Source organism: Suricata suricatta, chromosome 8 (assembly GCF_006229205.1).
Source record: "Suricata suricatta isolate VVHF042 chromosome 8, meerkat_22Aug2017_6uvM2_HiC, whole genome shotgun sequence".
Lineage (NCBI taxonomy): Eukaryota > Metazoa > Chordata > Mammalia > Carnivora > Herpestidae > Suricata > Suricata suricatta.
Window position 1 is genome coordinate 124,890,047 of NC_043707.1, and position 68,431 is coordinate 124,958,477.

Below are 68,431 nucleotides of genomic sequence, written 5' to 3' on the forward strand. Positions count from 1 at the left end.
GCCACCCTGGGCTCCTCTACGCCTCAGGCTTCCCATCCATACAATGAGTGAGTTGCACTTGATGTTTTTTTAGGGTCCTTTGAGCCCTGATGATGTAGGAATCTCATCTTCTTTTGATGTCATTCAACTCAGGGTGGGAACTGTATGGAAGTTTGAGGAAAATCAAATGTTTGCTTTAAAAAGGCAATCCTGGGGGCACCTGGGTGGCTCAGTTGGTTACGCATCTGACTTCGGCTCAGGTCATGATCCCACGCTTCATGGGTTTGAGCCTCACATCAGACTCTGTGCTGACAGTTCAGAGCCTGGAGCCTGCTTCGGATTCTGTGTCTCCCTCTCTCTTCCCCTCCCCTGCTTGCACCCTGTCTCCCAAAAATAAATAAACATTAAAAAAAATTTTAAGGCAATCCTGGGTGGCTCAGCCAGTTAAGCATCAGACTTCAGCTCAGGTCATGATCTCGTGGTTCATGAGTTCAAGCCCCACATTGGGCTCTCTGCTGGCTCTCTGCTGTCATCACGGAGCCCACTTTGGATCCTCTGTTCCTCCTTTCTCTGCCCTTCCCCTGCTCATTCTCTCTCTCAATAAATAAATAAACTTTTTTTAAAAAGGTAATCCTAAGTAACTGTAGACAACTGTCCCACCAACCCAGAGATTGGTTGGCAAAGAGACCTTCCCACACAACAGACTGATAGTCTCACCTCAAAGTGGTCCACGTTGCTGGTGTAGCCAGACCCCACCCACCTCTGGCTTTCTGTCCCATCTGTCCCCAAGCTGCTTGTGTGCTACAGCCCCAGCAATTTTTCTCTTCCAACCCTGACAGGCCAAGCACAGCCCCATCCCTAAGCTTTGCACATTCAGAACTCTAGGAGGACTGTTTTGTTCCTCCCTGGAAGCCCAGGGCTAGAACTGCCTGGCACATAGTAGGCGCTCAATAAATACATGTTGAATGAATGTTTCTTCATCTCTTACATGAACACTCCCTTCCTCCTCCCCTCAACTGCCACCCTGCACATCTGCCCAAAGTTTAAACTTTGCTTCTTCAGAGCAGACGACACCTCAACTGGTAATGACACCTCAACTGGTACAGGCCCCCTCATATGAGTCCTTAAAGTATCCTCCCCTCCTTCCTGACCCTCGCCCCAGTGGTGATCATACAGAGTTGTGTCCAAATGTGCTCCGGTTTTCTCTTGCCCATAGATTGAATCTCAAGCGTGCTGGGACTAGTCTGTCATGTTTGTTCCTTGGACACTCAAAAAGCATTTGTCAAATGAAAGAGAAACCAACCCATCCCAGGTCACACAGCAGCAGTCAGAAACCCAAGAGTCGTGACCCAGGCTGGATCAGAGTCCTCTAGTTTTCTCAAGAGAGTCTGGAGATGTCGCTGAACACCCACAAGCCACAGTGCCCTCCTCTGTACTGGCTTTGAGCCACGTGTCATGCGTCCCCCTCAGGTCCCCTCAGCACCTCTCCCCTGCATGAGGATAACTTTGTGTCAATTAAGCTCCCTAGTTTAGGACTTTTCCTGGGTCTGCGGGGGACACTTGGAAGGTCCTTCCACTGGAACCCAGATGTGTGCACAGCTGCGGGGGCACAATTCTGTTTCCTTTCCTTCACCTGAGATGACCCTGCCAGACCCAATCCCACTGGGGAGGCAGTGGCCTGACCCTGAATAAATAAAGGGCACCCAGGCCCCCGGGTCAGGATTTCTCAAAGTTTGGTGCACCTAACCTCCCAAAGCCTCGCAGCTCAGAGAGCAGTCCGGGAGTCAGCCCCGCCCACTGCGCTCGGGTGAGCTTGTTAGAAATGCCAAAACGTCACTGCAACAAACAAAATAGATACAGAGGGCCTGGATCCACGCGTGTCCACCAGCCCTGTGCACGAATGAGTGAGCAGGAGGTACAGCAGAGTTGGATTTAACGATCGTGCACGAAATATGATCCGAGGGCACCAAGTTGCCTGCACTTGGACATAGGCGCGCAGCTTTGAGCTGTGATCGCGCACGGCCGCGGGAGGCAGGACTCCTCCCAGAGCGCCCCCCCGCGCGGCGACTGCCACCTGGGTCCGGGGACCACGGCCTCGCCACTTGCCAGAGAGCACTCCTTCCCAAATGTCCCTTCGGCAGAAGCCTCGTCCCTCTCTGCAGGTCTGGCCCGCCGGCGCTGGCAAACTTTGCCCGGACAAGTCCTTGAAGTCTATATTTAGAGCACGTCACCCCTCCCCCTCCGAGGCGGGCTGGCCGAGGGGGTGTGGAGGGAGAGCCCCGCCCCCGCAGGCGTGTGTGTCCGTGGGTTTGGGGCCCGCGCGGTGGCGCGCCATCGGCCTTTGCGCCTCCTGCAGCCCCGGCGCCCCTCGCCCCGCCGGGCGTCGTGCGCCAGCATGGGCCAGGAAGAGGAGCTGCTGAGGATCGCCAGAAAGCTGGAGAAGATGGTGGCCAGGAAGAACACGGTGAGGCTGCAGAGTTTGGGCCACAGCCCCCGCCCCCAGGAGGCGAGGCGCGTGCGAGCCTGGTGTCCCGGGGCGCGTGTTGGCTGCGCGCCCGGGAGGCGCGTGCGGGACTCGGGTACCCGAGGGAGGCGCAGCTGACACCGGGCTCAGCGCCCTGGGGGACTGCTGGAGACCCCCGGGGGTGGGTGTGTGCACGGCTCAGGGCGCTCGGCAGGATCGTGCGGGGCCCCAAAGACGACCCTTATGCATGCCCTCTGGACAACTGGGGTTCAGGGGCGCTCGGTAGCTTGTGCCGGGCCTGGGAAAGCGAGCGAAGAGACCCGGACCTGGAAAAGGACTTTCAGAGTCCTGGGACTCAGGGCGTGTGCAAAGCCAGGGGAGTGGCGGTGTTGACAGCGGGGCGGGAGGAAGTGGGAACGGGGTAGAGGGGTGGTTTACAAAATCCTGGATGGCCCGAGAAGGGGCAAAGAAACTTGAGCTGATAGGGGGTGCTGAGCCGCCTCTTCCCTCACCCCAGTAGCGGTAGCGGATATGGAGGAGAGCAGCAAGGGACCTCCGATCCCACAACCTCACAGCTTGGGCTCAAGGAGAGGTTCTATTTGCAACTTTCCCTTAACTTGGCCGCAGGGTGGGGCCCCCGGGCGGGCGGGCGGGGCCGAACAGGTGCTGGGCAGCCGTAGCTCCCTGGGGAGGGGCGGGGGGAGGGGGCCGGGCCGGGCTGGAGGCCTGGGCTGTCCCGGGCCTGGGGAGGAGGAGCCCGACCCAGAGGGGAATCAGGACTGAGGGCCCTACCTGCTGGTGGCTGGACTCTCAGGCTGACTCGAAGTTAATGTTTGATCCTTCCTGTGATCTTTGCCTCAAGCTGGAGGCCACCAGGGTGCCTGGCCAGAGCAAACTTGGCCTTGGGTCTGAGAGGGCCTGGGCACACCCAGGGAGGGAAGAGAGGAGAGGGTAGCCCATGGGACTGCCCCCCCTCAACCCTGTATCAGGGCCCTCCAGTCCCACCATCCATAGCCAGGTGCTGGAACAGGAGGTCCTGTCTTTCCAGCCCATTCTGTGACTCTAGGAGCTTGGGGGAAGGAATGAACCTAAGAGAAGTTTTAGAGGAGGGAAGAGGGAAGAGTCCAATCGAGTGTCAAGTGGCGCTAACGTAGACAATGAGTTGGCCTCATTGAGTCAACAGTTTCCTCATCTGTAAGAAAGAGATGATTAAAAAAAAAAAAACAGAAAGAGATGAGATTATCTCTGGGGAAGGAGTGTCTCTGCTGGCAGGGGTGAGGGTGGAGGAGATGGAAAGCCCCCGGAGGACTTGAACTAGTGCTTGGTAAGAGTTAGAGACACAGCCTGTGAGTGCTGGGAACCCATCACCAATACATCCCCAGCCTCCTCCCCGCCCCCATTCGGGGGTCCTCCAAAACCAGTGCAACTGAGCCTCAGGTCAGAGGCACTTTCCCAACTGGGGGTGACGGAGCTCAGCCCGGGTCTTCTGAGCTCAATTCCACATCACAGTCCTGTCCCTTGCTGACTCCAGACTTGGTCCAGGAGATTCTGGACTCCTGGGTGCAGTAGAGGACACGGAGACACCAGAGGAAAGGCAGTTTTGGGGAGTAGAGCGCTGGCTGAGGAGGAAGCCACCTGCGCTGGCCTCCCTCTCGCTCCTTCCTCAAATTCCTCTTCTGTGAAATGGGAAGAGGAAACTGTATCTGCCTGGGACCGAATCCTGAGGAAGTGCCCAGAGCTCTCTCAAGAAAAGAGGCAACTCTGGCCCCTGGGTCTCTGTAACAGAGCTCGTCTGCAGCCACGTCTGCGCCTGGGCTCTTGGCAGCATCTGGACGGGCACAGAGCTCTGGGCCTGTGGCCGGCAGAGGTGGAGCCTGCTCTGGGAGCAGAAGTGGGCCCGCCCAGCAGTGGTTAGGCAGAGGAGGACACACTTCCTGTATGAAAAGGGGTTCTCCACGTTGCAGCTCAGGCCTGGGGTTCACTGCCAATTACATCCCAGCAACTTTCTTAAGGCTTTCGTCAGATGCCGTGAGCTCGCGCCAACCGAAGCAGCTTCAGACACACACCAGACAGTCCCAGCCCCACAAACACGCAATTCCACACGACAGGCGTAACCGCACTCACGCAGCCACACGCAGCACGAGCTAGACGCGCATCTGGGCACATAACTGCACATGAGACGCAGCACCGGTACGGATGTGATCGACACACCGACCCTTACGTTCACAGGAACACACACGGATGTGTGCGCAGCACAGCTACCCCCATCCTTGCAAAGTTACGGACTCAGCAAACAGCCACACTTTCCCATTCAGAGGATAGAACACAGGCATCATCCCACAGAAACCCACAGACACACTGTGCTTCGCACATTCACAGCTCCGCACACGGACTCAAGATACTGCTGGCTACACACCCCATCCAAGTACGTAGAGAGGACACACACGTCCGCTCTTGCACACGGCTTCGCGAGCCGGGCTACGCTGAGGCTCACGGCTCTTCTCCAACAGGACCCAGTTATGCAGTGTGACATCCGGGGACACACCCCCGCTGACGGGCCGGAACCAGCTTAATATCCAGTGTTGATTTTTCAGCAATTTGACCAGCTGGTTGTTAAATACAGCCACGGTTGTGTTATTTTTTAGTTGACCAGTGTTGACACCCGTTGTAACTTTGGATTCAGGTGTACAACATAGTGATTCATCAACTGTTTACATCATGCTATGCTCACCACAGGTGTAGCTGCCTACCCTCTGTCACCATACAATGCGGTTAAAATACCATTGCCTGCAGGGGCACCTGGTGACTCAGTCAGCTGAGCGTCCGACTTTGGCTCAGGTCATGATCTCATTGCTCCTGAGTCTGAGTCCCGCGTTGGGCTCTGTGCTGACGGCTCGGAGCCAGGAGCCTGCTTCAGATTCTGCTTCCGTCTCTCTCTGTCCTTCCCCCACTCATGCTCTGTGTCTCTCTCTCTCCAATATAACATAAAAAAATTTTTATTGACTATGTTCAATGACTATATTCACTATATTCTATATAGTGACTATATTCCCTTTGTAAAGCCATTATTTTAAAAATTAAATGATATGCTTACAATTAGATAAATCATATTTAAAACAAAGGTCATTTAAAAATTTAAAAAAAATAGGGGTTCCTGGGTGGCTCAGTCGGTTAAGCGTCCTACTTGGGCTCAGGTTATGATCTCAGTGTTCGTGGGTTCCAGCCCCACGTCGGGCTCTGTGCTGACAGCTAGCTCAGAGTCTGGAGCCTGCTTCGGATTCTGTGTCTCTCTCTCTCAAAAATAAATAAAACATTAAACATTTTTTAAAAATAAAATTAAAATTAAAATAAAAAAATTAAAACAAAGGTAATACACACTGCAAAGCCATCACTTCTAATTATGTTACTACATTTCGCTACCAATGCGGTGGGAACCCTGTGTCCCGGTGTGGTGCTGCTCACCTCTCCCCAGGACCCCCTTCAGTTCAGTGTCCGCATCAGCACATTGGTAGCTTGAAATTGGCCTACAAATTAGGTGTTTTTTTTCCCCTTATGAGCTGGCTGTTGAATGTTGACCAATGTGCCCCCACACTTACTCATGTTGGTATTCCGTAATTGCGCACGTCTAGATAACTCTTTGTCCGTACCTACGCAGGTTAGAGCCGGAGGCCCTGAGTTTGAATCCCAGTCTGATGCCTTGTAACTTTGGGCAAATTATTTAATCTCCCTGTTTCTTGGGTTGCTCATCTGTGAAAATGGGGTAAGAATTCAGTGAGAATGGGAGTAGTAATGGTGTCTACTTCACAGGGCCAGTGTGAGTGTTAAAGGCACTAATGCAGGTGAGAAACTTAGAGCAGTGCCCAGCACAGAGCAAACCTTTAATTAGTGCCGGATGCTGAGTTGCAAGCCCGCAGGGTTACGTGCACGTATGCATGGCCACAGGTCACGCCTCCAAAAACCTACAGATAAGCCACGTTCCAAGGGAGGCCGAGGGCTGACAGACGGCTCCCGTTGGGATGTGGTCCTGGCAAGGAAGCCTGGCAGGGCGGGGATTGGCTGCTGGAACCAACAGTGAGACCAGGGCAAGGGGCATGCAGGATAGTCAGCTGGTTCTGCCCAGGAAGCCCACCTTGGGCCAGGGGGAGGGTCCGGCCTCTAGGAAGTGGGTGTAGGAAAGACAAGGCTGAAATGGGGCAGGAGTGGCCCAGGGCCTGGCAGCCAGCAGATTTTCAAATCTGAGGCTCCTTTCCTCCCGTCACACCCTCCCTGCCCACCTTTCGCTTTCTGCTTTATTCATTCACTCAGGAAACACTGGGCTATGTGCTAAACCCTGAGGTTTCAGAGATTAAAACAGTCCTCCGTACCCAAGTGAAATGCCATGAGAGCGTAGGTCCACACAAGGACTTGTACATGATGCTCCTGGCAGCGTTATTTGTGGTGGGCCCCACGGGAAGCTAGCCCAAGTCCCGTCAGCAGGTGGATGGATGGGGGAATCCTGGCTCAGTCGGAAGAGAGTGCGAATCTTGATCTCAGGGCTGAGAGTTCGAGCCCCATGTTGGGTGTAGAGATCACTTAAATAAATAAACTTTAAAAAATTGTTTTAAGTTAAAACAGACAAACAGATGAATGGATAAGCAAATTGTGGTGTCTCTCTACAATGGAAAAACAATTCAGTAATAAAAAGAACTATTGATCTACCCAGCAACGTGGATGAATCTCAGTTACCCTGAGTGAAGGAAGCCATATGAAAAAGCCCAAGGCAGTACTCTTTATATGAAGCCCTTTAACATGCACGTGCTTCTAGGTGACGGGAAGCAGAATCATGGTGGCCTGGGCCCGGGCTGGGGTACAAGGAGGGTAGATTACAAGGGGGCACAAGGAAACTGGGGGGTGATGGTTATGTTCCTATCTTTTTTTTTAACCTTTATTTATTTATGAGGGAGAGAGATAGAGCATGAGTAGGAAAGGGGCAGAGAGAAAGGGAGACACAGAATCTGAAGCAGGCTCCAGGCTCTGAGCTGTCAGCACAGAGCCCGATGCAGGGCTCGAACTCACAAACCGTGAGATCATGACCTCATCTGAAGTGGGGCGCTTAACCGACTGAGCCACCCAGGTGCCCTGGTTATGTTCTTATCTTGATTGTGGTGGCGGTTTCGTGGGCGTACACAAACGTCAAACATGTGTAGTTTATTGCATGTCACTTACACCTCAATAAAGCTGCAAAAAAAAAAAAAAAAAGCCACGGTCGTCACTCTGCAGAAGCTCCCAGGTGGGAAGCGTGAGGATGAGGAGGCAGACCAAAAGCAGTAACAAGAGGCCCCAAAGTGATTGATTTTAGAGGAAGAGCCGGGGATGCATGCCCAGTAGGAGGAACATCAGAACCAACGGCAGGGGTCAGGGTGCCTGTTGGGGCTGGGCCCTGCTCAGAAGGGCGAGGGGCCAGCTGAGTGGTAGGAGATGAAGTTAGGGAGCTGGTCTGGGGCAGAATCTTTTCCCTCGCTCTCTCCCTCTCTCTCTTTCTGTCCCTTGCCTGGCCTTCAGCCACCTGTCTCCCTGTATCCCATTGCTGGAGCATCTTCCCCCACCTCCTGCACCCCTCTGTCCCACCAACACCACACAAGGTCAGAAAGGGGTCCCGGGCAGACGCGTGGCCTCCGTCCTCACCTTGTGGCCTCCCACAGGAAGGGGCCCTCGACCTCATGAAGAAGCTGAACAGCTGTCAGATGTCCATCCAGCTACTCCAGGTGGGGCGGGGGTGGGAAGCCTTGGGGGCCGTACTGGGGGGTGGGGAAGGCCTTCTGGGGAGTGAGAGATGGGGAGGGGGAACCTCCAAGGGTGGAGTCTGGGCTTTCTGAGGGGAGGACCAGGGGTGGGGGAGGTCTTGTGCTCTGAGGGTGGAGACTGAGGCACTTAGGTGGGGACAGGGCACCTTTCAAGCATAGGGGGTCTCCTGAGTCTGCGAGAAAGATCGGTTGCTTTCCTTGAATATCCCGATTCCTAAGGCCCTGGGCCTGTGGGATCCAACAGGCCAGTGATGCAGGGAGAAGGAAAAGTCGCCCATGTTTAGATCTTTCTGTGTTACCCACACAGCCCCCGAACATTACCAGAAGCCCCTGGCTCTCAAAAAATCAGCACAGGTCCAAGCTGTGGTAGCCAGAGCTGGGTCTTAAGCTGAAGCCTGAATTCAAAGACCCCAGGAGGTGGAAATGGGTAGGGGTCCTCAGCAGCAGCCCAAACCACCACTACCCCAGCTTTTCACCGAGGCTGCAGTCATCCGTCGGTGCGCGGGGCTGGGCCTGGGGCAGTGGACCTCACTGAGGGCCGCAGGCCCGGGCCTCAGGCACAGAACCAGGGCTATGGGCCCAGGCCTCAGGTCCAGGACCATGGGTCAGGGCTGGGGCTCTGGAGAGGCCGGGGCTGGGTAAAGGGGGTTGCTGAGTCAGGGCAGGACTTGCCAGTTAGGGCGGCCAGTCCAGTGCATCCAGTCCAAGACCAGCCCCTGACCCTCTCACTTTGCAGACAACCAGGATTGGAGTCGCCGTTAATGGGGTCCGCAAGCACTGCTCAGACAAGGAGGTGGTATCCTTGGCCAAAGTCCTCATCAAAAACTGGAAGCGGCTGCTGGGTGAGAGGGGGCAAGTGCGACCTCGGCTGTGTGTTTCTCCCCGTGCCTGGGAGGGGACCGTGCCTGGCAGACACTCAGTGTATGTTTGTTGAATGACTTAATAAGTGACAGATGACCTGCTAAGTGGGGAATGCCAGTGTTTGTCTGCACAAATGCAACATTTGTAGATGTGTGAGTTTTTGTGTACATGTGCCTATCTATGTGTGTATTTCTGTGTGTTTGCGTGTTCATATATATAGCACATGTCTGTATATACACATTTGTCTGCAGATGTCTTTCTGTGTCCCTGTTTGAGCCTGGTGCACAGACGTGCATGTCATATAAATGTGGTGGGTGGGGGGTGCCTTGGGGGTATGAGCGACTGCTCCTGTTCCTGCCCTTTGCTCCTCGCTCCCCCAAATCCTGCTGGGTTCTGCAGAGACAGAGCTGAGTTTGAGAACCATGCCACGCTTTCATTTTCAGACTCCCCTGGAACCCCCAAAGGAGAAAAAAGAGAGAAGAGAGACAAAGCGAAGAAAGAAAAAGGGCTTGGCTGTTCTGATTGGAAGCCAGAGGCAGGCCTTTCTCCACCAAGGAAAAAACAAGAAGAGCCCAAAGACAGGTATTTTTTCCTGGGATGGAGAGAAGGGGCCGCCCTTTGCCATGTCCTCTGCTAGCGTCTCTGTTTATAGAACTCCTGTAATCCTCACGCCCCTGGGAGGTGGCGGTTGTCCTCATCTCCTGAGGTGGCAATTTGCGGATCTTCTGTGGCTCAGTCAGACAGACTCACAGGACCCAAACAGGCCACCCTGGCACTGGCTTTCCCAGAAGGATGCGGGGGCCGGAGGTGCAGTGTGCCAGCAGGGCAGGCCCGGGCGTTTCTCACCTACTGGGGAGCCACACAGCGTCCAGAGCTAGATTCTGGTCTACCCAGGGTCAGGGTGAAGACACCACAATGCTGAAGGGAGGGAACCCCTGACTTGGAATACAGAGCTGCCAGGACAAGCAAGGGCAGTGACCCGCTACAAGATGCACTGTACTTGGGGCAGCCCCAGATCTATGGTTACCTACTTCTTATTTATATTTCATTCAGAGCCCTTCCTGTCTAGCCGCCATTTACCAATCAGGGCTCATTTGCTGGACGCAGTGTTGCCTAGCAACACAGCCGTCATCCCACCTTGTCAGAGCTCCAGGTAAAGGGGGCTAGGAACTTACTTAACCATAAAGAAAGAAAAGTGTTTTGTAGGCTGTTTGTTCAACATTTCCATTTAGGACAAAGAAGCTGAAGATCGGGGAGCAGAGACGTCCCTGAGATCACGCAGCTGTGGCATAGCTCAATGGGAGTCCAGTCTTTGTCAGCCCCCCAGACCTGTGCCAAGAGGAAGAGAATAGTGTTTTTCTCCACTCCATACCCCTTCCCTCTTGCCCACCCAGCCAGGGTCCCCCAAACACAATGACTTTCAGACAGACCCAAATGCCTGACCCGTGATAGTAGATCAAAGCCTTCATCCATGTAGAAATAAATCCTGCCCGTTCCCTATATGACTGGACCACTTACTTCCTCAAGTGAGTTTGGAGGTCTGCATGTGCTCACCTCACAGATGAGGAGGCAGCATTAGATAAAGCTGAATCATCTCCGATAGTACGAGATCATAGTAGGTAATATGGATAATACCATCTGATAGAGCAATGTCTTTAATGAACACATCTTTTGACCCAGTATAGCCACTATAAGGACTTCATGTTAAGGAATTAACCAGATTAGGGGCACCTGGCTGCCTCAGTCAAAGAATATGTGAGTCCTGATCTTGGGGATGTGAGTTCAAGCCCCACATTGGGTGTAGAAATTACTAGAAAAAAAAGGAATTAACCAAATGAAAGCATAAAGACTATATGTATAATATTTTTCTACTGTCATTTCTGAAATATTTTTAATCTGAACCACTTTAAATGAATGTTTATTATAATCCTATAAAACAAATGTTTTACAGAAAAAGCTTTAGGGAATGATGCTACGGAAGGAAAGACCTCACCCAAAGGGAGAGCTCCTCCTCTAGGCTACTCCCTGTTTGGGTTGTGAAAATAGCCGAGGGGGCAAGGACCCTAAACGTCCTTCCGTGCACAGAAGAGTCCCACACATTGAAAAACCACTTCGTATGTTAACAAACCCCATAGAGAGGCAGTGCTGGGTAGGAAAACATTTAATGACGTGGGGAAACATTCACTAAGTATTATGAGACGCTGTATGTACGATTTAGTACATATAGTATGATCCCATTTTTATAAAAATTAAGTAAGTGAGGGGCCCCTGGCTGGCTCAGTCAGAAGAGCATATGACTCTCGATCTTGGGGTCATGACTTCAAGCCCCACGTTGGGTGTAGAGTTTCCAAAAAAAAAGTTAAAAAAAATTAAGTGAATTTTTTGTTTATGTATAGGAACAGAGTCGAGAAGGATGTATGCCAGGATGGTAATAGTAATTATATCTGGTGGTAGGATTGAGAGGGTTTTTTCCCTTCTTCTTGTGAATTTCTGACTTTCTAATTTTTCCAATAAATATGTACTCATTTTTACATATGAAAAAAATGAAACTTTAAAAAAATTATTTGAGATTTTTTTATTTACTTTTGAGAGAGACAGTGAGAGAGCACAAGCGAGAGAGAATCTGAGAGAGAGGGAGACAGCGAATCCCAGGCAGGCTCCGTGATGTCAGTGCAGAGCTCGAGGGGAACCTCAAACTCAGTCGTGAGGTCATGACCTGAGCCAAAACCAAGGGTCAGACGCTTAACTGACTGAGTCCCTCAGGTGCCTGAAACTATTGTTTAAAAAACAAAAATATAGCAGGGTGCCTGGGTGGCTCAGTTAGTTAAGTGTCCAGCTCTTGATTTTGGCTCAGGTCATGATCTCACAGTTTGTGGGTTCAAGCACCGCACTGGGCTCTGTGCTGACATCACAGAGCCTGCTTGCGATTCTTTCTCTCCCTCCGTCTCTGCCCCTCCCCTGCTCGTGTGCATGCACTCTCTCACTCCTCTCTCTCTCAAATAAATAAACGGTAAAAAAAATTTTTAAACACAAAAATAGATCTGTGTGAATATAATTAAGAAATGGTTCATATTCTATTTTATACAAAAAATTTTTTAATCTGTATTGTTGGGTTTCTTTTCACAATGATCTCACATTGCTTTTGAGATCAAAACAAATAATGGCATTTTAAAAAACTAAACAAGTAAGAGTGGTAAAAATCTGTTGTAGAAACAGTGGAAAATATAAAGAAGGAAAAATCACCCTCATTCCCACCACCCAAAGACAATAACTCAATATTTTGGTATATGGTTTTTGTTTCTATTCTCTCTCTGGCTTATTTTCTAGAGTCATCACCAATTTTATTGTCTGCTTTCTTTTTTTGTCTTTTCGTTTTATTTCTAAAAAATTTTTATTAAATGTTTTTATTTCTTATTGAGACAGAGAGAGAGAGAAACACCATGAGCAGGAGAGGGTCAGAGAGAGAGGGAGACACAGAATCCGAAGCAGGCTCCAGGCTCTAGGCTAGCTGTCAGCACAGAGCCTGATGCAGGGCTCGAACCCACAAACCATGAGATCATGACCTGAGCCGAAGTCAGACTCTTAACCGACTGAACCACCCAGGCACCCCCGTTTATTTATTTATTTATTTATTTACTTACTTATTTAGATAGTGTGGAAGGGGTAGAGAGAGAGAGAGAGAGGGAGAGAGAGAGAGAATCCCAAGCAGGCCCCACACTATCAGCGCAAAGCCTGATTTGGGGCTCGATACCATGAACCATAGGATCATGACCTGAGCCAAAGCAAAGAGCGGGATGCTTACCCGGCTGAGCCACCCAGGTGCCCCTCTAGTCTGCTTTCTAAAATGCAATACTTGTCAACTGTGTCTGTATACTTGTTCATGTTCTGTTACTTGCATTGTGTTCCTTTTGCAATTTTGTGCTACGTGGAGAAATCCTGCCGTTTAATGTTCCGTAGGGCGTCTCGTTTTTGCGAAGGGGCTAGAAGTTTGGCTGGCAGGGATCCCCAGAGCTTCTCCGCGGCGCCAGGTGTGGAGTTAACGTTGACTGGATATTGCTGGGCTGCCTGTATCAGTGCCCCACCCTGTGTGCATGCTCGGGCTGGTCTGGCCAAGTCAGGAGCAGGTTCTGAGAACCTTGGCTAATGAAGGACCCGGATGGGGGGGAAGGGGGTCTTATGGGATGAAATTGAAAGTCTAGAGTCTGGACAATTGGGAGGGGATACCAAATGGGATATGGGACTGACCTGTAGAATAGCCATATAAACATCTGGGTAATGGCAGCAGCCTGAACACATGCGTTTCCTTTTGCTCCATCCCCGAACCCCACTAAATGATCATTACAGCGATTTTTTATTTTTTAAATGTTTTATTTATTTTTGAAAGATAGAGAGACAGAGTGTGAGCAGGAGAAGGGCGGAGAGAGGGGGGAGACACAGAATCTGAAGCAGGCTCCAGGCTCTGAGCTAGCTGTCAGCACAGAGCCAGATGCGGGGCTCAAACCCACAAACAGTGAGATCATGACCTGAACTCAAGTTGAACGCTTAAGCGACTGAGCCCCCCAGTCACCCTGGCAGGGCTCCACTTTCAACTCTTATTGGTAACCTTTTTTGTTTTAGTTTCCTTAATGAGGATTCATTCTAATTATTTATCATATAAACACGAACCACATTAGTGCTGTTTAAAATAAAAATGAAAAATATTTGTCCACAGCGTGCCAACTTCCATCAACGAAAACAGCTTTCAGACATTTTTGTCTCTCCCGGTCCCAACCTACTGGCACACATCATTTTTCCGTTCCTAAAGGAAAAGTGTACAAACAATTTCAACCTTGTTTATTTATCTTCCTGTTGTATCCTAAGCATTTTTCCTGTTCCTAAATACTTTTCATAATGATCTTTTGCAATAAAGGCTGCATATTTCTCATTTGCTCTCAAAGAGAAGCAATGAGGAAGAGCCAGAATGGGAGGAGTCTCAGACGTCGAGGTTCATGTCTTCCCTTCTTTCTTCCAATGCAGTGATTCCAGCCTCCCGCTCTGGCCTGCACCTGTCCGTCCCCGGGGGGTGTTCAGGGAGGAACCCCAGAGAGGAACTTCCAGGGTTCAGTGAGGGATTGGAGGGGCATGGGAAGAAGGGTCCCTCCTCTCCTCGCCGTCTCTACTGCTTTCCCCCGTCTGTAAGCTGGGGTGAGGGTCTAGGGCTGGACGGGTCTCAACCACGGGGTAATCAGAGCTTGCCCCTGAAGCTGTCTCACCCACTGTCTCCCACACCACCTGGAGGGTGAGAGGGAAGCTGGACCTCCATGCAGGAACCTCACACCATCTGGAAAACCAGAAATCAGGGCACCTGAGTGGCTCAGTTGGTTGAGCGTCCGACTTCGGCTCAGTCATGATCTCATGGTTCATGGGTTCGAGCCCCGCATTGGGCTCTATGCTGACAGCTAGCTCATAGCCTGGAGCCTGTCTTCGGTTTCTGTGTCTCCCTCTCTCTCTCTGACCCTCCCCTGCTCATGCTTTCTCTCTCTCTCAAAAATAAATAATTTTAAAAACCATTAAAATGAGTAACACATGGGGTAACACATGTGACGTATCTGGCACATATTAGGCTTCCTTGACTGCTTTGTTTGATGGAGGGTAGATGCCGGTGACCAGCCCACACCACCCGGAGCTTCCTCTCCAGGCAGCTGGGGTCCAGGTGTGTTCCAGCAGCCTCATCCCAGCAGGCCTGGCTTCCGGAAGCGTTCTCCCCAGGCTCTGAGCTCTCTCGATCAGCACTGGTGCTAGCCTACGAGAGAATCTCATCTCCAATCTCTGTTCTTTCAGGAGAGACTCTGTGGACTCCAAGTCATCAGCTACATCCTCTCCAAAAAGGCCGTCGATGGAAAGGTAAAGAAAGCTGCGGGCTTCTCCATCCCAGAACCCCGTTCAGCATGTGTCCCTCTCTGCTTTCGTGAAGGAAGCCCAGGGCAGGAGAAAGGAGGAAACTTCATACATTATGTTGCTTCCAAATTCTAGGACCCACGCAGGAAGTGGGACCCTGAATCCGAGATCCAGCCTCTTCACTGGGGTGGCTGACCAGTCCCTGTTGCACCATCATTGTCTGGGGAACAGTCTCAAGGTCAAGTTGAACCCAGTGAGGACAGAGGTCTTGAAAGCCTATAGCTGAAGTGTGATCTCTGAGTTTGGCTACCCAAAATACTATAACTCATCCAGTTATTTATTCATCAAATATTTATTGAGGGGTGATTGTGTGCCAGGAAGTGTTGTAGGTTCCTTCCTATCCAAGGATATAGCTGTGAACAGAAGGAAAGTCCTGTGGTCATGAGGCCTATATTCTAATATGGAGTGACAGGTGCTACATAACAAAATATGTGACCAGGGACTTTGGAAAACAGCAGAGTGAGGGAGGTTGGGAAGGATGGTCATCAGGGTGGTCAGGAGAGCCTTCATTGAGCAAAAAGATGAAGGAATTAGCCATGGAGACATCAGGTCATTCCAAGCCGAGGACCTGAGTGGGAGGGCCAGGAAGCAGTGAGGTGGCCAGGGCTGGAGCAAATAAGTGAGGCGGGAGAGTTGGGAGACAGAGCGGCACAGGAGACACAGGAGGGAATTTACCAGCATACCTTTGGCTGCTGTGCTGAATGTGGATCGCCAGGGTCAAGGGCAGGAGCAGAGACCAGCCAGGAGGCTATTCAGTAAATCAGGCAAGATAGGACGGTGACTTGGACCAGCACGGCAGCCGTGAGTAACGGACTCTGGATATATTTTGAAGAGAGAGCTGACGGGATTCCCCAACAGACTGGGGAGGGGCGCAAGAGAATATGAAGGGTCAAGATGACTCCAAGACTTTTCGCGTGAGCACCTGCAAGGTTGGAGCTCCCCTTAACTGAAAGGGGGAAGACTGTGTAAATCAGGCAGCGGTGGGAGATGCAGAGCTCAGGTTTGGATGCACTGGGTTTGAGGGGCGTCCTAGTCATTCAGGTGGAGAAGTTGAATGGGCAGTTAGGTTATACGAAGCTAGAATTCAGGAAGAATGTCTGCACTAGAAATCTAGGTGCCGGAGTAATACCATGTATCTAGTATCTGAAGCCATAAACTGGGATGAGTTTGCTAAGGAGAGACTGACTACAAGAGGGAGTGTGAGCTTCGACCCAGGGAGGGGGGAGTTCCGAGGTGAGACCAGGAGCAGGAGGGGGTCAGAGGTCAGAGCAGGGGGAGGTGGCTTAGAGGTGGATCAAAGCAAATGATTAGTGGCGGGGGCCATATTGGATGCTGGGGAAACCAGGTTAGGACGGTGAGGGTGTCTGCTTCTAGGAGGCTATGTGCAGAGCCACTCCATTATTTTAGGCCTAATGTACCAGGAAGACTGACACCGGAAAGAAAAGAGGCACAAAAATTAGGTCATTTGAGGCTTTCTGAGGATGACACAGACCTGAGATGCTGTGGGGCTGCTCTGCTGCTCTGTTTCAAAATGGCTGATGAGCGGAGGCTCCGAGGAGCGAGCGCTGCTCGGAGAGGGAGTCTGAGGCCACATCCCGCCTCTGATGAGAAGAGTTCTGTGGTCCCCTGGCGTTGTCTTCCATGAGTGAGGCCTGAAATGGAGGCTCCGGTGTCATCCTGGTTCTTCACCAGTGGTGCTCACGGAGTGTCCCTTACAAGCTTGTGGAGCACTTTTGCTTGTCGCTGTGACTTGGAGGGATCTTAGTCAGGGTGCTGTCACAGAACGTAATGAACTAGGTGGCTTAAACACCAGACATTTATTCCTCTCAAGTCTGGAGGCTGGGAAGACCAAGATCAAGGTGTGAGCCCAACTCAGTTCCTGCTGAGGGTCCTATTCCTGGCTTGCAGATGGCCACCTTCTCACTGGGTCTGCACCATACACACACACACACACACACACACACACACACACACACGCAGAGCTTTGGTTTCTCTCCTTCTTATAAGGACAGTAATCCCATCACGGCCCCCCCCCCCCGCCCTCATCTAAACCTGATTACCTCTCAAAGGCCTCACCTCCAAATTCTATCACATTGGGGGGTAGGGCATCAATATATGAATTTATGGAGGACACAATATCCAGTCTGCAATGGGAGAGAGGAAGGAGTACCTCGGCATTTTGTAGACAGGGGCCAGAGATGCAAAATGTCCTGGAACACGAAGGACGGCCCTGCATGGTGAAGGATTGATTGTTCTATCCCAAAAGGAAACACTGACCATTAGTGCAGCTCTGGGTGTGATGTTATAATAAAAACATTTCATGTTTGTGTAGGGATTTATACCTCCATTCTCCTCCCCTGACTTTGCCTGGTGACACTGAAGTCTCCTGACTCCCTCCCATAATGCATTCTTTTTCTAAAGGTCACTCAAGCAGAATAAGTTTGCCTTTAAAGCGGTTGCACCATTTCCTGCTGGTTTCATGTCAGGAGTGGGGAATCCAGCGAGACAGAAGCAAGTCTTGTAAATCCACTTTGTCCATTACCCAGATTGTTTCCTGCACTCTCTATTTCATCTTTCTCTTCCTTCCTTCCATCCATCCAAGCAGTGAGCACATTTGTTGAGCACTTCCTTGCAAAGTTAGCACCCTCCAGGGGTCAAGGTCATGTTCACACAGTAGGGGACTAGTGGAAACCATGGCAGACTGGAGAGTACCTGCCTGTCTGAAGGGGGCGCTCACTACCCAGCCCAGCTGTTTGTTGCTTTATGGAAACACAGAATCTCTGTGCCATGTCTTCTCATTTTTTGAGGAAAGCAGGACATCCCAATTTTCATGTGAAACTCCCAGTTTTAAATATTGGCAACATATTCATATTTTTCTAAGACACAGTAGGGCAAACAAAACACATCTGGAGCCCACCAGTTGTGGCCTCTAAGCCCAAGCAAAGATTTAACTCATGACCTCTGCCTTTATAGAGCTAATCACTGGCATGGAGGCAGACACTAAAATACTCTTTGTTTTGATTTTTCAAATGCTTTTTTTTTTCTTCAAAAAATGTTTTTCAAGGCTATAACATTCGATGGGGACATGGGAAGAGGGTCTCAATATGACTCAAGAAGTCAAAGAAGACCTTATGGAAGGAAATGTATCTGTGCTCAGAAATGAAAGATAGAAAAGGAGTTTGGCTGGTGGACAAACCAGCAGAGGGTATCCGGGCAGTGGGATCGGAACCTGCGAAGGTGTGGTAATGTAAGTGAGCATGGTCCTCTGGGAACTGGAGCTGGAGCAGCAGGGAGCAGACCAAAAAGGGCACCGCTGTGACAGTGAGGAAGGTTGCACTTTATCAGCTACCCCTAGAACCCGTGTGCCCCAATTGTTGACTTTTCGAGGAGCAGTCAGGTTTGCCTGACGGTGTAGTAATGACAATGTCCTCGAGGTGGCGCGCAGGAGCAGCGAGCGGGCCTCCAGGTGCCTCTGCTCGAGCTGGGGCGGGAGAATTTTTCTAAGGGCTTGGTGATGTCAGATCACAGACTGGGTCTGGAGCTGGCACATCCGGGGAGCAGAAGGAAGCTGTTGGTAAGTCCGACGCCCCACCCCCGCCAGTGATGCCTTCTCTGCAATTTGTCGCAGTTCCCACTCATGTGCGCTGAACGCAAAATGAGCCTGGCTGCCTGAAATGCCACCGACACGTGAATGCCAGCCAGCCAGCCGGCCAGTTCCTGGCCAAAGGAAGGGACCAGGGCTGGGAGTGCCCTGCCAGGAAGGGGGAGTGGGTATGCAACAAGCAGCCGAACCTAGCCTGGGTAAGGGGACTCTGGAAAACTCTCTGCCTTCTAGAGACACGGTGAGATGTGTTGAAAAGACTTTGGAAGGCAAGCAGTTCTAGGTTTGTGGTGTAACTCTGCCATTTGCTAGTTGGATGACCTTGGACAAGTTAGTTCATCTTTCTGAACCTCAGTCTATTGATCTGTAAGATGGGGATAATTAGGACCGTCTTTCAAGGTCCTTATTAGAATTAAATGAGATAACAAAGGGTACCTGGATGGCTGAGTTGGTTAAGTGTCCAACTCTTGATTTCGGCTCAGGTCGTGATTTCATGGTTCGTGAATTTGAGCCAGGCTGCAGGCTTAGCACTGACAGCATGGAGACTGCTTGAGATTCTCTCTCTCCGTCTCTCTCTCTCTGCCCCTCCCCTGTCCTCTCTCTCTCTCTCTCTCTCTCTCTCTCTAAAGACACAAACTTAAAAAAAAATAAATGAGGTAACAAAATGCTTAACACTGCTCCTAACCCATATAAAGGCACAATAAATGTGAAATGCCTGGTGATAATTCTCACACTTAATGTGCAATCTATGTAAATTACCTAACACTTCCTTGCTAGAATTCTCTTAGGTGCTTTAATCCTCTCAGAAACTCTGTAAGATGAGTACTGCCGCATCCCCATTACCAGCTCAAGGTCACATAGCTACAAAGTGGTGGTGAATGGCCTTGACCTCGGAGTTTGGCTCTGGAGCAAGTTGTTCTTAATAAATATACCACTCAGTGTAGGCATTTCCCCCAATGAAAACCGTTGTTACCATGCTCCTTCCAAGCACTATGCTCCAGGCTCCCCTGTGTTGGTTCCCTGTAGTGGGTCCTAGATGTTGAGGATGGGGTGATGGAGCATGCAGGTCACCGAGGGGCACCAGGAAGAATCTGGGGCTCTGTCACCATTGGACACGAGTTGGCCTGGGTTGTGGGAGTTGACAGGCACTGGCTCAGAGAGATCTCTCTCTCTCTCTCAATCTCAGGGTCACTAGCCTTCCAAAGAGGACATGTCACCCTCCCAATTCAGCTCTATCTAGACCCCCTGGATGTGCCTGTCATCTCTTTGTGGCCAACTCCCTCAACTCACATTCATTCATTCAACAAAGGTTCATCAAGGGTTGGCCTAGAGCACTGTCCCAGGTGCTGGAAAACAGTGGAAAACCAGCCAAAGGGGTCCCTGTACTCTGGAATCTATCATCTGGAGATGGAGGCAGACAATGTTTATAAACACACAAACAAGTTAATTATAGACTTGGATAAGTGCTATGAGTAACAGAAATCAGGTCACGCGCTAGAGAGTTACAGGGCAGGGACAAGCTGCTTGGCTGGGCTGGTTGGGGGAGGCCTTCCTGAAGTTGCAATTTGAGCCAGGTTGGACCGGTGGGGAAAAGGACCAGTTGTAAGAAAATCTGGAGGAGGAAGAGCCTTCTGGGAGGAGGGGGCAGCCGGTGCCAAGGCACTGCGGGGAGAGTGCCGGGTGTATTTAAGGAAGAGAAAAGCTGTGCCGAGAGGGGCTTCAGTGAACTGAAGGGGGGTGTGGCATGCTATTAGGTCACAAGGAAGGCAGGGGCCAATGTGGCAGGATGGGGGCTGGGAGCCCATGGTGAAGAGTTTGACTTTATACTGAAAATAATTGGAAGCCGTTAGACAGTCAGAAGCAGGGGTAATGATATCAGCTGTGAGTTTTTGAAAGGGTTCCCCTGGGCTTCTGTGTGGCAAATGGATTGTAAGGGGGGCAGGAGGGTGCCAGGAGGCCAGCTTTGGGGCTACTGCGGCTGTGCAGCAAAAAGCCCAGTGGCCAGGACTAGGGTTGGGTGAGGGGAGACTCATTCTGGCTGCAGGCAGCCCCTCAAGCTCGAGTTTGCACCCTTCCCAGCCTTCCCTCACCCACTCCTCCCTCCCACTGAAAGCTGAGTCCAGCAGACAGTAGGCTGGAGCTCCATGCCCCACCCCCTGTGCCCACTGCCAGGCCACTCAGTTGTCTGGCAGGGCTGGGTCGAATCCAGGGTAAGTTTATCTGAAATGGAAAGGTTCTAATTGCATTTAAAAAATAAACTAAAGTCAGGGAATCCCTTTGGACAAAATTTTTGGGAATTCCAAATATAAACCTTACAAGAGCAGAGCCTTCCCTCCCCAGCCCAACTCGCTCCTTAGGCAGCACTGAGGCACCTTTGAGGAACCTCAAGGCTCCAGAGAACACAAAAATCCCAGTGGCCCAGCGGTGTCCATGGTGACAGAGGGCATCCAGAGTCAAGCCAAACAGCAAGGGCTGAGCAATGAAGAGGTCTCTTACAGAATCCACATTGAAGAGTGCTCAGCAGGATGTGGGGTGTAACCCCATCTTTTTAACACTGGAAAGCCTAGGCTCACTCTCAGCACAATTCCTTGGGCCTGACTTTTCAGAAGCCCAGCATCATCTTCCGGAAGGTAAGAAGTGCCTCTATAGCTCCAGAGCGGCCTGGTACAGCTGCCTAGGCTGTGCACTCTACAACTCCAGGAGGTACCCAGCTGACAGTATGAATGGAACTCCCTGGAATGAAGAAATGGAGCAGCGCTTTAGGACCTTCCACAAGAGTTCAGTGTGGTAAGGCCCTGGCGTGGAGGAAGGGACTTGAATTTCTTCAACTCTCATGAGCCGTTTTTCCCAGGAGGCCTGAGGCCTGGCTAGCTGATCCTGATGGGTTACTGAAAGAGAAGAATGAAAAGAGCCAAGAGATGAAGGTGGAGGCACCTTGACTGCCTGTCCCCCCCCTACAAGGGTAGTGCAGAAGCAGCTCTGAAAGGGAGGGATTTGTGCCGCGATCACTGCAGCCTCTCATCTGTAAAATTGGGCCAATAACTTGTGACTCTCAGGGTTATGGAGAGGAATACATAGCAAACAGGCAGTAAATGGTGGCTTTGGTTGTTACCAGCCTTAACAAGCCCTCAGAGTCTGCCCTGCCCTTTCTCTCCATCCCCCTTACCCTCACGCTCCAGCTGCCCCGAGCCCCTCAGCATTGCCCATACAAACCATGGGCTTCGCACTTCTGTGCATTTCTGCCAAGAATGTATTTTCCCATCAACGTCTCTAGTAGCCAACCCCTACTCCCCATCCCTTGTGGAATTTCTGGGGCCGAACTGCACTGCAGTGTGTGACCCATTTGGCCTTTCTCAGCCCGTGTGGTAGGGCTGGCACAGTGATGCTGATTGGCACAGACCTCCAACATGGTGCTGGAGGGTGCCTCTCCCAACGCCCAGCACCCTCTTCACGAGGACCCCAACCGCTGGAGTCAGCTTCAGCCTAGTGTTTCCGGTTGCATATATCAGTACTTTATTCTTTTTTCCCCAACATTTTATTGTGATAAAATAGTATGTAACAAGATATGCCATTTTAGCCTTTTTTCCCCAAAATAAGAAAAAAGCTATTTTATCATGTCGAGTGTATTAAGATTTACCAAATATATAAAATAGATTAGTGATCATTGTGTATTTCAAGTTTTATGGTTATTCTTATTCAATGAAGTTCCTATATAAATTTATTTTATTATTGTTTAAAAATTTTAACGTTTATTCATTTTTGAAAGACAGAAAGAGACAGAATGGGAGCAGGCGAGGGGCAGAGACACACACACACACACACACACACACACACACACACACATACAGAGTCCGAAGCAGATTCCAGGCTCTGAGCTGTCAGCACAGAGACCGACGTGGGGCTCGAGCCCACAGACCATGAGATCATAACCTGAGCCGAAGTCAGAGACTTTTTTTAATTAAAAAAATATTTTTTTATTATTTATTTTTAAGAGACAGAGCATAAGCAGGGGCAGAGAGAGAGAGGGAGACACAGAATCAGAAGCAGGCTCCAGGCTCTGAGCTGTCAGCACAGAGCCTGATGCAGGGCTTGAACCCACAAACTGTGAGATCATGACCTGAGCCGAAGTTGGACGCTCAACCAACTGAGCCCCCCAGGAGCTCCTGAAGTCAGGGACTTAGCTGACTGAGTCATCCAGGTGCCCCAGATTTTTTATTATGTCAAAATAAACATACCATAAAATGTAGCCATTTTAACCATTAAAAATTTTCTTTATGTTTTATTTGTTTTTGACAGAGAGAGCAGGGGAGGATCAGAGAGGGAGACACAGAATGTGAAGCAGGCAGCACAGAGCCCGATGAGGGGCTTGAACCCATGAACTATGAGATCATGACCTGATGGCCACTTAATGAACTGAGCCACCCAGGCACCGCTCATTTTAACCATATTTTAAGCGAATAGTGATATTAAGTACATTCACATTGTTATGCAGCCATCACCAGAACATTCTCATCTTCCCAAACTGAAACTCCTCTCATTAAACATTAATTCCCCATTTCCACCTTTTCTGGCCCCCGCCTCCACCATTCCACTTTCTGTCTCTATGAGTTTAACTATTCCAGGTATTTCACATAAGTGGAATCATACAAAATTCATCCTTTTTTTAAAGATTTTATTTTTATTTTTGAGAAAGAGAGCATAAGCAGGGGAGGGGCAGAGAGAGGGGGACAGATGATCAAGCAGGCTCTGTGCTTGAACTCACAGCCCTCACATCATGACTGTGCCGAAGTCAGACGCTCACCCAACTGATTTGTCCTTTTGTATCCAGCTTATTTCACGTTTAATGTCTTCCACTCATGGAAGTTCATCCACGTTGTAGCAGGTGTTGGAATTTCATCCCTTTATATGGATTCCACTCCTTTACGTGGCTATGTAATATTCCATTGTGTTATATACTACATTTTCTTTATCCGTTTGTCACTGGACACATGGTTGCTTCCTCCTTTGGACAGCGCCATGAGAACAGAAAGACAGGAAGCCTGTCTGAGCCATCCACTTAGAGTGACCGCTCATGATCATCAGATGTTTCTTTTTTAAAATGTTTATTTATTTGAGGAAAAAGAGGAGCAAAGGCAGTGCAGAGAGAGAGAGAGAGAGAGAATCTCTCATGAACCATGAGATCATGACCTGAACCAAAACCAAGAGTCAGACGCTTAACCGACTGAGCCCCCCAGGTGCCCCTCAAACGTTTTTAAAAGATCTAGTCCGGGCGCCTGGGAGGCTCAGTCGGTTAAGCGTCTGATTTTGGCTCAGGTCATGATGTCACGGTCCGTGGGTTCTGTGGGTTCAGCACATGTCGGGCTCTGTGCTGACAGCTCAAAGCCTGGAGCCTGCTTCGGAATCTGTGTCTCCTTCTTTCTCTGCCCCTCCCTTGCTCATTCTCTCAAAATAAAATAAAGGCATAAAAAAAAAAAAAAGACCTAGTCTTTCTCATTACAAAAGTAGATATGTTCTCCGGAGAAGATTTAGAAAATATGTTTAAGCAAAGAAGAGATTTAAATATACTGGGACCCCCATCTCAGAGAGGTCATTGCTATTAACAAGGTGCTGCAGGGGTGCCTGGGTGGCTCAGTCGGTTGAGCCTCTGGCTTCGGCTCAGGTCAGATCCCATGTTCGTGGGTTCGAGTCCCGAATCGGGCTCTGTGCTGACAGCTAGCTCAGAGCCTGGAGCCTGCTTCAGATTGTGTGTCTCCTTCTCTCTCTGTCTGCCCCCCTATGCTCTGTCTCTCTCTGTATCAAAAATAAATAAAACATTAAAAATTTTTTTTTAAAAAAAGGTGCTGCAATCTGAATGTTGTACGTTGAGACCCCCATGCCCAACGCGACTATATATAGAGAGGTAACACCTTTACGGAGGTAATTAAGGCTAAATGAGGTCTTGTGGGTCAAACCCTGATCCAATATGATTAATGTCCTTCTAAGAGACACCTGAGGGCTTGCTCACTTTCTGCCGAGTGAGGACGCAGCAAGAATGTGGTTGACTACAAGCCAGAGAGTGAGCTCTAACCAGAAGACTTAATTGACCAGCACCTTGATCTTGGACTGCCCAGTTTCCAGATCTATGAGGAGTATCTATTGCTCAAACCACCCCGTCCATGGTATTTTGTTACGGCAGACCAAGCCAAGACACACGGTTTTCCTGCCTGTCATCTGTACATATGTTTCTACATATTTGTGGGGTTTTAATGTTTATTTCTTTTTTGAGAAAGAGAGAGAAAGAGCGCCAGAGTGCAAGCAGGGGAGGGGCAGAGAGAGGGGGAGACACAGAATCTGAAGCAGGCTCCAGGCTCCGAGCTGTCAGCACAGAGCCCAGTGCGGAGCTCGAACTCACAACCCGTGAGATCATCACCTGAGCTGAACCTGGACACTTCACCGACTGAGCCACCCAGGCGCCCCCTATATATATTTGTGGGTTTTTAAGCCCAAACCAAAATGAGATCATTCTTATGTGATGAATCATAGGAGTCAAGAGTACAGACTTTGGAATCAGACAAGACTTGGGTTCCGGTCACAGTGCTGTAACGGTTTCCTCATCTGCAAACAAGGAAGAGAACAGTATCTGACACCTCGGGCTGCTGTGAAGATTAAATTAGAAAATATTCCTCGAGTGCCGGCACATGGTAAAGCCAGCCCTCTTCAATGGTGGTGAATTCACTTTTCAAGAAACTGCCCGCTCCTGGAGGAAGGGACTTTGGCTAACTTGTCTGCTTTATCCAGACCTGCGGAATATGCATTTACTGGATGAGTGAGTGAATGGTTCCATGAGAAGCTAGAGAAAGCAGCCTGCATGGTGCCTCATGGACTGTGGTATGATTCAAACCCTGTTAGGATATCTTGTAAACCGCAGAGCACAGTGGTTGGTTAAGAGCCTGGGCACCAGAGTTCAACTCTGGTGGGCTTTAGTTCTGGTTTCCAGGTGTGTGACCGCAGTCAAGTTATTTTAAATGCAACAATTCACTTCAAAATCAACTCTAAAATGGAGGTAAGAATAGCACCAGCCTCATGGGGTTGCCGTGAGGAGTGAGGGAGATCACATAAAAACATCCAGAGCGGTGCTCAGCGAATGCTTTATCCGCGTACTGTCAACATGTCTATTACTGTTTGTCATCCTCAGATCAAACAGCAGCAAATCGAAACCAGAGACCCCCAAAACACCCAGCAGCCCCTCGACCCCCACCTTTGCCCCCTCCATCTGCCTCCTGGCGCCCTGCTATCTCACAGGGGACTCTGTGCGGGACAAGTGTGTGGAGATGCTGTCAGCAGCCTTGAAGGCCGAAGGTGAGAGGGCCTAGGCCAGGGGCAGGGGAGGGAAGGGCTTCCCAAGGGCAAATGAGATGCCGTCTTTCTCAGCGCCATGGGAGTGGTTCAGGATGCTACAGTCTCCTGTGTGGGCTGGCTCCACTGCCAAGGTCACATCTGGCTAATGCCCGTGCTTCCTGAATCTCTTTTAGATGATTACAAGGACTACGGAGTCAATTGTGACAAGATGGCATCAGAAATCGAAGATCATATCCTTGAGCTGTGCCGGGGCTGGGGATGCCTGGATGCCAGGAGCAGGTCTCCCAAATGCAAGGGACCCAGGACAGGGGGGTGAGGGGAAGGGCTCAGGGACAGCCCCCTGGCCTGCCTCTGAACCGGAGTTCTTCATTCCAGCTAACATTGATTAAGTCTTGCCCCTGCCAGCCTCTTGCTAAGCTGTGTACGAGCAGTACCTCATTCAAGGCTGAGAACAATCCCACGAGCTAGGTTCCCTGATTAATCCCATTTCAGGAGCGTGCGGTTACAGGCTCGGAGACGGTATGTCACTTGCCAAAGCTCATGTAGCTGATTGTAGAGGTAGACCTGGGATCTGAACCCAGAAGGTGTGACTCTAGAAGCGGAGGGTTCAACGGCTGTGCCATCACGTGGCAGGGTTGCAATGTCAAGTATCAGAGCAGACAGGGAGGACGGCATTTCTCATGCTCAGCCTTCTCCCCTCTTCCAGCCTCTGAGGGTCACAGCTCCCATTTTTGATTCCCTACTCTATGCCAGGCACTGTGATGGGCAATTGACACTTCTACTTCTGTCAATTCTCACAATCTCCGTGAGCCAGGGGCTGTTGTTTCCATTTTACAGATGAGAAAACTGAGGCTCAAGAACTACTGGGTGTCACAGCTTGACGAAAAACCTTGGCCTTGGGGATTCCATGTCCTGAGTTCTTTACATATGACCCATTCTCCCACTCTGTATAGACAGGGGTGGTGACTACCGGAGTGATGTGGGCCCACTGTACCAAAAGATTGTTGTTTTGGGAGAGACAATCCTACAATGTGCCCCACTGAATGCATGGGAGATCTTTAGGCAGAGAGACAAAGCTTTGCCTGTCAAAGAGGTGTAGGGGGAAGGGGACAGAATCCCCAGGGGAGAGGGGTTCTGACTGTGACACTGAGGTGTGAGTGACCCCTTAAGCCTCCTGGGCTACCCAGGGAGCTCAGTTTGGTCTGTTGGGGAGGGTCCCTGGTCAGTCCGGTCTGACCTTGGTCAACAAGCTTGCCTGTTGCCACTTCCTGCCTGAGCCCTATCTTTCTATCCTCCGGCATATTTTCTGGGAGCTCCCCTCCACCATCATTTAATTAGGAACGGGCACGTCCTGAGCTGTCCGTCACCTCACCAGATCCATTTTCATAAATCCCAGTTGACCCAGGAACATAGAGCACCAGGTATCAAAACTGAGCTCCGTCTTCGTTTTCTCCAAACGGCCATCCCTTCAGACAGGTTCCTTCTACCTTCAAGCTCAGTTCGAAACAAAGGTGGGTGATAGGGCGCCTGGGTGGCTCAGTCGGTTGAGCATCCAGCTTGGCTCAGGTCATGATCTCACGGTTCGTGGGTTCGAGCCCCGCGTCGGGCTCTGTGCTGACAGCTCAGAGCCTGGAGCCTGCTTCAGATTCTGTGTCTCCCTCTCTCTGCCCCTCCCCGACTCACACTCTGTCTCTCACCCTCTCTCAACAATAAACATTTAAAAAACATTTTAAATTAAATTAGATCCATACCTGGCCTTTCCTCCTCCTCTTCCTTCGCTAAATGTCCCTCTTCTGAAGGGTAGGAAATCAGAGCTGGATCAAGCCTTTTGTTCTTAGAAGATGGGAGGTCAGGGAGAGGTTAAGTTCAGGGGCTTGAATGCTCCGTGTCCTAAGGTCCGTTCTCTTTGGCGGGACCTCGCACTAACACGGCGGGTAGCACTGTGCTCCTCTGAAAGGCTCAGTGACCCCCCCAGGCCTGTGCTCCATCTCGTGCCTGGTGACCTCAGGAAACGGAGTCAGGAAGAGGCTGGTGACAGTACTGCCAGCCTTGCTGTCCCCACATATCAAGCAGACACATACCTCCAGGGATCCCAAATGCAGACTTTTAAACAAATCTTTTGGCTTTCAAATGCACTGTAGCATATTCTTTCTTTTTGCGTTGTTATTGTACAAACAGCATTAAAACAGCAATAACAGAAACAAATAGATAACCACGCCTTCCCTCCCACTTCTTCTAGCAAGTCAGCTGTTTGCCTGTGTCCGTATTCCCCACAGTCTCTTTCTCGTATTTGGCTCTTCCCAGCAAAGGGTTTGTCTTCCTGATTCTGCTTGGCTTCGGAGACCAAGAATACGCCTCTGTGTTCCCTGAGCTCCTCCAGAGGATGGAGAAGGGAGGAGGGGTGGGCGACCTGTCTGGGATGCAGCGTCTGGATGGAGAACTCACTGTGGTTGGCGGTCAGGGGCGACTTCCTGCTGCGTGAGTGGAGAGAGCATTAGGAGGGGGTCTGGCTTCCAGCCCTGTCTCTGCTGGGAATTTGCCCTGTGACCTTGAGCAAGGGCCCACATCCTTTCTAAGGCTTTAGCTTCCTATCTATGAATGAGAGAAATAACTCTGACCAGCAATCCCCAAAGTGGATCCTATGGCATGGTCTTCGGTGCTCCTAGGAAAAAAGGCAGAAGCAGAGAGGTGGCTCTATGCTCTGATGTGTTGGGAACACCAGGTTAAGCCGAATGATGCCTTAATTGCAATACTTCTTAGAGCCTTCAACTTGTGCTTCCTAATCTTAGGTTTCCTCCGATTGCTGGACTCATAACCTCCAGAGGCCCTTTGAAACTGGAGGTTTTCTTTACCAGTGTCCTCATCCTAAGAGCCCCTACACATTGAGCACTTGATGTCCTAGACACCAGGCTGGGGCATCATGCGGTATGGCTCGCTGAATCCTCATAACAGCCCTGCGTTTTATAAATAAGGAAACAGAGGCACAAAGAAGTCATGTGGCTCACCTGAGGCACACAAAGGGCTCGACAAACCCAGGATGCCCACCCCTGGGGTCCCTGACACCACAGTGCTTGCTGTGGCCTGATCTCCCCACAGAGGCTGTTTTTTGTCCAGGACGCATAGCTGACCCCAAACGCCCAAGTGAGGTCTCCGCCGTGGGAGTCAGAGGCCATGTAGGTGCCCGACCCCTGTACTAGTCCAAGGAGAGGAGCAGACGGTCCTGGGGCTTCTCAGGCTTTGGGGAGTGGCTCCCCATCCTTCTGTGACCCTCCACGGGCGGCTCGCTGGCCCTTGACCACATCACATATCTACCAGGAGCTCAAGAGCACGGACATGAAGTACCGGAACCGGGTGCGCAGCCGGATCAGCAACCTCAAGGACCCCAGGAACCCTGGCCTGAGGAGGAATGTGCTCAGCGGGGCCATCTCTGCCGGGCTTATTGCCAAAATGACAGCAGAGGTGAGCATGGGCTGGGGCCTCTGCGTGGTGCGGCGGAGGCTGGGCCCCTCCAACCTCACCCACGTCTGAGAGGCGGTGGCTTATGACTCAGTAGCAGACTCCCTGCCCCTCGGGGCTCCTGGGCCGTCAGAACAGGAGCACAGCTGCCATGAACTAAGCCCTGTGCTAAGTGCTCGGGACTCGTTGGCCTGTGATAGCTTCACACTACCTGAGGCAGAAGGTGTTTATTATGCTCATCTTACAGATGAGAACACTGAGGCTCAGAGGAGGTAACTCATGTGGCCGTGCACACAGCTAGAATGTGTCAAAGCCAGGGGGGCCTGGCTGGCTCTATCGGTAGAGCAAGTGACTCTTGATCTCAGGGTCGTGAGTTCGAGCCTCACATTGGGTGTAGAGATTACTTACAAAATTTAAATCTTTAAGGAAATGTCACGGCCGTCTGGCCCCAGAGCACCTGCTCTTGCTGCCTTGTTATCTAGCTCCTTCGTCGGCCTTGTTCCCTTCTATGTCCCGTTGTGCAGCTCTGGGCCGAGGCACAGTCCGAGGTGGCGAGGTGGACCTCTCTTCAAATTTGTACATCCAGAGGTGGTCATAGCCATGTAGAGCCACCACGGAAGCTTACACGAGGGAAGGATTGACCCAGCTTGAGGGGGTCAGTAAGGGGAGGAAAAGGAAACAGGCCAGTTCAAGGAAGCATGTGCAGTGGTGAGAAGCTTCAGGACCATGCCAAACTGCGCGAGTTTGAATTCTGCCTCTCTCACTTAGCTGGGTGATTAGACAAGCTACTTAACCTGTCTGTGCCTCAGTTTTCCCATCTGTAAAACAGGAAGAAGAAGAATAGCTATCTCCTGAAGGATTGAATGAGTTGGTGTGTGTGAAGTGTTCAGGTTAATGCATGTAAAGTGCTCCCTAAATTGATGTAACATGAGCTCATTCACCGACCATTTCATGTAACCCCCAGCACCATGCCGTGAAAGGAAGTACGATCCCCACTTTATGGTTGAGAAAACTGAGGCCACACACAACTAGTAAGTGACAGGTGGGAATTTGAGCCCAGATCTGTTTATTTCAGAGCCCACATCTTGGAAACACTGTTTTGCACACCCTTCGGTGTGAGTGGCTCGTTGTTGCCAGGGTCGATAGAGGGGATTTCCTGCAAGCGCTTAGGCACCGCACTGCTAAAGCACAGCTAAATCGAAGTGGCCTAGACCAGGGGAGTTGGGATCCTGGAGCTCTGGGGGCGCCTCGGGACGTCTGGAGGCCCTCTGAACCCATTGGCAAGGGTGTGCCTCTGTGTGTTTGTGGTGTGCGTGATGTGTGGAGTGTACTTGGTGTTTAGTATGTGTGTGTGTGGGGGTGAAATGTGAGTGCGTGTACATTTTTCTGTTCGTTGTTTTCCTCAAACACCCCAAACGAGAGAGAGCCCTTGACTTTAGGATAAAATGGGGAGCTCAGCACAGGTAGACTAGGATTATCTTTCTGCTTAGTTCAAACTATCTGATCTTTATAGGCAAACAGCCACGTATGCCCAGAGTTACAAATTGCAATTTGGCTTTACAGTGTATTCATTCCTCTCTAGGAGGAGCTGTGACTTTTATGAAAACCGAGCCGTGTGTTTCCTCCCCTCTGGCCCTCACTTTACGTCTCTGGGGTCCCTCCACTTCTTTGTGTATGCATTGTGGGAATGCTGTCAAGAGACTGTTCCAGGCAATCCAAGGCGTTGGGAAATCAGGCCCAGGAGAACTAAGGGCAAGGTGTAGACCGAGGGTTGAGCCAAACCCAGCAAGCTCCCAGAAACTCCAGGTCAGAATGGAGCGGAGTGTCTGGATTAAGGCCAAGACAGGCCCCAGAAGTCCCAGGAAAGCAACTGACAAAGCCAGACATGTGGATGGTCTGGCCCCACCCAAGGACTGTTCTCTAGAACAGGGTGAGAGAATCAGGTGGTCAATCCAAGCCCAAGAAGAAGCTGACCAGACCCAGAGGAGCAAGCCAAGAACTCAGCAGGCCCTCCGCAGGGCCAGCCCCCAAGGACCCTGTCCCACACCAGGGCTTCCTGCCGTGCTGTGGCTCAGGGGACAGCAGACGCCAACACACGGGTGTCCCTCTCTGCATCCTGTATCTCCCTAATTCGTCCTTTTTTCTTCTCCCCTCTACCCAGACACACACATTACAGAACGGAGTCAATTCTGAGATATTCTTTAGAGCTGTGGAGTGGATATGCTGTCAGCCCCGTGAGGAGACGAGTTCTGTCCGTTCTCTGCTTGGCCGGCACTGAGACCCATGCCTGGCCCACACGTTGGGTTCACATTCGGGGTCCTCTTCAGACGATGTATACACAGGAGGGCCAGTGTCCTCTCCGCCCTTACCTTCCCCATTTCCTACTTGGTTTTCTATAGCACTGTACTTCCTCCATGTGGCCTTGACACCGCCTCCTCCTAGATGAGGCAGGGCGGAGACAGGCAACTGGATTGGTGAGTGGGTGTTTCTCAGCCGGCACGCGAGACCCTCTTTCCACAGTCTGCCCCCCAGCCACATCTGCCGCACTCCTCACCTTGATCACACTGCAAACCCCCTTCCCCACAGGTGTCGTTCTGGTCTGATCTTTTGCGTCTGCCGTTCTCTTTCTCTAGAACTGCCGTCTCCCTTGAGAACTGCTTATCCTTCAAGACGGGTTAAGGGATAACGTGTCTGCTTCTTTAATGAGCCCCCCTCTCCCTAAGCAGTTGGCCACGAACTCTGGGCTTCCCCCTGTGCCTTGTATACCTTGGCTTTCAGTACTTCATGTGCTATCTTGCAATCTTATCTAAATACTTGGCTACACTACCAGATTAGCGTGACCTGGGGACAGGAACCAGACCTTTGTATCTGACTCCTTAGGGTTCAGGGGCAGTGGTCTGTCTGAGCCAGCACCCATCAGCTCTGTGCAGCGATTCTCAGCCCTGTGCTCAGTCACATAGCGTTAGCTGCTGGAAATTGGCTGTGGTAGGAGTATTTACACTATGGACATTGGTGAGTGCTGCAAATCAGGCACCCCTCTGGCTCAGACCCATTCATGAGCACACAAAATGCAGCTAAAGGCATTTAATAAGTTGACATCCAATACATTTTGAATGAATGAATGCATCAGGCTCTGGATTTCCCTCCAAATTAAAGTCAGCTGCTTTTTACTTATATGGCCCTGGGTTGACTTGTTTTTCTGGATATCCCTGCCAATGGTTAGGACCTAGTCCTTGAACCTAACACAGTAGGACTTAAACATCTGCACCCACTGGAATAACTTAAGGGCACTAGTAAAATTCCTGGGCCTGCCCTTAGAATTTTGGACTCATAGGACTCTGCATCTCATCGGGAAGCCCGAGTGGTGATGACAGGGTGGTCAGTGCACCAAATCACTTGACCTTTGTGCCAGCTCTGTTTTCCATGGAGAGATAGCAACAATGACAACGTTTAGCCAGTACCAAGTCCTCATTTTAACATTAGCTCCGGCTTTCTTCCGTCCCCAAAGCCAAACTTACCTAGAGCTCTCTCCAGTTTGAGTGTCCCCTTTCTCTGCTCTCCTCTGGCCGAGGTTTAAGAGGAGTCAGAATGGCCAGACAGATGGATAAAGGCAGGACCTGGATAATGCAAACCCTGAGTGTCTGCAGGAAGCTGATGGGAGACAGGAGGCTCTGTTCTGTAGGAGCTTAAAGAAAAAGATGTTCTGTGATGCAGGTGAGCAGTTACGCTTGTGAACCCAGGAGCTTCAGGTCCCACTTGGGTCGTGGCAGCAAGTCATGGATAGTTGAGGTCAAGGTTCCCAGGAGGCAGAATGGACTAAGCAGTGATCACAGTTTGGACAGGCCCTGGGTCAAGTCCAAACTGGACGGATAAAGGGAACATCACAGATCAGGTGGTCACGGTCCAGGCAGCTCAGGCAGGAAGGTTCAGTCAGGTACCCGAGGTCCTGGCAGGCAGGGTGAGCACCAGATCGAGGAAGTGTCCACAAGATATTGACCCCAGGCTGGGAGCTATTTGCCTTCTGTCTCCTGCAGGTGCCCTACTGCTCTTGGCCCAGTCAGAGCCTGCAGGTTTGCCCTTCTACCCAAAGCAGAATGGGGACTCTTTGGGAATAGCCTTCCCTCAGCTGGGGCAAGGCCAGGAGTCCAGGCCTCCCTCCAGCTCCTTGTCTTCAATTCAGCATGTTCCCCTCTCCTCTGTTCGGGCTCCCTAGAAAAGGGATGGGGGGCAGGGCCCCTGGGACTCTCTGTCCCTGAAGGGCAGACTCATTCCTCTCCAGGAAATGGCCAGTGATGAGCTGAGGGAGCTGAGGAATGCCATGACCCAGGAGGCCATCCGTGAGCACCAGATGGCCAAGACTGGCGGCACCACCACTGACCTCTTCCAGTGCAGCAAATGCAAGAAGAAGAATTGCACCTACAACCAGGTACAGGAGAGGAGGCCGCGGGGGCACGGAGCAGGGGAGCCCGGGAGAGAAAGGACTAACACTCTAGGCTGCGGAGAGAAGGGTGTGTCTCAGTACACCGGCACGATGCACCTGTGGCTTCTAGAAAATGTTCCCTACATGTGGACGCACCTAGATGCGTGCTTACGAGGCATGGCCAGCATGCCCTGAAGCAGGAATAGGAGGAAGCAGACTCACCAGGCATAGACTTCTGTAGAGTCACAGATGGGATGGTTGGAAAGAAACTTAGCAATAGAAAACTTAGCTCCCTCATTTTGTACATGTGGAAACTGAGGCCCGACAGTGGTCAGGCTTCGCAGCTTTGTCCAAGACGGCCAAGACAGTCATAAAATGGCAGAGATAGTAATAAACCCAGATCCAGGCTTTTCTGTCTTCAATATAGCCAACATGGCGACTAAAGCTTAAGGGGTTTAGCCCCAAACCCTAAGGGTAAAGACCCTCCCCTGGCATGGGGAATTCAGAAGGCTGGGGAAGCCCCTTCTCTGAAAGACTTATTTCCCAAGAATTGCCTTTCTTTTCTGGGTTGTACATGTTATGTTCTTGGGGCACCAATATTCCTGGATTCTAATTTGTACCTAGTCATGTTAGAACCCTACTCATTCCTCCATCGGCTGGGCATGCCAAGATTTAGCGAGAGCACCTTGCCCACAGGAATCTTTGGCCCTGGCAGAAATACAGCTGGCCTTGTCATTCAGGAAGAGTCTCTCAAAGAATTCCCGTTCAGGAATTCAGAGATGTTTTTTGCAAGCCTCCTGCCTCCTTGCAAGCACATTTCCACGTGGAGTGATGTGCTTCCTCTGGGGTGATACACCTCCCACCGGAAGTAAACTGCCCATTAGCAGAGTTCTCTCCGCACAGAGAAGCCCCAGGGTTACCCTCCTTCAGGGGTTCCTGCTCCCCAGTAACGAGGCTGTGCTCAGTCGGATCCTCCGGGCCCACTGCTGGGCCCCCTCATGAGCCAGGCAACTACCTCCCACCGCACAGACTCCCAGCTCACACCACATTCACAGCCAAGTGTCGGCAAAGTGACGCATCATGGTCCTCTAGGGTCAGCTGTAGAAAATCCGAACAGTGATTGTTAAATCTGGAGATTCATCAGATTTGCTGTGAGAAGCCCGGCTGCTGCATCTGCATGGTTTGGTTAAGGGGGTGAGAAACTAGAAACCATGATATTAACTAGTCCCAATGATCCAGTGATCTTCAAATTCCTTTTCCTCTCTGGGCCTCAGTTCTTGCACCTCTAAAATAAGGAATGAACGAGATGGGCTTTCAGGCTGCTCATAGCTCACTCAAGCTCTGATCAGCCAGGCACAGCCACTAGGGTGTGTCCAGAGGTGAGTCAAGAAATCATTCCTGTAGGAGTTGAGCCTTGAGGCAAGAGAAGAAAGATCAGTTGGTAAGGATCAAGACCAAAAGTGAAAGTGCAGAGGCCTAAGTGAGCCAGCGAGGAGGCAACTAGAGGCGAGCTGGTGGACCCGAGAGAGAGGAGGAGGTATATGTATACTGCTCACTGCTCACAGTGGGGAGGGAATAGCAGTGCCACGCTCTGGGATTTAGACCTTCTGCTACAGATCGTGGGAGCTATGGCAGGTCCTAGAGCACAGGTGTGAATTCCCAAATGCCTCCGTTCTCTCTCAGGTGCAGACACGCAGTGCTGACGAGCCCATGACTACCTTTGTCTTATGCAATGAATGCGGCAATCGCTGGAAGGTCTGTATGTCCGTGACTCTCTCCCTCCCCCGTCATCCCCAGCTGCTCCCACGTAAGGAGTAGTATACTCACAGCCAAGAAGGGGGGCTTCCCAGCCTGTGCAAGCGGGTCTGCAGAGCTGGAGATAGTGGCCAGTGGTTGCTGGGGAGGCGGGGAGAAAGTGCATGTGCATGCTTTTGTTTTGGAAGGCATCCGGCTGGGGTGGGAGCAGCAGCCCACATTTTATCACAGGATGGGCAAGTCTGTCATTTGAGCACAGATGCAGTCAGCCTCCTGAAATCCACAAAGGGGAGGAAAAACAATGGCACTCTGCATTTGGGCCACACCTCTTTGCAGAGTTATTTCACAGATGCTATTTCCTTCAAACGCTGCCACAACTAGGGATGGACGCAATGCTGAGGGGGAAGGGGGGAGCATTGCCACCAAATGCTCCCAGGTCATCTTCCCTTCATAAGGCAGCTCTGGAAAAGCGCTACATCACCCAAGGCTGCAATCTGGGCTGTTCCAGCCCCTGCAAAGGCAGAGGTTTTGTTTTGGGGCATGGGAGCCAACCAAAGACTCCTACCAGAGTGCTGCTTCCTACCATGACTTCTTCTGAAAAAACTCAGTGTGGTCATGTGATTAATGTCAGTTTCCAGTACCATCTGACGTGCATGTGCCCTGCATGATGCCTGGGCCACTGGGCAGGCTGCAGGCACCCCGAAAGTTCTCGGGTACTTGGTAAGAAGCCCAAGACTGACTGGGAGTCGGGAGCCCTGGTTTTCAGTCCCCTCAGCCCTACTCGCTGTATGACCCTGAGCATGTCACTCACCTCTGAGCGGAAGGGAGATGATGATGCCTTTCTCCCATGGTTGATGTGAAATGATCACATATGCATACACAATTTGCAGACAACTATGAGAAATATTGCTTACAATATTACTCTCACTTTCAGGCGAGAGAATTGAACTACTGAAAAATACTTAGGGAGCATAAAGCCACACAGTTTGGAGCACTGACAGACAGTACTCCAAATTCCTGATTAACTGAGTTTTCTGCAACCTTACTAAGGGCCTTGATAGCCCTGAGGCCTCATTAGAACTGCTATATTTTTTTTATTAAAAGTCAGATGATTATGTGTTTTTCTGGTATTCTCTAATTAATTTAAGGATTAGAGAATAATACAAATACAGCCTTAACCGGGCTTCTGATAGCTCATATGGCATCTTTGTCAAACCAGAAGAAGATCTCCCTGCCTCCAAGTAGACACAGCCTTACACCAGGCTTCAGGGCTAGGCAAACAGGGCAGGAGCTAAGTTTCAGTCCCAACTTGCTCTGTGGCCAGGCTCTCTTGTGCAGTGAACAACCTGTACATCCGTACCAAAGGAAAAAAAAAAAAAGCCCTGAGCACATGCATATTGACACATAGAAACCACCACTCTTATCCATTTGTCACCTACTGGTGTTATAGGAGTTTGAGTAAGTCACTTAACCTGTCTGAATTGCTTCTTTTTTTTTTTTAATGTTTTTTATTTATTTTTGAGAGACAGAGAGAGAGGCAGTGCGAGCAAGGAGGGTCAGAGAGAGAGGGAGACACAGAATCTGAAGCAGGGACCAGGCTCTGAGCTAGCTGTCAGCACAGAGCCCAATACAGAACTTGAACCCATGAACCATGAGCTCATGACCTGAGCTGAAGTCGGACACTTAACCAACTGAACCATCCTAGGCGCCCCCTGAATTGCTTCTTTACCTGTAAAAATGGGAGTAATATATTGTGCCTACTTCATACAGTGATGGTGAGGATGTAATATTGCCTGTCACAGAGGAAGTGCTCAATAAATGGTAGCTCTTATAATTTTTACAGTCGGGAAAGGGACATTCTGCATGCTCTGAGCCCAGCTCCCTGACCCTCATCTCTATTAGTTGGAGAGGCAGGGCCTACTAGAGGTGGTAGATATATGACTTCTGACATTTTCAGGTAGTCTCCATTGCCATGTGGGAGGCTTAGTAGTAATCACAGCAATGTTTTTGACCATGAATTAAAAGCCCACCACACACCTGGCATCAAATTTCCATTCATTTACTACCTGCTATCTTCTTGCATTGACCAACATTATGATCCCATCTTACAGATGAGTGATTTGCTCAAGGCCACACAGCTAATAATGGCAGCAGAACTGGGATTTGGATTCTAGTCTGTGTGGCTCCAGATACTACCTTCTTTTTCATGTCCCCTCCCCCTGCCCCCCGTCTCCTAGGGCGACACAGGGAAAGCTCTAAAGTGTTACTGCCTTTTTGATTTTGTAGTTCTGCTGATGGAACCGCCAGCCAGGATTTCAGTGAAAAAGGTGAGGAAGAACAAAGAGAAAGCACTAAGCCAATCTAGCTGGAGAAAATAATAAAAATTAAAAATGAAGAAAAATGCTGAACTCTGAATGGGGTCATAGGGATCAGAGGGGGAAGTCTTTTGCATATTAATACTCAGTTATTAATATATGCTAATGGAGTGACGTAATTGGGGTGTGATGCTAAGAGTCTGTGTTGACAAACCTCTTGTAGGAGCTCAGAGGCTTCATGCCTGAGGGGTCGTGTCTTAGACGGTGGGCTGGCAGTCCTTTACTTCGAGGAGCTTTTCTCACATCCCAGTCTCTCAGCTTTTTCCAAATCGAAAAATACCAGCCGGATGCAAATCCTACCCCCCACCCCCCATCGCAGAGTCACATGTGTGGAGCAGCGCACACACAGTCAGGCATAGGCAGATGGGACTCCCGCGCCATGTAGAAAGATTTCTTCCCTACTCCTCATCTCTTCCCAGACTCTCTGTGATCCCCTGTTTTGTGCTGGCTTTGGGTGCCTTTAAGGACGCCAGATCTGGTCCCTCTAGGCAGGGAGCAGATCATCTTGAGCTCAGGCTTTCTGAGTGAAAGGTACAGCAATGCCGTTGAATTCTGCGGCGTCCCTGGGAGTCCTGACGCTTAGAGCCTGCCCAGGCCCGGGCAGTGCACTCTTCACAGCTTACAGGGCACAGTGCTCCTCCTGCAATGATATTGGCTTGTATTTTATGCTGATCGGAACTTTAGGCAAAGCTGGAACCTTCTGGAAAAGCCTTGTGAGCAGGTCTGGTGAGCATGTCCAGGGTCTCAGTCTCTGGCTGTCTCTGGCCTTCTGACAGCCCCAGGCAGAGCCTCCTAGACCCTGTGTTCCCTCAAATAGCCTAAGTCCAGGGGTCTGTGAACTCAGGGAGCTTGGGAAAGTCACCTAGCCTCTCTCGGCCACTTTCTTGCCTGTGAATATAGGAGTGGCACAAGTGCCTACTTCACAGAGTCGTTGTGCAGAGAAGCCGCTGGTTTCCCTCTGCCTTGGTTCACTGTTAGGGCAGCTGTTGGAGTAACTTCAGCCCAAGCTCCTTATAAGCCCTGGCATCATCCGGGAATTGATGATCGCCTCCCACCCATCAAGTGCCACCTCGCATACATGAACCCTGTAAATAAACTGTGCGTGGAAATCTGCCACCGTCTTCAGCTTTGCAACAGTCACATTGGGGGTAGGTCCTTTGGAAGGACTGAAAATCTTCCCACAGAAGAGGAAACACACAGAGCCTGTCAATGGCAGCACCAGGACCGAAACCCTGGTCTTCTGCTCCCTGTCCCTGTGCTCAATGCTGTGGACGCTCCAGGGCCCTACACGGTGCCCGGCTTCTACCTTCCAGGAACTCCAGGCCTGGCGGGGAAACAAACCATGGGCAGTGTTCCCCGCTGCACAGGGTGTGATAAATGCTGCACCCGAGGCGCATGTGTTACCCTCGGAAGAATGCAGAGGTGTCGTTTCCCCGAGCCGGGTGCTTCTGACACTCCAGTATGGATGGGAATCCCCTGGGGACCATGTTAAAATGCAGATTCTGATTCAGCAGGTCTGGTGGGGGGAGAGGGAGAGGAGATTTTTCATCTCTTTTAAAAAAATTTTTTTAATTTAAAATATTTTTTAAATGTTTATTGTTGAGAGAGGGAGAGAGACAGAGTGTGAGTGGGGGAGGGCCAGAGAGAGAGGGAGACACAGATTCAGAAGCAGGCTCTGGGCTCCAAGCTGTCAGCACAGAGCCCGACGTGGGGCTCGAGCCCCCGAACCCCGTGAGATCATGACCTGAGCTGAAGTCGGACGCTTAACCTACTGAGCCACCGCGCGCCCCAGATTCTTCATTTGTAACAAGGTCCCAGGTGATCTGGTGCCACTGGTCCACAGACCACAGTTTGAGCAGTCAGGGTTTAGAGATCCAGATTTTTCTTTGTATGATCTAATCCTCCATCCAAATGTCGAGAACCAGAAGCAATAATTATCAATATATCCGTGTCAATACACGTTACTTTGGGCTGTTTAAGGTGGCACCGTGGGGTCGTTTTCAGCAGTCACGGTCTCAGTGTCCATTGTGCTCCTGGTGTCACAGGGAGTTACAGCCCAGGGAAAAATAATACAAAAAACTGAATCTCCACCCTCAACAACCTTACTGTTTACAAAGGAGATAAATCAGATTAAACAGCAAGAAAACCAGTCAGCTCCAGTCCGCACATCTCTGCAGTGCACATCTACATCACAGAAGGACCCAGAAAAGCACGAAGAGACCTCGGACTGAGTTCATCAGCAGACATCCGTATCCTCCCAACTGGCCTTCCTGTGTCTGATCTGTACCCGCTCCAGTGCCTGCTCTCCACTGCACTGACCAGAATAGGCTTTTCAGCATTGCAACTCTGGGCATGTTAGAGCCCCCCACTCTGCCACCCCCATTTCAGGCCTTCCACTTCCCCCCACTGCATTTGGCAGGGTCCACAAGGCCCTACGGGGCCTCTGTCCTGCCCCCATCCTTTGTGCTCCAGCCACACTGGCCATGCTGCACTCCTTGTCAAACAGTCTTTGGACAGACTGTTGGCTGGGGCTCATGGTTTAACCCTATCTCCTCCTTCATGTCAGAGACAAAGAGGAGGCGAGTGGCAAGAGAGTTAGCATGAACTTCTGCCACCAGGAAGGCTTCCCTGGTGTGTGTGTCGGGGGGTGGAGATTGCTACCTTATAGGAGGAAAAAGACAAGAGCAGGTAAGGTGAGACACTGAGGCGACATGCTTGGGATGGAGGATAGAACGTCTCACCAGCAATGTTATGGCCAGAAGACCTTGAAAACAAAGTACTTTCAAGATCTTAATGACCGATTTAGAAGATACTTTCAGAAGGTCACAGGATCCTGAAAGACTGTATCCATGAGAAGTCTTTCATTGTAGGCCCATGAAGATGTCCAAATCTTTCTTTAGTCTCAATACATGGGCCCGCTCAGCATTAATCTGAAACTGAACGCACATGTTCACATTCTTAAATGCCCTCTTCTATCTTGTATATGTGTCAGCCAGTTCACTACCTAGAACCATCTCTGACACTTTTCCCTCGCTCTCTTTACTTTGTCAGTTACTGATTCTATAGTCCCTCCCTCGTCCAGCCCTTCTCTCCACTGCCATCACTAGCAACATTGTCTTGCATGTTTTCTCTTTCTTGCACTGATACAAAGACCTTTTACTGATCTCCCAGCTCAAAGCATCCCTCCCTTACCTGCCTCTGCCTTGCACGGCGCTCAGCACTGTTTCCCCAGTCACCGCCAGCTGTCAAACGGGACTCAACCCCCTTGGTGTGACTTTCAAAGCTCCTCTCCTGTCGTGGGTGGCTTATCTTCCAGCTCCGCTGCCCTTTTGCTCCAGCCTGAGGGAGGTATTTGCCCTTGAAAACCTGATGGACCTTCCAAACTGTGCCTATTCTGATGCCCGCTCCCCACAACCTCCATCCTAATCTTACCCATTCTTCAGTGGCTCACCTCAGATGCCTGTCTTTTTTCCTCTCTTATTCTTTTTCTTAAATTTATTTATTTATTTTGAGAGAGACAGAGACAGCGCAAGTGGAGGAGGGGCAGAGAGAGGGAGAGAGAGAATCCCAAGCAGGCTCCACACTGCCAGTGCAGAGCCTGATAAGAGGCTTGAACCATGAAGCTGTGAGATCATGACCTGAGCCAAAACTGAGCCGAATGCTTAACTGACTGAGCCACCCGGGTGCCCCCATTTTTTTTTAAGTACGGTTGACATACAGCGTTATATTAGTTTTGGGTGTATAGCGTAGTGATTTAACTACCACCAGAGTTAAGTGTGTAGTCACTGTCTGTCACCATACAACATTATGATGATATTACTTACGATATTCCTGACGCTATACTTTTCATCACCGTGACTTATTTTATAGTCGGAAGTTTGTACATCTTGATCCTCTTCGCCCACTTCGCCCCTTTCCAGATGCACATCTTCTGTGAAGTCTCCTCTGAGCCCTGGCCACAAGAGCTATTCATCAGAACTCTCACAGTGCTGTGAGACTTTCATAGTTACAATGCATTCTAGCATCATCATGAGGATGACTTCTTTGTATCACAGTATTGATAACATCTATTAATTATTGAGCATTGACTGGATATCTTGGACACATTATGTAGCCTCTCCAGGCCTCCATTTTTCATCTGTAAAGTAGTGGCAATAATAGCATCTGGTTCATAGCTGACCCAAAGTACTTAGTAAACATTAGCTAGTGTACTAGGGGCGCCCTTGACATTGTCTCAACTAACCCTCAGACCCAGGAACTGGGTTACTATTATTATACTCTCTTATTAAAATTGTGATAACAAGGGGCGCCTGGATGGCTTGCTTAGTCGGTTAAGCGTCCGATTTCGGCTCAGGTCCTGATCTCATGGTTTGTGGGTTCGAGCCCTGCATCGGGCTCTGTGCTGACAGGTCAGAGTCTGGAGCCTGCTTCTGATTCTGTGTCTCCCTCTCTCTCTGCCCCTCCCCACTTGCTCTCTGCCTCTTTCTCTCTCAACATAAAATAAAGACATAAAAAATTTTTAATTGTAATTACATATGCATAACATAAAACTTACAATTTTAACATTTTGGCTTTTTTGCATTTTTTCAAGTTTTTATTTAAATTCTAGTTAGTTAACATATATGGTAACTTGGTTTCAGGTGTAGAATTCAGTGATTTATCACTTACACATAACGCCCAGTGCTCATCACAAGTGCCCTCCTTAACACCCATCACCCGTTTAGCCCATCCCTTGCCCACCTCTCTCCATCAACCCTCACTTCGTTCTCTATAGTTAAGAGTCTCTTATGGGTTTTTCCCCCCTCTCTCTTTTTTCCCCCTTTCTTCTATGTTCATCTTTTGTTTCTTAAATTCCACATGTCAGCGAAATCATACAGAATTGGTCTTTCTCTGACTGACTTATTTCGCTTAACGTAATACACTCTAGTTCCATCCACGTCATTGCAAATAGCAAGATTTTGTTCTTTATGATGGCTGAGTAATATTCCGTTATATGTGTACACCACATCTTCTTTATCCATTCATCAGTCAATGAACATTTGGGCTCTTTCCATAATTTGGCTATTGTGGATAGTGCTACTGTAAATATCAGGGCGCCAGTGCCCCTTCAAATCAGTATCTTTGTATCACTTAGGTAACTAAGCACAGTTGCTGGTCAGAATAGTTCCATTTTTAACTCTGTGGAACCTCCATGCTGTTTTCCAGAATGGCTGCACCAGTTTGCATTCCCACCCACAGTGTAAAAGGCTTCCGCTTTCTCCACATCCTTGCCAACATCTGTTGTTTCCTGTGTTGCTGATTTTAGCCATTCTGACAAGTGTGAGGTGCGCTTTTTTTTTTTAATGGAATGCTCCACGGAGTAGTGTATCTTCCTTGCACAGAGCCATGCTAATCTTCTCTGTATTGTTCCAATTTTAGTATATGCGCTGCCAACGTGAGCGCTCATCTGAACCATTTCCAAGTACGTACAGTTCAGTAGTGTTGTTCTTCCACATCGTGTGCACTGAATCTCCAGAACATGTTTCATCTTGCAAAACTGAACCTCTATACCTATTGAACGGCTCCCCATTCCCTCCTCCCTGAGGCCTTGGCAATTCTGTCTCTACAAATTGTTATTACTACACCCTTTTGACAAAACTGAGGATGCCAAAGTTCAGAGAGTCATATGCTTCTGGGAGACAGAATCTGGACTTGAACCCAAGCCCCTGTTCATGCTCTAAGCTACTTTGAGATATTCTCACAGAACATCTGCGGTGTGTTTTACTTCCCTCACAGCAGTGACGGCCACTGTATGGTCAGGCCCTCCTTTGTGCCCATGTTTTGCAGCCATTCTCAAATTTAATCCTCACGGCAGCCCTGCAGTCACCGTGAGGGCCATGTCCTATCTCCCCCCAGTGTCTGGTACAGAATGGAGACATGTGCAGTGACCAGGGACTTACCGATGCCTTTAAGTAGGCTAAACAATACTAAGTAAGTTGTTGTACATTTTTAATGCAATTGTTTACATTTTTGGAAAATGTTGATCCTCTCAGGAGAAAACCTGCTGAATGCAGGAGTTCATAAGGAACTTCCCAATCCTCTCCACTGCCCCCTCCTCCTGCAATCTGCTCTTCTCACCCTAGGCCAGCACCCAGGCCTCCCCCCCCCCCCGTCTGTACCTCATCACCAGCTCTGCTGATCCAAAGGCAGAGACAGGCAGGCAAGGGGACATGAGAGATTGTCCCTGCTTGGCTTCCTCCCCCGGCCACTCCACCCCCACACCCTTCCCTCTAGCCATGCACAGTCCTGGCCATCCTGGAACAGGCTTTGTCCTTTCACGCCTCCGTGACTCCGCACATGCTGTTCTGGAAGACTGGAATGCTTTCCCTCCCCTCTTTTCTCCACCTCCGAGACTCCTACAGTCTTTGCAAGCCAGCTCAGATGTCACCTCCTCTGTGAAGCCTCCTCCCCTACCCTCTGCTATCAGTCCGCCCCCTCCTCTGCACAGACACACTCATCATGTACTATGCAGTGACTCAGAGTCAGTGTGTCCCCGTGTCCCTAGCTCTTTGTGCTGTGATGGAGCTTCCTCTCCGCTGGGGGGGGAGGGTGTGGGGAGGGGACGGTCAAGAGGAGCTGGGGCACTTTGATTTTTTTTTGATGTGCTTAGTATATTTGAAAATGAAGGGGCACCTGGGGGGCTCGGTCGGTTAAGTGACTTCAGCTCAGGTCATGATCTCATGGTTCATGGGATCGAGCCCCGCGTCGGGCTCTGTGCTGACAGCTCAGAGCCTGGAGCCTGCTTCGGATTCTGTATTCTGTGTGTGTGTGTGTTGTGTGTGTGTGTGTGTGTGTGTGTGTGTGTCTCTGCCCCTCCCCAACTCGCACTGTGTCTCTCTTAAAAATAAACATTAAAACAACTTCTTTAAATGAAGGAATGGCAAACAAGTTTGCAAATAAATACTAAAGAAAAATTTTCCATGTTTAACAAATTAATCCTTCTAATAATACAAAAAAAATCACAGCATAATTGTGCTGCTCATAATTATAGGATTTATTGAAATATAAGAACATATAATGCACCACAGGCCTAGCAGTCTGTTAATGAGAAACAAGCTTAGGGACACAGATGGAGGGTCTTTGATCAAGTTGGTCAGTGGATCTGCCACCATGTATATAACTCCATCAGGAGACTGTGTCAAAAGCCTAATTTGGAGACCCTGGCCAGACGGTTCTTCTGGCCCCTTTCTGTGCTGATAGACTATGTTGCCACCTCTGTATACAGTAGGTGCTCAGTGTTTGCTGAATGATTGGAACACATACAGCTTTGCAAGTTAATTATTGACAATTCACATACAATAAGTATTCCTGAGAAACAATGACGTCCCAAACAATGGGGCAGGAAGCCACCTCCTTCCAGTAACCTCAAGTTTCGGAGTGCCGCTGAAGGCTACAGCAGGAAGCCCCTCACCCACTGCCTTTCCTACCCTTTTTCCTCAAGGGCACCAAATGCAGCTTTTGCTCTCCGCCTCTCTTCTCCTCCACCCTCATGAGGGTCCCAGGTGAAGAGAGAGAAAAGCACTTACTCACAGAAGGAGGCAAGCAGCCAAGCGAGGCTGGGAGAGGAGGCTTGTCCTGCCCCCAGGGAGGCCTGAGGAATAAAAGGAACAGAAAGAGGACAAAGAAGGACTTAAAGCACTGGGGCAAGGGGGAGAGAGGCCTAAGGAAGTTTACAAAGCAATCTGTCAGAGAAGGGATGAAAAGGGAGCCCTGCTGGGCTGAGTGGCGCAGGCACTCAACTCACCTTAGGCCCAATTAGAGACGTGCGATTACTCAGCCAAAGTCTGAACGAGCCCCCTCCTGGTCTCAGGAGCTCCCCTGAATATGAGGCCTCCACTGGATGGGTTCTGGTAACCGAAAATACCTTTGCTCGAATGGGCTCAGTACACCAATTTGCTTGAACCCACCAAACTGGCCCAACTTCCAATTTCCTCTGGATTTCCAGCAGAAACACTATGTAAGGTGAAGGTCACCAGCACTCTGACTTCCCACATTTTCTGAGCCAGTGAAAATATCCACAAGGCCTTTCTGGAAGTCTCCCCTGCCACCAGAGGCAGGATTAATAATAATAGCTGACCATGTGAGTGTTCATTCCGTGTGGAGGGCTTTAGGCCATCTCGCTTAGTGTCCACCACTGCCTTAGGTATGTTTGCCTTGTTTCACAAAAAGGGAAATGGGTCCAGAGAGATTGGATGACTAGAGGATAGACAGCCTGGATTCCAACTCAGGTCTGTTTGACCTCGATGCCCACACTCTTCCCACTATGGACACGGTCTCTTGGGAATCCTCTACAATTCCCTTCCTTTCTTTCTTTTTTCTTTCATTCTTTCTTCCTTCTTCTTCTTGAAAAAGAAGAACCTTTCTTATGTGTGGTACCCAAATAAATTTCAGATGGGGTAGGATGGTACAATTCTTTGCTATCTAGAGAATTCCTAACCTCACAGCTGGGAATGGGAAGAGCAGTGGGAGTGGGAGACTCTGCCTCATGGCTGGGTAGGGTCCTAGTTCTTTTTAGACACTTGAGTAATTTAACCATAAATAACTGGGCACTGGGAACAGGACACTCACTAATAAAAGCATAGCCTGGAGTCATGTTGGGGTGGGGGGAGAGAATTCAAGTCACTCAGTGGGTGGATGTATCTGCAAAACAAAAGAAAAGCCCCTTTCCCAGCCCAGGCAGAGAAGTCTCCTGTAAAGTTAGAGACAACAGGCTTCTGGGCACGTAGCCAAGGTTCTGGGGATATTTATAACTTGAAGAGGGTGGGAGTCCCTAATAAGCTGCTATATTCTTTTTCCATCACTTCCCTCTCCAAGGCTACAGCGAGCTCAGAGCTCTTCCCCACGCAGAATGCCTGCTTTCCCTAGTGCTCGGCTTCCATTGTCTAATTTTCTCATCCTGGCTGGGGAAAGGCAAGGCTGCAAGTCCTTCCGTTCGGAAGAACTCCAGTTGAATGCAGCTTAGCCGCTGCTGGTGTTCCTTGGCTCGCGGCTGTGGTCTCGGGGATCTGCCTAGGAGTCTGTGGTTTCCCTAAGCTGCTTCAGAGTCTCTGAGTCTTTGGGACCCGCTTCGATCTCTGGGCTTTGCCTGCAAGTCTATGGGTTTGAGAACTACCTGCGGGTCTGAGATATCCGGGATCTGCCAGTGGTCTCTAGAATCCTTCCACACACTCGAAGTCTCAGAGAACTCTGCGGATTTGAAATCTATTTGAGGCCTCTCAGATCTTGGAGCCGGCGACCTAGTGGATCATCTGCGGGTCAGGCGGTAAGTCTGTTCTTTCCCAGCTTGGTTTTTCGGTTTCCCACCTTCAGCAGGTCAGGGACTGCTAGCATCCTGAGAGCCCGCCCAGCTCAAACCCTCAGAGGCCCAAGAGCCCATCCGTACAGGGAACCTTCAGAAATCCTCTTAGCAGACAAGCCGTTAGGGATGATAAGTCAGCCCTGGGGTTTGACTTTCTCCTTCATAAGCACCCTATCCTCCACCTCGCTTCTGATTTCCCTCGGGTTTTCGCCTCCCCTCTGCTGGGCGCAACTCAACCCGCCCATCAAGCGGCGCCCTCTCTGGAAGGACAAGCTTGGAGGCACCTACAGGGTTAATAGCAACAGGGCCGGGACGCTGCCTGGCCGAGCCGCGGACTCCACTAGCTAGCGCATTGGCGGCGCGGAGCCTCCTGGGAGTTGTAGTCTGAGTAGCCGGGTGAGAGTGCTGCAGGCACTGCTGGGAGACGTAGTGCGTGGGAGGAGCTCAAAGTTCCAGCGCGGCTGCTGAGTCTCCCCCGGGGAGTGGGCGGCTGCCGTTTCGCTCTCAGGCCCCGGCTGTCAAATGAGAGCTAATCCCAGCAAAACCTAGCACAAGCCAGCGCCTAAATTAGGCCCGACATCGAAGTTAAAGCCCGACTCAAGACTAGCATAAGGTCGTGAGGAGATGCAGGGCAACCTCTCTAGCTTAATCGGGCCGTGGTCTCCAAGAGACGAAGGCGGAAGATACTCCTCCCCGGCTAGGAGGACGCCCTTCCTTCTTTACCCTTTTGTTCTCTTCCCTCCTTGGTTTTTGGCCTCTGACTGGCCTTTGTACGTGGGAATGGAACTCCAACTCCCGGCAGGCCACGAGAGGAGGCGCAGGCGTGATAGAGGTGATCAGCCACGCTACAAGAGGCGGGCCTAGCGTTCAGCATCTAATTGGCAGAGCGTTTTGCCAGCTTCGCTCGCTGATTGGCTGAGATAGCTGCCGGAAAGGGCCAGCTTCGAGATGGGAGAGCGGAGGCGTTCTGTGGGCTGGGCTGAGAGCCTCCTCCCCGAGACAGCATCGACTTGACCCCGGCCCCGGAGGGCTCGAGCCGGGGGGCTGTCTTAGTAAATTCCGGCAGTGCCTCCACCCTATGGTGGCGGAGACACAAAGGGCGGGTCGCGCTCGTGGGTCAGGGAGGAGAGTGACCCGGCCCGGGTCCAGGGCCCTCCCCACCCGCCTGGCGGCCAGAACTCCAGCCCTGGGGAGTGGGCAGGGCCTATTTTCTGTGCCTCACGCCCTGCTTTTCGCCTCCTTTAGCGCTGTCTGCTAGCTGCTTTTCCTGCTCTCTCTTCTGGGAGGCGAATCGTTGAGCCCGAGATGGCAGCCACCCTGCTCATGGCTGGGTCCCAGGTAAGCCGGGGGTGGCTTCTCGGACCCTGCCTCTGCCTACCCACCGTGTCCCGGCGTTTCTTTGCTCTGCAAATCCCTGTTGGAAATTCCCTGGGATTAGTCATTCGCTCGCTTCGGTATTCTGCCTCCAGAAATCTCAGTACCAGGCTAGTATAGCCACAAACAAGCATTTATTGAACACCTGCTGTATGCCTTTAAATACTAGGAAGACAAAAGATGGATGAAACGGTCTCTCCCCGCCTGCTCACAATCTGTAGGGAGACAGACGCATTCGGTTAACCGTGATACAACGTGATAACAGCTTTATTTGTCATAGGAACAAAGTGCTGTGGTGTGGGAACCAAGAAGTGGGAGTGATTAATTCTCAGGAGTCCAAGGGAGGAGTGGAGCGGAGCAGGGGGCCAGGGGACGCTTAAAGACCTGTCAGTACTGGAACAGGGCGGTAAAGAATTATAAGATTTCACTAGGCTGAGACAGATACTCCAGGAATAGAGAACACTGAGTAAAATGTATATGGTAATACAGGTGCTACGTGTGTTCTGAGCAGAGCACCGCTAGAGGATAAAGCTCTGGAGTGAGCAGGGATGTCTGGCCATGGGACCAGAGCAGTCAGCTGGTAAATGGATCGCTTCTCTGCCACATCTCTTTGTTGCCTGTTTATTTCTTCTTTGGGCTCTTCAGATCAGACTTAATACCTTTTGCCTCCTCAACAGTTCTAGCCATGAGTCTAATGTCAAGAAGAAGGACTGGTCCTAACCTCCAGGATACCCAGTAATGAGGAAGCATTGTGTGATTTCAGGCACCTGTGACATTTGAAGATATGGCCATGTACCTCACTCGGGAAGAATGGAGACCTCTGGACCCTACACAAAGGGACCTTTACAGGGATGTTATGCAGGAGAATTATGGAAACGTTGTCTCACTAGGTAAGTGAGGATTTTCTGCCTTTCCTCACTCCCACGTTTTTGAGACTCTCAAAACTGGCTTAGCTCTTCCAACACAACCAAGTTGTGTGATTTTCAAAGCATTGAATTGGATATCGGTTTGAGTTGAGTCGTCAGGCAAATCTTGGAGTGTGGGAACAGCAAGATCATATTGTTCAAAAAGAGAGACTATTTCTGCCCATTTTAGAAACATTCACATTTCTTGTGCCCTGAGTCATCTACCGTTCTCCAGCCTGTTGGTACAGATCACTGGCCAAACAGGTCTGACATAATGGTGCTTGCCAGGCTATAAATGCCCCTGTTAAATGGTGGTTTTACTAGAAGATGAGGAGGGTTCTGACCCAGGTTCATGAGAAGGCAAAAGCCACATTTTTGTGTTTGTTTTGTCTTCAGAGCTCTAGGTTTGCCTAAGGTCCTTTATTTATCTGGAGCAGGTACTTGTCTAGAGATGTTTCAGAGTTGATCGTAAATTTTGAGTGTGTCAAATGTTGTTCCAGAAAAATCCTAAACTCCATGAGTTCACAAATTCTATTAGGAAGAGAAGTAATTGTTCTGATGGTTTGTACACCTGTCTTCTCTTAGCTCTCCTTTGGTCTGGGTGTAACTAGAATAAACAGTATATTCTTGAGCTGAAATCTTTTGACTCACTTTGTCTCCTGTTAAGACTTGGCAGACCTTACCAACCACATATGGTTCGGTAGGTCATCTGCCATTCATCAGGACTAATTCTTTTTTTTTTTTAATCTTTATTTCTATAGCCTTTTCCAGAACAAAAGGCAACTAGGAGAGGTTTCCTTTTTAGCTTGGGCTCTCCCTGATGTTCCAAGATTCTTGGATCTTTCCTTTAGAAAAGCAACTAAAATTTATTTACCTAGATGTGTTGCAGTCTCTAATCCAAATATTCACTCCAATCCAACAAAAGCAAGCAGTGAGCATCTTAAAGAAATGTGAATGTATATGGCTACGCTAGCCCAAGGAGTACTTGTTAGGCTGGAAGCATGAAAGCGCGCGCGCGCACACACACAGAAAAATAAATTCCTTTCCCAAGTAAGTTTGGTCCTGTGTTAAATAATATTTATGGGGCGCCTGAGGGCTCAGTCAGTTAAGTGTCCAACTTTGGCTTAGGTCCTGATCTCATGGTTTTCGAGTTCGAGCCCCACATTGAGCTGTCTGCTGACAGCACAGAGCTCGCTTCAGATCCTTATCCTCTGTCTCCCTCTCTCTCTCTCTCTGCTCCTTGCCGACTCATGCATGCGCCCTCTTTTTCTCTCTCTCTCTCAAAAAAAAATTTAATCGATAAATAAAATTTACAAGGCTTCTTAACCTCAGGACTCTTCAGAACCTTTAATGTGTTAAATGATGTGCAAATTTCTAAGAAGAGATGTTGAATGCACCATTTACCAAACTAATTGGTCCATGGACTCTTTTCTCCCGGCATACCTAGTAACCTCTAGGTTGAAGAGTATGCTAGTAACACAACTTGGAAAAACAGTGTCTGGTAGAAAGTTGCTTATAGATAGTGGTTTTATGTTTTCTTTTTCATTTTCATTTGAAGGCTATGTTTAGTTACCGTCAGCGATGTTCTGAGCCAGGCATTTTTTGCGCGTTCTCCAGCCTTCCCTCCTCTATTCACATTCAAAGGCCACTGGAAGGAAGCAAGTAACATTTGGCACTCACTTTTCCTGTCAATTAAGACTTGATGTAGCTAGACAAAAATTTGTTTTTTCCCATCCTAACCCAATAGATGCCTAGTAAATATTATATAATGGTAATGATGAAGGCTTGGAAAGTTTAAGAACATACACCCACCACAATCACACATAAAATATCTAGGCCCTTCGCTTTTAGACATTCTAATATACAGTCTTCTTTGTTTTCTGTCTCTGGTTTTCTTTTTTAAACATAATACAATATGTTTTAAATATATTCTAAAAATATATAATTTTCGGGGCATCTGGGTGGCTCAGTCGGTTAAGCGTCCAACTTCGGCTCAGGTCATGATCTCACAGTCTGTGGGTTCGAGCCCCACAGTGGACTGTGTGCTGACAGCTCGGAGCCTGGAGCCTGCTTCAGATTCTGTGTCTCCCTCCCTTTCTGCCCCTCCCCCGCTCGCTCTCTGTCTCTGTCTCTCAAAAAAAATATATATATATACAATTTTCATAGAGAACCGTTAACTGTAGTGGTACAGAGCACCAACTGTTATCAGACAAATCTGGATTTGAATCTTGGGCCCACCATTTATGACTCTATGAACTTTTTGCAAGTCACTTCTCGGGGTCTGGAATTTACTATTCATAGAGTAGAAATCATAATGCCTGACTCTCAGGGTGATTGAAGTAATTTGGGTAAAGAACTTAGCACAATGCCTGGCACACAGTAGATAAATTTTGTGTGTTTATTTGCTGATGTTGTTGTTGTTATTGTTATGGTTATTTACCCTTTATTACAGATTTTGAGATCAGGAGTGAGAATGAAGTGAATCCAAAGCAAGAGATTAGTGAAGATGTAGAATTTGGGACTGCATCCGAAAGACCTGTTGGGAACACTGAGGAAAACCCTGAAAACGAAGAAGGCTTTGAAAGCAGGGATAGACCAGAAAGACAGTGGGGAGATTTAACCGCAGAAGCGTGGGTAAGCTATCCTCTTCAACAGGTCACCGATCTGCTTGTTCACAAAGAAGTCCACACAGGCATTCGATATCACATATGTTCTCACTGTGGAAAGGCCTTCAGTCAGATCTCAGACCTTAATCGGCATCAGAAAACCCACACTGGAGACAGACCCTATAAGTGTTACGAATGCGGAAAGGGCTTCAGTCGAAGCTCACACCTTATCCAGCATCAGAGAACTCACACTGGGGAAAGGCCTTATGACTGTAACGAGTGTGGGAAAAGTTTTGGAAGAAGCTCTCACCTCATTCAGCACCAGACAATCCACACTGGAGAGAAACCCCACAAATGTAACGAGTGTGGGAAAAGTTTCTGCCGGCTGTCTCACCTCATCCAGCACCAAAGGACCCACAGTGGGGAAAAGCCCTATGAGTGTGAGGAGTGTGGGAAAAGCTTCAGCCGGAGCTCTCACCTAGCTCAGCACCAGAGGACCCACACGGGGGAGAAGCCTTACGAGTGTAATGAGTGTGGGCGAGGCTTCAGCGAGAGGTCTGATCTCATCAAACACTATCGAGTGCACACTGGGGAGAGGCCCTACAAGTGTGACGAGTGTGGGAAGAATTTCAGCCAGAACTCTGACCTCGTGCGCCATCGCAGGGCCCACACAGGAGAAAAGCCGTACCACTGTAACGAATGTGGGGAGAATTTCAGCCGCATCTCCCACTTGGTTCAGCACCAGCGAACCCACACAGGGGAAAAGCCGTATGAATGTAACGCTTGTGGGAAAAGCTTCAGCCGGAGCTCTCATCTCATCACACACCAGAAAATTCACACTGGAGAGAAGCCCTACGAGTGCAATGAGTGTTGGCGAAGCTTTGGAGAAAGGTCAGATCTCATTAAACACCAGAGAACCCACACCGGAGAGAAGCCCTACGAGTGTGTGCAGTGTGGAAAAGGTTTCACTCAGAGCTCCAACCTCATCACCCATCAGAGAGTTCATACGGGAGAGAAGCCTTACGAATGCACTGAATGCGAGAAGAGTTTCAGCCGGAGCTCAGCCCTGATTAAACATAAGAGGATTCATACGGACTAAGTCCTGTAATTAAAAGAAATGATTCATTTGAAGGTACAATTTTATTTGCTATCAAAGAGCTCTCTCAAGACCAAGCTTCTTGTACCGTTGCGAATTTCCTTGTCGGCCACAGTTGGAAACATCAAAGAAGATAAGCCATTTGAAATTCTGACCCACAACTTTGGGATTGTTATCCCCTTCTCCAAAGGAGTGAGTTTTGTTCACTGAAAATTAATGAAGCACTTCATCACAACAGGCCCCACAAGAAACTGGGACTCTGAAGACCAGGGGATAAATGCTAGTTAATACTCAGGCCTACAAATGGAGTAAATCTTTAAAAGTTATTTCTCTCATCTGTGGCCCGAAGAACTATGCTAGGGGAAATGTTGGACCGTAATAGGGTGGTCACAGCTGCTTCGGAAAAAAACAACCAGAGACTGCATGAATTGCCACACCTATCACTCTCCATAGTAGTTGGGCACACACATCTTGAGTTGCGTATGCATTTGTATCTTTCCATCTTCCTGAGAGCAGGATTCTGAACGATGAAGGCAACAACCATAACTTTCTTCTTCATTGTTTCTAATTAACTTTATTAAAGCTTGCATCTTTGTGAAAGCCAACTAAAGATGCAGATTGAAAGGAAAAACAAGATACAGGTTTGGGGACCAAGGACTCATCAGTGGTGGTGACTTTAGCAAGAGCTGCCCACTGTCGTTATTGCCACTAATCAAAATTTATTCATTTTCTTTGGGGATCACTGTTGGGAACAGTGTAGGGAAGGTATCTTCAAGGAAAGATAGGACCGTACTGATGGTGGAGTGTAAGGAGCAAGTGGAATTGACCACTTCAGGGAAGGAAACACAGAGTGCCTCCCCGAGGGTCACCACCATTCCTTTCTGTGTTCTTCCCCTTCTACCCTTAAAGATCAGTACTGCTAACTCTAGGATTTGATAAGGGCCACATCCCAGTGTTTATCTTGGCTTGCATAAGGGCATGTGTATGTACAGTAAAACGTGTATTCCTGTAATTTTTCCAGTAGCGGAAACCAAATTCACACAGAATTAGCATGTTCTTGGGTGATGTTGATCATGTGACGGAACTACAGACAACTCCAATGTGAGAAATGTCCTTTCGTTTTTATTTTTTATAAAGGAAAAATGTTAAACACTAGTGCTCTAGTGTGCGCTCTCCTTTAAGATCTGTCTTTGTACAGAACGAAGCACCTGCTTTTGTGTATCAGTCAATTGTGGGAGACAATGACCCGACAGATAGGTTGAGTGTCCTGTTCTCAGACTGAGTACTCTTCTTTTTGGCCTAGACACAAGGAATTAATAAACCTAGAGAGGAACGTATTTCCATCCTGTCAGTCTACAGATTCCTGTAGTTAAAATGAAAGTTGGCCCAATTTAAGCCTGTTAGTGTCAGTTCTCCTTACCTCAGCCCACAGAGGAATTAAGAAACCCTCCAGGCATTGATGCTTATCCAGGCATTTGGGGGTGGAAGTGTGGGGGGAGTGGAGTAAGAAATACATATATTTTGAGAGTGCCCCAAGCTCTTTCTGCTGTGCTTTCTTGTGAGTGCTGTAACATTTGAAAAATACTTTGCCATCACTCTTTGGGACTTGGCATGTTAAAGGAGCCAGTGGTCTCTCTTGGTAGTATCCTACATTGAGTCATTAGGACCCTCAACCGTGTGGGAGACCGCATCCTTTGCAGGGCCACAACCTTGAAAGGAACAAAATGAAACCCCACTCCATCAAGGAGGTTTCTTTACGTTGCCACTCCTACTTAAATACAAACTCAACTCCGGCAGGGAGCATGTTTTGTGTCCTGTACAAAATCTATCCGACCGTGGGTATCCATATTTTAATTGTTGAATGACTTACATGTTCTTGGTGACTAAACTCGAATATGTCCTTTCCTGTATCAGTGTTGCTAATGGTTTTAACAAATATCAGAGTTCTCCTGTTGTTGCTGTGAGCCACTATGGGCATCGGCTTTGGGGTGGCCGCAGAAGACAGCATCCTCTTGACCCATGGGTATCTCACTCCCTCTTTCTTCCCTACTCTACTGCCCGCCCCCAACCGGTTCCTGCTGCTGCTGCTTTTGGCTTCTTAGAGGCTAGTGGCTCGAGAAGAGGCTTGTAGGTGCCCGAGCCACGTCTCCATACACGTACACTCCAGCTGGGAAGTTCAAAGGGCAAGGGCCAGACCAGCTGTCTCCTGTCTTTCCGCCAACCGCTGCCCATTTGCTGTCTTGAACGTTTGTGTACAACTTCTGCATCAGACTCTTTGCTAATGCTTTCTGCATGTCTTTGCTCCCAAGTCTCTGGCCGCTTCTGCACATCCCCTTGAACACTTTGTGCCTGTTTTTTATGGTTGTGGAGAGTGAGTGAACAAGTAAGTGTGTAGAGCAGTATTTCGTAGGGTATTGGTCGCAGTTATGCTAGTGTCTACCTACATCTGTATTCTAACAATATTCTGTAATTAAAAGTATACTTTTTAAAAATCAAAAAACTGAGAATTATTTTAGTAACCAGCACTGATTCATAACATGGTTTCCCGTCAGATTCACTGAAATTGTCTTTACCTTGATGGATTTGTACAGAGGTTCTGCTAGAAATTTGGGAGTACCTTATTTTCACACACTGGTGGGCCCTCTGGATATTCCCATTATTTTGGGAAGATGCAAAAATCTGGATAGTTTCCTATGAAAATTGGGTTGGGGACAAAGCAGCATGGAAACATTTGGTATGAGTGCCTCATTAGCTTCAGAAAAGGTCAAACACGGGCACATTCAAAAGCAAAAATGAAAGGAGGCCTTGTTGCTTTACGTAGATATTTTTGGGTATCTGTTAAGAACACGAAAACAATTTCTACTGAACTAGTATTGGAATCCCTGAACAGACCCCTCTTAGAAACAGTCAGAGGCTCTCTATTCATGACATAGTTGCACAGTTTGCCTAAGGCAGTGATTATGTATTACTAGGGTGTGGCCACAATTTTCAAATTACTTACCAAGTAATTTTCTCTTATGAAACCTTTCTTTAAATGGAGGGCCAGTCTAGGCAGAGGTAGGGATTTGAAGTGCTTTAAATTGGGAAAAACTACAAAGATGGAAGAAAAGCCTTAATTAAACCTATAGCCAAGACTTGGGAAAGAAAAGAGATTTTATTAAAACATCTTTGAAAGTTCTAGTTTTTCCTTGCTACCTATTCACCAATTTTGATTTCTGGGAGGACAAGTTAAAGGAAAACGCTGGCTAACCCAGAGCCCCCCTCTAAGGGTATTTGATATGTTAATATTTCGCCATTATTATAATGGGAGAGATTTCCTTCTGTGTGAGGAGTTCTCTGAAAGGCCAGGTTAGGGCTTTGCCCCCAGGCCATCAGGACACCAATGAATGCACTGAAATGATAATTTGTTAAATGGTTCCCCACTGTTTCAGAAGTTAGTATTGTTTGAAAAGGAGTTCCTGTGCCCTCGGAGGAAGGGACTTTTTGAAGCATTGGTTAGATACCCTCTCTAGGGGCGTTGTCTGGGAGACTTCAGGATGAAAGGGTATTAGTGAAACGTAACTGAGGAGGAAAACTAATAGAAGAAAATCACCTTGTCATGACCTAAAATTGTTTCATAGTTAATCCCACTTTTTAAGGACTTTATTTTTTAAAAGAGTTTTCCATGATTTAAAAAAATTTTTTAATGTTTATTTACTTTTGAGGGAGAGACAGAGACAGAGAGGAGCAGGAGAGGGCCAGAGAGAGTTAGAGACACAGAAACCAAAGCAGGCTCCAGGTTGTCAGCACAGAGCCCGACGCGGGGCTTGAACTCATGGGACACGAGATCATGATCTGAGCCAAAGTCGACGCTCAACCGACTGAGCCACCCAGCACCCCAAGATTTTACTTTTAAGTAATCTCTACACCTAACATGGGGCTCCAACTTCGACCCCAAGATCAAGAGTAGCATGCTCTTCCAACTGAGCCAGCCAGGCTCCTCAAGTTAATCTCATTTTTTTTTAAGTTTTCCTAAATGCTTTGTGTTCAAAGTTTTTATCACTCTCAGCTTCTCCAAAGGTGGTTTTGTTTTTCCTTCTGGGAGAGACTGAGGCCGATGACCTCAAAATCCCACTCTGAATTTCACAACAGCCCCTGAACCTAGCTGACTTGTAGACATCTCCATTTGGAAATTACCTGGCACCTTACCCCAAACTGAACTAACCACTTTCTTCCACCCCCATCCCCCAGCTGCTTCTCCTGTTTCTTAACTCAGCCATTGTCTAGTCACCCAAGTTGGAAACTTGCATATCATCCTCAACAGTTCAACAGCTCCTTTCGGCCCCTTCCGCAAAACAATAAATATTGATTGAATAGTCATCCAGTCATGACCAACCTCGCTCTCTGTACTGCTTACCATACAACCTTAGGCAAGTTCATTAATTTTTCTGTTCCTTGGACTTCCCATCCATTAAACGGAGGTAATTATATCTACCTCCTAAAGTTGCAAAGATTTAAGTGAGCTAATGGGCTTGAAATATTAGCTGCAGTTATTCAGACCATCACCAGGCCATAAGTTGCTCACCTTTTAAAATTGTTAAAATTTTATTTTTAAGTAATCTGTACACTCAAAGTGGGTTCAAACTCACAAGCCTGAGATGAAGAGTCACACGCTCCTCTGACTGACCCCACCTCATAATGAGTCTTTTTCTAAGTTTATCCATTTGTTTTTGAGAGGCAGAGCATGCGTGAGTTGGGAGAGACACAGAGGGAGAGAAAGAGAGCCTAATGCGGGGCTCAAACCCATGAACCATGAGATCATAAGTCGAGCTGAAATAAAGAGTCGGCTGCTCCATAGAATGAGCCACCCAGGTGCCTCCACGAGTCTCTTTTCTATTTTCAACCCCTTCTGGTCTATTCTGCCTTTCTGGAGTTAGAGCTTTCTGAAGGGCAAATCCTTTCTTCCACTGTTCTGTGTGAAACCTTCTCATGCTTCCCATTGCTAGCTGCATACGGTGAAGCTTCTTTGTTGTAACCTTTGAGGAGCTCATCCATGCTCCGGCCTCCGCCGCCTCCGCTTCAGCTCTCCGTGCTCTCAACACTCCAAGCTGTGTCCTTTTCTCTCCACTCCTGGCCAACTCCTCCTCATCCTTCAAGTCTCATTCTTAACTTGTTCTAAGAACACTTTCCTGATCCCACAAGATGACCAGATGTTCCTTTTCCATGTTCCATGAGTTTATCCCAATCAAAGCACTTGATCCCTGCTTCACAATTGCGTGTTTACATTTCCACCTCCTCCATTAGACTTTGGTGCCCTGGAAGAAGTCATTGTGTCTTGCTCGCCATTGTATCTTCAGCCACTAGCAAATGTTTGACTTAAGATGTAGAGTAGGCAGCCAACAGATAATTGTTGGGTAAATGAGAGGAGAATATGTATAAACTTCATTCCCCTCAGCAGGGCTGGCGACTACAGTTCCAATTTGTCATCACACAAGCTACTCATGAAAGAACTGTAGAAATTCTGCCATTGGATATCTGGTGGGCCTTATGCAAGACAAAGAAAGCTCCCAGAGGCAATGTGACATATGGAAGACACCTCCCCTCCCTCTTCCCCAGATAAAGCTGGGATAAAAGACACCCACCCCTGGTGGTTCCTGTATTTGATGGGTCACTGTCATCTTCTCTGGTAATAGATTCTTATGGCAACTTTGGAGCTATGTTGCAAGGCAGGCTGTCAATACAGGAAGCTTGGGCAGGATTTTAAGCTCCCTGCTATAAGTTTGGTATTTGGTCAGCCTCTGAATTCTCCAAGCAGAGCACATAAACCAATAAATGAGGGTTAATCTTTTGCAGGGAGAATCCAGATTCCTGTGAGAAGCTAATGAAAAGTTTTGGATAACTTGCTTTTACTGAGTTTTGAGAATTCTTTTTTTTTTTTAACATTTATTTACTTTTGAGAGAGAGAGAGAGAGAGAGAAAGAGAGGCATGTGAACAGGGGAGGGTCAGAGAGAGAGGGAGACACAGAATCCGAAGACAGGTTCCAGGCTCAGAGCTAGCCGTCAGCACAGTGCCTGACGCGGGGCTCGAACCCACGAACCGTGAGATCATGACCTGAGCTGAAGTCAGACACTTAACCGACTGAGCCACCCAGGCGCCCTAAGAATTCTCTATATGTTTCGGATACAAGGCCTTTATCATACATATCACTTACAAATATTTCTCCCTGTCTTTGGCTTGCCTTTTCATGCTCTTAATATGTCTTTCAAAGAACTAATGTTTTAAATTTTGATGACGTTCTGTTTTCTGATAGGATTTTACCCAAGGTTTCCTTCTCTAGATCCTCACATTGGTATCTCTTGAATCATAGCACTTAAATGTTTGTGGTTTTTAGCAAGGGGCAGGAGAAGCCCACTTTCTGGACTTCATTCTTGTCTAGTTATATCCACTCCACCAGAGTTTGAGTTTTAGCCTAGGTAGTACTGCCATTAGGTCAGGGGAGCAGGGCCACCATCCTGAGCCCTGCTCCTTAAAGGTCCCTGATCTGGCTCTCCTCCAGTTGCACTTTTCCTCATGGGGCTAAGGACATGCCCATCTAGAGCTTACACTCCCTCCCTCCCCTTCTAGATCACAAACTTGTAAGTATCCAGGACCTTGGAATTCTTTGCCAAATAGTCTGCTTTCAAGCTTCTTCCCCAGGTGTGTTTTCTTGAGGGCAAACCAATCTGCATGTGTGTGCCTCTAGGCCTTAGGTTTGGGAGGATAGACTGAGTTCATACCTGCAGGTTGCGTAGCCTCACACATGTGGGTGTTAGGGCCCTCCTAGAACGGGACAGAGACAGAGTAGGAAAAGAAGGGTGTAGGCCTCTATTTGTACTCTTTTTCAGTCCTGGTTCCAGCTGTCCTATCAAAAATGTACACACACACACACACACACACACACACACACACACACACACTTCCAGGGTAGCTGGCTGTGAGTGGGGAGAGCCTGTGACTCTTAATCTTGGGATCGTGAGTTCGAGTGCCATATTGGGTATAAAGATTACTTTAAAAAAGAAATAAACTTAAAAAAAATTGGGGCGCCTGGGTGGCTCAGTCGGGTAAGGCTCCGACTTCGGCTCAGGTCAGATCTCACGTTCGTGGGTTCGAGCCCCGCGTCAGGCTCTGTGCTGACGGCTGGCTCAGAGCCTGGAGCCTGCTTCCAGTTCTGTGTCTCCTTCTCTGCTCCTCCCCCTCTCATGCTCTGTCTCTCTCTGTATCAAAAATAAATAAAACATTTAAAAAATTTTTTGAAAAAAAAATTGAGTGCCTGGCTGACTCAGTCCACAGAGCATGCAACTCTTGATCTTGGGGTTGTGAGTTCAAGCCCCACATTGGGTGTCAAGCTTACTTTAAAAAAAATGTATGGGGTGCCTGGGTAGCTCAGTCAGTTAAGCACCCAGCTGACAGTGAAGAGCCTACTTGGGATTCTCTCTCTCCCAATCACTCTCTAAAAATAAATAAATAAACATTTTTTTAAAATTTCCTGCAAGTGTCTTATGGGGGGAGTCAGAACCTATCTATGAAATCCAGATTTCTGAGTTAAGTGATTTGCTGGATGGATGAATATACTATGAATGGAACCAGAACGCCCAAAGAGGAGGAGTCTGGGATGGGTATGAAGATTACAAGTTAAGTCATTTAACCCACATTGTGGAGTGCCAGTTTATGTACCTGGCATAAGACTGAATGAGATGAAGTGCCATTGTGGAACTTATATGCTGATGGGGGAGACTGACAATAAACAAAAACATATATAGTATCAGGTGATAACAAGAAAAACAGACACAAGGGAAGGAGTGAAGGGGATCGATATTTTGGAGTGGTCAAGGAAAGCCCCTCTAAAGAGGTGACCTTACAGCACATTCCTGAATGAGCCATAAGAATACAGTGGGGGGAGTATATTCTAAATATTTAATTTACTGAAGAGCAAACGTAAAGTGGTGAAGCAGCGGATGGCATACTAGAGGAAAACCCACCACGTTGGTGGGGGTGGAGCTCATTGAGCAAGGGGTCAAAAGTTGGGAGCTAAAATCTTTCTTTAGAGACTAGCCGTTAAGTTTGAAGAACCTACTACATCCAAACATATATTCATATGCCCATTGGGTAGTTGAAAATATGAGTCCAGAACTCAGGGCCAAAAGTGGGGCTGTACATAAAGAAATGGGAAGAACTAGGGGCGCCTGGGTGGCTCTCAGTTGGTAAAGTATCCAAGTTTGGCTCAGATCATGATCTCACAGTTCGTGGGTTCAAGCCCTGTGGTCGGGCTCTGTGCTAACAGCTCAGAGCCTGAAGCCTGCTTCAGATTCTGTGTCTCGCCCTCTCTCTGTCTCTCCCATGCTCATGCTCTGTCTCTCTCTGTCTCTCAATAATAAATACATGTTTTTTTTAAAAAAATGGGAAGAGCTAGTATGGAGGTAATTGTGTAAAGCAGGGTGACCCTGATAGAGCATGAGAACAGTGTCAAGGGTAGAATCCCGGGAACACAGTACATAACAATGGGCAAAGAGGACCTAGAAGGAAGTATTACAGAGCCCAGAAAATCAGGAGAGGAGAGTCACAGGAACAGGAATGGGGCTTTATTCAAGATGTCCAAACATAGCAAAGATGTCTAGTGAGATACAGCATTTGAAACTCTTTGTAAATGGAAAAACTATGTGAGTACAAGGTATTACAGTCTTGTTATTATTATTGATAATTAGAGAACTCTTCTTCCCTTCTAATGGATATTTCAATTTAAGGGTAATGAGAATTTCATTATATACACATAGTCTATTTATAAGCAATTCTTACTGTTGTTTTATTGAATTTTAAAAGCAAGTCATAAGTAAGTTATACTGAAGGAGCGGGATTCACAATTCCTGCTGAATCTGATTTGGGTAACCATGTATTTACCTTGTATATTTGAATATGGGTAAGAATATCTTAAACCTCTCCTGGATTTGGATTAAAAGCTTCCAGTAACACTTCCATAAAAGATTTGCAGACTATTGCTCTTCTTTCCTTCAAGGGAAGTCTTAAAATAATTAGAATTCAATGGACCAAATGTTATCTTCAACAGTCTCCTGGAATTTGATTTATGGAATTTAGGCGGCAGGTGCTGCTGCCACCTGTGCCTCTCTCTTTAAATGGCTGCAGAGTTCAGTGTCAACGGATAGATGGATCAAGGTTCTCGTAGTGGGTTGCCAGGGAACCTTGTTGTTACCAAGTCTGTCAAATTCTTCCATGAGACCACATGTTCATCGCTCTTAAACTGGGTCTAACAATCCTAATTACTCTTGAAGTTGATTCTTGCTTTCTAGAGTTTGGGGGAATGGGAGGTTGGAAGGGAGAGCTCACATTTATCACTTTTTTCCATAGTCCCTCAAAAGAACCCAAGAACAGAATTCAAGAGAAAAAGTAATAAGGACAAAAAGAACTTCAAAATCAGAGACTTCCAACATAAGGTTTGGGACTATGAAGTCTCTTTTTTAATGTTTATTTATTTTGGGGGGTGGGCAGCAGGGGAGGGACAGAGAGAGAGGGAGACAGAATCCGAAGCAGGCCCCAGGCTCTGAGGTAGCGGTCAGCACAGAGCCCGACGTGTAAAACACCCAACACATAGTAGAAGTTTAACTTACAGTAGGAGTGATTATTGTTTAAAATGTCTTGCTGTAAGGTGGGGATAGGCTTCAATGAATTTGAGAATCAGAAGAGAATTCAACAGGCCAGTGTAAGGATAATCTTCAAAATACAAAATTTGTTACAGAAATAATGATAAAGGAGGCTTGCAAGAAGATCTTGGGGTGAACTGACTACAAGCAGTTTTCAAGTTAGCCATATGACGCATTATTTCTTAAAAGAAGCACAATCCTGGGAAGTGTAAATGAAAAACAGCCTTCAGTTCTGGTCAGCTTGAGTATAACCATTTTGGAAAGCACCTTAAAATAATTAAAAGAGAGAGAGAGAAAGTTGGATGAAGAAAATGAAGTGTGAAGTTTTCAAGTAAAGTTGGGTAGAGGACTCTTGGCACCTAAATGTTAGCAAAGATTGTTTATGGAAGTCTTTCCCACAACATGCTACACATGGTATTTGTTTCCTATTTTCCTCTCCTCTTTCTTACTTTCTATATTGTTTCTTTTTTCCTTTCCCCTGCCTGTGCCTTTGAACTGTGCCTGGGATAGCTTGTCATTGTTAGCGGCAAGTGAAGGTACTTCGAAGAGGCTGAATTGATGTAATCATGTGCAGAGTCTCAAGGATAAGTGATCTTTTTTAATGTTTATTTATTTTTTTGAGAGAGACAGAGAGAGAGAGAGACAGAGAGACAGAGAGAGAGAGCGAGCAGGGGAGAGGGAGAGAGAGAAAGGGGACACAAAATCCAAAGCAGGCTCCAGGCTCTAAGCTGTCAGAACACAGCCCAATGCGGGGCTCAAACCCACAAACCACGAGGTCATGGAGGTCATGATCTGAGCCAAAGTGGGACACTCAACCAACTGAGGCATCCAGGCGCCCCAGGGAGGGCTCATCATTTTAAACATTCTCTGTTAACTTCAGTTTGTAAGTATAAAAGTCAAAGCTTCAATTTGTTCAATTTGAATATTCTGGTGCCCTGTAATTGTTTTGGGAAGCAAAAGCATGTTTGTTAACATATCAGCTCAGACCACAGGTTTGGTCTGTGGCAGGTAAGGGTTGTAAAATAGCCTGGCTGCACTGTGTTACCTAATCTCAAAAGATTAGGGATATAGCTGGTGTGCTCCTTAACAACTCACTTTTATTACGTTCATTTACAGATCTGGCCTGCTTTGTCAGCTCGAATATAAGCTCTTTGGGGATAGAGATTGTGTTTCATTTATTTTATATTCCCTACTTTAAAAAATTTTTTAATGTTCTATTTTATTTTTGAGAGAGAGAGAGAGCATGAGTAGGGGAGGGTCTGAGAGAGAGGGAAACACAGAATCTGAAGACAGGCTCCAGGCTCTGAGCTAGCTGTCAGCACAGAGCCCGACGCGGGGCTGGAACCCACAAACTGCGAGATCATGACCTGAGCTGAAGCCGGACACTCAACCGACTGAGCCACCCAGGAGCCCCTCCCTTCTTCTCCTTCTCCTTCTTCTCCTTCTCCTTCTTCTCCTTCTCCTTCTTCTTTTTAATGTTTATTTCTGAGAGGATGAGAGACAGCGCGAACAGGGGAGGGACACAAAGAGAGGGAGACACAGAATCCGAAGCAGCCTCTGAACTGTCAGCACACAGCCGAAGTCGGACACTTAACCAACTGAGCCACCCACACACCCCTCTATTCCCTTCTTTTAACACAGTGATTTGTCTGCAGAGGGCATGCAATACATATTTGTAGAATATCAAATTCACAAACAGACACACACACACACACACACACACACACACACACACACACATTTTTTTTTTTTTTTTGCAATCCAAAGCTCTAATGACTGTATTTTCCAAACTAAAAAATCAAGATAACGGTCTGAAAAGGTGGAGTACACTTATGAGGACTACATGGTCAAAACACTTGAAATGTTATCCCAGAAAATATCAGGTAATGGAATTACTTTAACTGCAGTATTCAGTCCAGGGGTTTTTATCCTGCAGTCAGTGGACTTAAAGGAGTCTCTGGATGGAAGCAAATGGTCTTTCAACTTAGATGGAAAAAAAATATCATCTTCCTTTTGAGCAATGTCCAACTGAAACTTAGCATTTTCCACCATTGTGAATGCAGGCAACAAGCCCCAATAGAATTAGTACCTTTCACTGTCACCAATAGAAATTACAGATATTTTCATATCATATTATAGTTATCATGGACTTTTTGAATACTTTTTCTTAACTGCTTTAAAATTTCAGTAGAGATTCTGGGTGGCTCAGGACTTAAGCATCTGACTCTTGGTTTGGGGTCAGGTCATGATCTTGCAGTGATAGGTTAGATTGGGCCTAAGTCGGGGCGCCTGGGTGGCTCAGTCGGTTAGGCCTCCAACTTCGGCTCAGGTCAGATCTCACATTCGTGGGTTCGAGCCCCGCGTTGGGCTCTGTGCTAACAGCTAGCTCAGAACCTGGAGCCTGTTTCCGGTTCTGTGTCTCCTTCTCTCTCTGCGCCTCCCCCTCTCATGCTCTGTCTCTCTCTGTATCAAAAATAAATAAAACATTAAAAAAAATTTTTAAAGATTGGGCCTAAGTCCTACTCTGTACCCTCAGTGTAGAGCCCGCTTGGGATTCCCGCCCCCCTCTCAACAAAAAACTTGAAGAAAAAAAGAAATATTTTTTTTTAAATTTTTTTTTAATTTAATGCTTTTTATTTATTTTTGAGAGAGAGAGAGACAGTGCGATCAGGGGAGGGTCAGAGAGAGAGGGAGACACAGAATCTGAAGCAGGCTCCAGGCTCTGAGCTAGCAGTCAGCACAGAGCCCGACATGGGGCTCGAACCCACGAACGGTGAGATCACGACCTGAGCTGAAGCCGGATGCTTAACCGACTGAACCACCCAGGCGCCCCAAGAAATATTTTTAAAAAGTTAAAAACCAAAGGGTGCCTGAGTGGTTCAGTGGTTGGGCATCCGACTTCGGCTAGGGTCATGATCTCACAGTTTGTGAGTTTGAGCCCCCGTGTCAGGTTCTGTGCTGACAGCTCAAAGCCTGGAGGTTGCCTCAGATTCTGTGTCTCCCTCTTTCTCTCTCTGCCCCTCCTCTGCTCATGCTCTGTCTCTTTCTCAAAAATAAATAAAAACTAAAAAAATAAAATTTCAGTAGTTATTTGACCTACTGCAATATCTTGATTATTTAATGTGTTAGTAAAGCAGATTACTGTATCACAAATTTGTTCTTAAAATATATTTCCTAATTGTATTTCAATATAAAGTTTCTTCTGTAATGCTATGTATTTTATTTTAAAATCTAGAAGTGATCCACAGCTCTTCTCAGACTATCAAAGGACACTAAAAACGTTAAAAACCTTTAGCTAGAAAGAGGTTAGTAAAGTTTAAGCTTTGAGGTCCCTTTTACCATGCCATACCAAGATTGTGGGGTTTTTTTGTTTTGTTTGTTTGTTTGTTTGTTTTGATACAGAAGAGACAGAGCATGAGAGGGGGAGGGTCAGAGAGAAGGAGACACAGAATCTGAAACAGGTTCCAGGCTCTGAGCCAGCTGTCAGCACAGAGCCCGATGCGGGGCTCGAACCCACGAACATGAGATCTGACCTGAGCCAAAGTCAGAGGCTTAACCGACTGAGCCACCCAGGCGCCCCGAGATTGTGTTTTTCAATTTGCTTTTCATTTTATGTTATTTCTCGCAAAGATCCCAGCATTTGTGTAAATTTCACAAATACAAAACTTGGAGCCACTGAGACATTTAGCTTGGTACTGGGCACATAGTAGGTTTTGATTTTTTAATTTTAAAGTTTATTTATTTAGAGAGAGAGAGAGAGAATGAGAGAGAACAGGAGGGGCAGAGAGAGAATCCCAAGCAAGCAAACTGTCAGCTCTGGAGCATGAGGCCTGGCTGGAACTAACCAAGGGTGAGATCAGGACCTGATTCACAATCAAGAGTCAGACACTTAGGGATGCCTGGGTGGCTCAGTCGGTTAAGGGTCTGACTTTGGCTCAGGTCATGATCTCACAGTTGAGGAGTTGCGAGTTCCAAATGGGCTCTGTGCTGACAGTGGGGCGCCTGGAGCATGCAGCCTGCTTCCTGATTCTGTGTCTCAGGCTCTCTCTCTGCCCCTCCCCAAACAAACAAACAAACAAACACATACATACCTACAGGTAAAAAGAGTCGCTTAAATCACCCAGGCGCCCCCACATAATGGGTTTTTAATAATTAATTTGGGGCTGATAGGTTCTGAGAAACTTAAATGATCCTCTAGTGTATCTGGAAATCCTGCAGACCACTGCTTGACCTTCTCCAGTCTCTAAGAGGAATAGGGTATTGGATATTGGTTGGGGTAGGAAGAGCTGGCTCTACAGAAGTGGGCTGGGAAGGTTATGGGAGGGGACAGTTTTGGACTAAGGCGAGGATAGGGAACAAATCAATAAGGGCGGAGAGTAAGAAATAGCCTCAGGAATATCAGGAATTTGCTTCCTTTGAGACTAAGCTCTTTTCCCCGCACAGCTCTTTTAGTTCACGGATGCATATGTCTGCCTTACTACTTTATAAAAATTAGCTTCAAACCCTGTGGGGGGAGGGGGAAGGTCCCTGCTTAAACACGTGTGCGTTAACACTGCTCCTCGGTCTTGCCAACTTGAGCGATTTCCCTTACATTCTGAGCTGAGAAGGGAGCCAGGGGGCAGTTTTCCGATCGTTCCAAGGGATAATTTTTTACATGAAACTCTATAGCCAGACGGCCAGCCAAATCATTCTTAAATCATATTCCAACCAGACCCCAAAAGATGACCCAGAGGGAGGCCCGACCGCGTGGCGGTGGGCGTGTCTGGGGCAAAAGCCGGCGGCGCGAGGGGGATTAGGGACGCCTCGGCGCGGGCGAAGGGCCGCGAGGGCCGCGGCGGAGGGAGGCCCGCGGGGACAGTAGGGGGCGGGGTTCCGGAGGCGGCCACGCGGATGGGGCCTAGCTTTTCGGTCTCGCACCGGCGGCGGACGAGAAGGGCAGAGCCCCGGCTACTCAAGGCCTAACGCCCCGCAGCCTCGCCTCTACCCGGAGCTTCACCACAGACCCCTTTGTGTTCCTGCCCCCGCCCCGGAGGCGCCCCAGCCGGCGGCGCTGACTTCGCTCATTGGCTCAGCCGACGGCTTCATCGATTGGCTCCTTGTCTTCCTGCGCGAGCCGCTCCTTCTCGCTACTATTGGGCGCCTGGGCTGCCTTTCAGGCCGCCGCGCGAAGTGATTGCCCGGCCACTCGGAGTCCCTGGAAGCAGTTCCGGGAAACCCCGCGTGCTGCCGGGATCGCGTCTCTGTCCATGAGCGGGGGGAGGGGGTGGCGCGCGCGCCATTTCTAGTCGTTTTCAAAGCGCCTCGCGCTGATTCTACGGGCCCGGCCGGCGGCCCCAGCTCTGCCTTGGTGAGTCTCGCGCCGGCCCGTGGGGGGAGGGGCCGGGAGCCCCGATCCGACCCGACCGGGCCCATCCCGGGCTCGGCGCCTCGGCCCCAATTTCGTTTTCGCACCGAGGCCCCGGGGGTGGGGGT

General features: G+C 48.7%; 3 protein-coding genes and 1 non-coding gene across 11 annotated transcripts in view; 3 read left to right on the plus strand and 1 right to left on the minus strand.

The window, feature by feature from the left end:
• Positions 1–2,255: 2,255 nt before the first annotated feature.
• On the plus strand, positions 2,256–37,995 carry TCEA3 (transcription elongation factor A3). Of its 2 annotated transcripts, XM_029947647.1 has the most exons (11): positions 2,256–2,443; positions 8,125–8,187; positions 8,963–9,068; positions 9,531–9,669; positions 14,908–14,970; positions 25,800–25,963; positions 26,137–26,193; positions 29,268–29,422; positions 33,699–33,845; positions 35,523–35,594; positions 37,881–37,995. In XM_029947647.1, exons 1-11 carry the CDS (start codon positions 2,375–2,377, stop codon positions 37,887–37,889), a joined length of 1,044 nt encoding a protein of 347 aa, XP_029803507.1. In that variant the 5' UTR covers positions 2,256–2,374; the 3' UTR covers positions 37,890–37,995. The 2 variants fall into 2 exon arrangements, with proteins under 2 accessions (XP_029803507.1, XP_029803509.1); XM_029947649.1 differs by lacking the exon at positions 8,125–8,187.
• A 5,310-nt stretch (positions 37,996–43,305) lies between these two features.
• LOC115300517 lies at positions 43,306–43,411 on the minus strand. Its single transcript, XR_003912689.1, has one exon. It is a non-coding gene; the product is annotated as a U6 spliceosomal RNA (small nuclear RNA).
• Positions 43,412–46,823: 3,412 nt separating this feature from the next.
• On the plus strand, positions 46,824–55,787 carry ZNF436 (zinc finger protein 436). Of its 4 annotated transcripts, XM_029949331.1 has the most exons (4): positions 46,824–47,270; positions 48,552–48,644; positions 49,444–49,570; positions 52,038–55,787. In XM_029949331.1, the coding sequence occupies exons 2-4, from the start codon at positions 48,612–48,614 to the stop codon at positions 53,288–53,290; spliced, it is 1,413 nt and encodes a 470-aa protein (XP_029805191.1). In that variant the 5' UTR covers positions 46,824–47,270; positions 48,552–48,611; the 3' UTR covers positions 53,291–55,787. The 4 variants fall into 4 exon arrangements, with proteins under 4 accessions (XP_029805191.1, XP_029805193.1, XP_029805194.1 ...); XM_029949333.1 differs by lacking the exon at positions 48,552–48,644 and having other exon boundaries at positions 49,358–49,570; XM_029949334.1 differs by lacking the exon at positions 48,552–48,644.
• Positions 55,788–68,173: 12,386 nt separating this feature from the next.
• The window catches only part of HNRNPR (heterogeneous nuclear ribonucleoprotein R), a 32,615-nt gene continuing 32,357 nt past the window's right edge, over positions 68,174–68,431 (plus strand). For all 4 annotated transcript variants that reach the window (XM_029946635.1, XM_029946634.1, XM_029946636.1 and 1 more), the window contains exon 1: positions 68,174–68,306. The gene's annotated coding sequence lies outside the window, so the exon portion shown is untranslated. The remainder of the gene's footprint in view (positions 68,307–68,431) is intronic.

Bases quoted from the DNA above. Each gene is read 5' to 3' on its own strand.
- TCEA3 (XM_029947647.1), top strand. From the start codon at position 2,375: ATGGGCCAGGAAGAGGAGCTGCTGAGGATCGCCAGAAAGCTGGAGAAG. The intron at 9,670-14,907 runs GTATTTTTTCCT...CTGTTCTTTCAG, and splicing joins CAAGAAGAGCCCAAAGACAG to GAGAGACTCTGTGGACTCCA. The intron at 29,423-33,698 runs GTGAGCATGGGC...ATTCCTCTCCAG, and splicing joins TTGCCAAAATGACAGCAGAG to GAAATGGCCAGTGATGAGCT.
- ZNF436 (XM_029949331.1), top strand. From the start codon at position 48,612: ATGGCAGCCACCCTGCTCATGGCTGGGTCCCAG. The intron at 48,645-49,443 runs GTAAGCCGGGGG...GTGTGATTTCAG, and splicing joins TGCTCATGGCTGGGTCCCAG to GCACCTGTGACATTTGAAGA. The intron at 49,571-52,037 runs GTAAGTGAGGAT...CCTTTATTACAG, and splicing joins TGGAAACGTTGTCTCACTAG to ATTTTGAGATCAGGAGTGAG.